Raw genomic sequence first — 51,473 nt, 5'->3', positions numbered from 1 at the left:
GGTGCCCCATGTTTGATGACTAGCACAGACAAATGACACCCCGCTGAACCAGCTCTACAGATGGCCCAATATTCTACAACTACTCCACAAGTACCTCGTTTTCAGATGGGAAAATGGTAAAGATTTTGGGCTGTAGAATGGTATCTTGTGGATACAGAGAAATTCACATTTTTCAAATCGTAGCACTTCTAAAGTGTCTAAAAATAGCACCCAGCAGGCACACTCTTTGAAAGCAGAAAGGTTTTGACAGGGTACAAAAATCTCGAGGAAAACCATGGTGAGTGAAACATCAAGGTGAACAAGAGTATCCATATGGAAACTTTATAATGGATCATGAAAAGGCACAAGCCATTAGCTGTAATGTTCAATTACCAGGGCCTGAAAAAGATATGTTCTAATTAGTCACTTCTCAGTTTGCTATCAGAAGATTTCTTGAACCAAATATGCCCTAGTGAAACTGATGGCCCTATTAGCTTGACACAGATGGCTATGCTGAGTAAAGCACTGCTTGTCTTTAGATTTGCTAGTGGAGATTTGCTAGTGGTGGTGGAGGGAAAACCACACGCAAACAAAAATCAGTGGCCATCTTTTCTTTGTTGGTTAAAAGAATGCAGATCCAAACATACATATTTAACAACGAGGACATTTATTTATTTATCCATCTCATTTACAATCCACCCTTTACCATCTGGTCCCACCCAGGGTGGACATGCATCACATAAAACTTCATAAAATATAAATACCATATTATAAAATACCATAGTTAAACACATACACACAACATCAATAAACAGTCTGGTGTAGTGCTTAGAACTCAGCCATGAAGCTCACTGGGTAACATTGGGCCAGTCAATGCCTCTCAACCTAACAGGGTTGTCACGAGGAACCATGTGCTCCTTGAAGAAAAAAGGTGGGCTATTAATGCAGATTTATTTTTTTAAAGCATATTAAGTAGGGGATAAAAACAGAACAAAACAGGAAGCTTTGGTAAAGTCTTCAGCTGCTGCCAAAAGGTCAACAATGTCAGGGCTCAGCTTACTTCAAAGTGGTCATTCTAAAGATACGGGGTCCCTGTAGGGAAAGCCTGTCCATCCACCATTGTCCAAAGCCTGCCATCCACCATTGTCCCCCAAGTTTTCCTCAAGTGGTGGGATCATCATCAGACACTAATTAAGGGGCAGGTCAGTATGGAAAGAGGCATCCCTTCAGATACTTGGGTACAAGGCTGGCCCACCCATGAGGCAAGGTGAGGTGACTGCCTTGGGTGGCACGCTCCACAGGGGCAGCAAATCCTGACCGAGATCTTTATTATCCCATTGTTTCTGATGTAGATATTCACTCACCCCTTCTTCCCTGGGAGGGAGGGGGCACTATTTTGTGGTTCACCTTAGGTGCCAAAACGTCTTGGGCCGGCCATCCTTGAATCCCATGTCATTTATGGCTTTACATAAGCACCCTGAATTGGGCTCAGAAGTGAATTGGCAACCAGCACAGCTCTTTTAAACCCCAGTTGTATGTGAGTTTAATGTGCCTGTCAGCACTCTGGCTGCAGCATTCTGTTCTAGTTGCCTTTTTTAGACTGTTTTCAAGAGCAGCCCCATTGAGCACATCAACTCCTATTCCTTTGTCTCTACCTTGTGCGTAGACAATACAAAATAAACTGTTGCATGGGGCTCGCTTCCCTCCACAGCTATCCTTTGGTTCCCACCCAAGGGACCTTGATCCATTACTCCCTGGCCCCATATGCACAGTAAGAATAATGCAGGTGGCGCTGTGGTCTAAAAAACTGAGCCTAGGGGTTGCCAATCGGAAGGTGGCAGTTCGAATCCCAGTGATGGGGTGAGCTCCTGTTGCTCGGTCCTTGCTCCTGCCAACCTAGCAGTTCGAAAGCACGTCAAAGTGCAAGTAGATAAATAGGTACCACTCCGGTGGGAAGGTAAACGGCATTTCCATGCGCTGGTCTGGTTTCGCCAGAAGCAGCTTTGTCATGCTGGCCACATGATCCGGAAAAACTGTCTGCAGACAAACGTCAGCTCCCTTGGCCAGTAAAGAGATGAGTGCCACAACCCCAGAGTCATTCACAACTGGGGTCCTTTACCTTTTTAATAATAATAATAATAATAATAATAATAATAATAACAATAACAACAACTAAAAAAAACCCTAAATCATCATCAAGGTCATCATAAGACCAGCAGCCATAAAGGCCATAATAAAGGTTATTATAATGATAGTAACAACCAGTGTGAAGTACTGTAGTGGTTAGAGTGTTGGCAGACCAGGGTTCAAATCCCCACTCAGCCATGAAGTGGGTGACCTCAGGCCAGTCACTCGCCTACCTCACAGGGTTGTTGTGTGAGGGTAAAACAGGGAGAACTGGACACACCACCTTGAGCTCCTCGGAGGAAAGGTGCAATAGTAGTAACAAGCAATTACAACGCCTGGGCAGCAATGCTAACCCTATCTTGCCTTGATCCTTCCTCGCTGCAGAAAAGCCCCAAGGGTCTTGGTGGAAAGTGCTGGGTGTCAGCCCCATTAAAACAGATGGCGGCTTCCTTCCGAGTAAAGGCGCCTGGCAGCATCAGGCTGTGCTCTGTGGCTGCCATCCTAATACCCCACCCCCTTACCTGGGCATTATTATGGGGACTCAGTGCGCGACTTGCTCACTGAGGAGACCCGTCCGGGTTCGCCCTCTTTCGCTCGAGAGCGGCCGCGCTTTTTTTCTGTCCCCGGGCAGAGCCAGGGGGCGCCGGCGGGGCGGCCGAGCTTCCATGTCAGGAGACTCCGGCCTAGCGAGGGAGGCCGGGCTCGGTCCCCGCCTTCTTTCCCTCAGCGCGCTGCGCGTTCAGGCCCTCCAAGCTGGGGGTGGGAAGAAGGGCCTCGGCTGGGAGCAAAGCAGCCATGTGGCGAGAGGACGACGCCGGCTCCTCCGGGCAGCGGCGACGGCGGCCGTGGCGGGTTGAGGAGGTTTCGCCGACGCCTCCCGCAGCCATCGCGTTCCCAGAGGACAGCGACGAAGGGACGGAGCTGCCCTTCGACGGTGCGTTAACCGAGGGGGTGCAAATACAGTGGTACCTCGGGTTACAGACGCTTCAGTTTACAGACTCCGCTAACCCAGAAATATTACCTCGGGTTAAGGACTTTGCTTCAGGATGAGAACAGAAATCGTGCGGCGGCGGCAGCGGGAGGCCCCATTAGTTAAAGTGGTACCTCAGGTTAAGAACAGTTTCAGGTTAAGAACGGACCTCCAGAACGAATTACCGTAGGTTCTTAACCCAAGGTACCACTGTAATGGTTTCGAGAGGGAAGGAAGCGCGGGGGGGGGGAGGCCTCCCTTCTTGCAGTATAGGGGGGAAACGTGTGGAAGCTGAGCCCGGTCATGCTAGCCCTACTCAAGAGTAGACCCGTTGAAATGACGGGGCACGGCTTGCCTCCGGGTCCATGGACTTTGCTGTGGCTGCTCTGCGTTGGGTGCAACGCTTAGGAGAGGCTAAGTTCCCAGCTATGGTGTCTCCTCAGAAGTAAGGACTAGTGGGACTTGCTCCCAGGTAAGTGCTGCAGATTGTGGAGCCATTATTATTATTATTTATTATATATTGTGCTAGAGAGAACAAGAAAGAGAGAGGCAGATCTCTGCCTCAAGGGACAGTATAAAATTTGACACAAGGGAGCCAACCTATGGGGAAGGAGGGAGAGAGAGAGGCTAATAATTATACCCCATAAAGGACAATTTGCCTTTCAAGACCCGTAATAATAAAATCTAATTGGTGGTGTGAATTCTATTTTCGTCAACTCCCACTGGTAATATGAAGCTTAGGCTGTGTATACACCGCACTTTTATAGCACAATTCCCCATTGCGGGGGGGGGGAATAATGGGAACTGTAGTTTACTCCCCCCCCCCCGAGCTACAATTCCCAGCACTGCTAACAAACCATAGTTCCCAGGTTTCTTAGCAGGGCCATGTGTTGTAAATTGTATGGTGTGTACATAACCTTGGGCTGCAATGCTACTCCAACTTAGCTGGGAGTAAGCGCCATCAAATTCAGTAGGACTTCAGAGTTGACATGCTTAGGATCCTGCTGTTACTGGCCTGTCCCAGTGCATGTGTGCTTGGAAGTAACTCCACACTGAAATTCACAGGACTTGCCATCAAGCAAGGGTGAAAGGGAAGGTTTATGTCACAATAAACTCAGATCACAAGTGGTAAAGCGTTTACTGAGCCACGTCACTTTGGACAAGGGCTTTATCTATTTAAAAACTGCTCTGCTGGAAAATGTGCCAATATCCACCCACCCTACCTGAAAGGGATCAGGTTTAAAAACAACACATGAATCTGCCGTATGTATAAATTCCGTCAATATTTGTGTTTGCTTTGGGATAAGGCTTGGTAAACGAGGCTTTAGAATAATTAATGGATAGAATAGAATAGATTCTACTGCTTTGCACTGCAGGAAAACAGTGGGCAAGAAAGGGGGATTATTTGTGCCCTCACAGGAGACTAGCCGTTGGAATTATTTTAACGGCATGGAAGACAATAATATACCGAGAGTTATGCAACTAAAGCCATCTAGCAGGGACTGTACATGTCATAACATGCAGGAGACATCCAGATCATAGGGCTTTTGAATCATTTTAGTTTTGCTGCTCTCACTGTTTCTGGTTAAACAGCATATTTTGACATAGTCTCCTGCCTGCCGTTAGGTTGAGTTCCACCCCCCAGCCCAGTTTCAGAAATGTTAACCTTATAAACCAAGAATGGGGTAACTGTGGCCTACCAGATTTTATTGGACCACAATTTCCATAATCCCTGACCATTGGCCTTGCTGGCTGAGGCTGATGAGAATTGGGAGCTCAGTAGCATCTCGAAAACCATAGGGTGCCCCCTCTGTTAGTTAGAGAAGCTGGATTACCGTATTTAACAGTTTTTGTGTTAGGAATGGAAGAATGTGCATGACTAAACAGTTATATAGTTACATCATTCGTCTTCACCTTGAGGCAGAGTTAGGGGGCAGTTTCATCATTCCTACTGATCTGTCTTGTGACTTTCTCTTTAGGGCCTCTGGGTACTCTATAATTGCATCAGCTGCCCTTTTTATTATACTGATGCAAACCATGTCCTTTATCATTCCAAACTTAAGCTAACTTAAAAGCAGCCTCCTTATATGTTCTGCATCCTGAGATGGGGTGGCATCAGGCCAGGGGAGGTGGGGAAAGGCCCACCCATTTGTCTCTATGGCAACAATCTTTTTGGGCATGTAAATGTCAGTGCTTAACAGACCAGCTAAGGTCATTGCCTTTCAAAGAAATTGGTCTGACCGGTTCAACAGCTTCTTCTAGAGTCTAAACCTCACTTGATGCAGAATCACAGGCCTGGAAGGGACATGTGGATATCATCCAAACTAACCTTCCACCTACTCTTGTGAATAGTTTATTTTTAATGATATTATTTCATCAAATGTTACGTCACTTGATTGTTAAAAAACCTCAACAACAACACTCTTAAAGACATTTGAATATCAGCCTGCTAGATGGAACTATCCCTACCCCATGTGCTGTTCAGGGGGAGGTTTTTCCAACTCCTCCAGAGCCAAATTCAGGGAGGGCAGAAGGGGGTGAAAGCCCTGTTGCACAGTGGAAACCCTTGCACAGGGCTTCTGCAGATGGAGTTTGTTGGGTTGTTCCTGCCTTTTATCTGGGAAATATGTGGTCCTCTCAATAACACTGTAAAACATTCCAGCTTTGATATTTCTTAGAATAGAAATATTACATAAATTGCCCTTTAATTCCATGGTGTTTTCAACTGCTCATGAGAAAATGTGCTGGTCAACAAGCCTACCTTTCAGCTTTAATTTTTGCCTTATCTATTTCAGATTCTGATTGGCCTGCAGAGCTTCGAGGTGCAAATGGTTCTCAAAAGTTAATGAACATTACAACTTCATTTGCGAACCAGCTCCTGCTTGTTTCACTGCTAGAGCATCTTTGCCATGTGTATGCACAAGACCCAGCACGTTCAAGACGTTTGTTTCAATGTTAGTAAGAGCTTGACTTACTTTTGCATGGTAGAGTGGTGGTTGTCAGTTCCAGCAGCTGAGGAATTGGATTATTTTGTCTGAATTTATTATATTATATAAATATATTAAATAAGAATGTAACCAATAATAATTTGAGCACATTAAGGTTGCAGTCCTATAATCCTAACCCTATAAGTACTTCAAGGGTCGTAAATCTCATTGAACACATCCGGTCTTACTTCCAAATAAACATCAATAAGCTTTCAGCTCACCATACATCTCTACAGGTGGTGCACCTCAACTTATCTGAATTTCAACTTAATCTTTAACTATTCTGTTGTGTTGTTATTATCTTTGCTCCATCAAGTAGGAAAGCAAACACTTTTAGCTGCCAGTTCAAAGTCTTAGATCACTTAACCAGTTCAAAGTTCTCATGTTGCTCTTGAAATGGACGTATTGTAAAAAAATTTAAAAAATCAGCTATAGTAGTTCATTTAGTTCACATTGGGACAGCTCAGTTGGTAGAGCATGACTCTTAATCTCAGGGTTTTGGGTTTGAGCCCCCCATTGGGCAAAAGATTCCTGCATTGTAGGGGGTTAGACTAGATGACCCTTGTGGTCCCTTCCAACTCTAAAAGTCTATGATTCTATGAAGGCTGAATTTTATGTGTCATTTTGAATGTAAAAGCTAACCCAGAGCTTAATGCTAGAGGTATAACTGCAGCATGTTAACATGCACAAGTGGATACCTGACATGGTGTAAAACACTATAGCAATTTAAAAATCCCACTAAAATCCCAAAGAATAACTACAAAATGCACAGCATTTATTAAATACAGAAATGCATATATTAAATACGGACAGGCACACATTTCCATGCCACCCACATTTCCACACACCCACAAACCATCTACTATTCAGACTGATTATTAGATCCTGTTTGATTTGGGTGGGGCAGGAGGGGTTTTTCTTTGAGATAATCAACCTCCTAGAAGCTCCACCCATGGTTACATTTGAACAACAAGAGTGTTCAGAGAGGAATGCTGAATCTCACTACAGTCCAAGCCTGGCATTAAAATACAAACAAACAAAACCCCCACAACCTTTGAATTGGGGCGGTTTTTCGAGAGCTTTTATTTTAAAAGTGTATTCTAATACTTAATTATAAAATGCTGGTTCCATAATTTGGCTGAAACATTTTTTTGTTGAGTGTCAAAATGTTTCAGATTGCAAAGATCATTTCCTTGTAGGTAGCATCAGCTGTCAGTGCAATTTAAACAAAGCTAGGCCATGAGCAGTTTTTAATACTTTGAATATTGTGTAAAGTTCAAATGTTTGATTTCTTTTCAAATATTTTCCATCCTTTTGTACAGTACTGTGTAAGACATTTACTGGAATGCACTTGCTATCTGATTTTGCTGTCCGCGAAGAATTCAGTAGTTTGCGCCTGCAGCACAATCGAGCCATTACTGAATTGATGAAAGCAGCCAACCAACAAATACTCAATGAGGTAAGCTTACTTCAAACTTTATTCCATTTCTCTGCTTCTCAGTTCCCATGACTAGCATAAAAAATACATGGGGAAGAGTATAGGACTTCAGTTCTTTGGTTTCTTTTTGTGATGCTTATGCAGCCCAGAGAATTCTACTCCAGTGCTCTCCTGTTTGCTCATACTCCTTTACATGGGCATGGGCTACATTATCTTTTAATGTATGTATAGGTACTTTATAAGTGTTTAATAATAATCTGGAGATCACATCATTAGGAGCATGGTGAGGTTGGTGTAGCAAGATCTATTCTTCTCCATGTGTCAACAAATCTTTTTTTAAAAAGGTCTATAGTGTTTCATGGAAGGATAAAAATATATTGCAACCTGTTTGGTCATTGTGCTAGACCATGGGTTGTGCTAACTATAGTTTAGAATCTAAACCAGGGTTTGAGCATAAAAAACCCCATACCGCAGTTCAGCACAGTTTGTCTGCTTTTATTTTCCCTATTAGCTCATAGCTTTGTATGTTTGCTTCCATCTTTATGGTTCAGAAATCTCTGGAAGTGGAGCTGCAGCTATAGCCATAGTTCATTGGTTTGAGCATTATGCCAACCCATAGTTTGCAGATCAACTTCAAATCATGGTTTTCGGTTCTGGTTAGCTGACTGATCCCAAACAGCATTTTTAAAATTTAAATATCATGCCAAACCATAGTTTCTGGTCTAGTATGGACATATGTTAAAGTACTTGCCAGGAGTTCACAAATTTGGTTAAGGATCTGAGTGACACACTGACATATAAACAGTGGCAGCCAATTGTGTCCCTACACTTAACAGAACAGTCAAAGTCTTTCTTCTAGTGTGGCCATTGCACAACTGTTGGCTCAGGCTGATCGGAGCTGGGAGACACCAAATTAGCAAAGGCTGTCTTAGCAGCCAAATTCCAAGTTAGAAAAGTAAAGAATTTTGCTTTACCTCTGCCAAAAAAGTCTGCAGGAAATCCGTAAGAAAGTTAAAATAAATGAATACATCCTTCAAAGAAACTGCTGCAGGAACCCCTCCTCATTGTCTATGACCAGCTGCCAAGCCCCTCAACACAGTTAATTAGAAGTATCAGGAAGTGTGGTCACAGGCAGGTCCCAAACCACTTAAAAGCATAAGTCAGACAAGACTTAGTTGGGGATGAGATAAGTAAGCAGCATTCTAAGTTCAGCACTTCAAAAAGCAGGTGGCACATCCATCTCTCAGCTGGTCCTCAGGACTTGAAAACTTGGGTAAAGTGATCTTACATTTGCTGGACAATATTATATGCCCTTCTGGGAGTGTTTTTGCTTTCTCCATTCAAATGAACTGTGTGGGCCTTGGCTGCTGAATCAGTGGTGAATTGGATCAATATAAACCATGCATGGACATAGACCGGGGCTTTCCCACCTCCTCCTTCTCTGCAGCCTCCTTCATCCCTTTGCCTCTAAGTTTGGGAATAGTGTTTGATGTGTTGTGGGGCCCTGAAGCTGTTAAGAAAAAGGAATGGCAGATACCAGAGGCACCTGCCATGTTTCAGTGGGAATGCCTTCCCCTCATGCTGCTGAATCCAAGCCAGTGTGTACATGAAACCTTCTGGCTGATTAAGCAGTACTACATAATTACAATGAAAATAAAGAAATGCAGTTGAAGATCGCTCCTTTCTGTGATCAAGTTGGGTTTCAGTTTAGTTTACAAATTAGTTCAATTAAAGAATAGTTGCTTTTTGAATATTTTGTAGTAGCTGTCATAGTCAGATGGTGGATTTGATTGGTTTCATAAAAATTGTGTTTTTATTTTTATTTTTGTAGGAGTTTGGGAAAAGTGATTCTTACACAAACAGGTATGTGTTCAAAGTGCTTCAACGAATGTTTAAAATGGCTTGTTGGGCAATTAACACATTAACTCCAAAGTAAGTTTCACTAACGGGACGCGGGTGGCGCTGTGGGTAAAACCTCAGCGCCTAGGACTTGCCGATCGTTAGGTCGGCGGTTCGAATCCCCGCGGCGGGGTGCGCTCCCGTCGTTCGGTCCCAGTGCCTGCCAACCTAGCAGTTCGAAAGCACCCCCGGGTGCAAGTAGATAAATAGGGACCGCTTACTAGCGGGAAGGTAAACGGTGTTTCCGTGTGTGGTGCGCTGGCTCGCCAGATGCAGCTTGTCATGCTGGCCACGTGACCCGGAAGTGTCTGCGGACAGCGCTGACCCCCGGCCTCTTAAGTGAGATGGGCGCACAACCCTAGAGTCGGACACAACTGGCCCGTACGGGCAGGGGTACCTTTACCTTTACCTAAGTTTCACTAAGCTCAGTGGGGCTTACTTCTCAGTAAATGTGTTCATTTACTCTCTCTGCCAGAGTCCTCAGTATTAAAAATATAAAATGTTGATTATTAGAAGTGTTTTTAAATCAAAACAGGAGTTTCGATTTTGAAAGTGGAAGTTTTAAAACGATAACTAGAGGTTACCATGAAACTCTAGGATTGTTGGAACTATGCTTTTGAGAAGCATCTGGAATTATGAAACCATGAAATCCTCCCCTGTTCTTGCTTACGCTGGTATTTTTCATCAAAAATAGGTGGATTGTACCATAGTTAGGAAACCAATCCTGCAGGACTTGCTTGTTTTCTGCCCAAGTGTTTACTACAATCAGCCGTCCCCCAGCTCAGTGCTCTCCAAATATTTCAAACTACAACTTCCTCCATCCCTAACCACGCTGGCTGGATCTGATGAGAGTTGTGGTCCACAACATCTGGAGGGAACCAGCTTGGTTAAGGCTGGTCTCACAACTATGAGAAATCCTTTCTTTTTTAAAAAAAGAATGTGTATAAAAAGGTGTCTGAGAATAGCAAATTATGTCACTATGGATTTGAGTGATAGAGATTTGTGTTCCTTCAGTGTCACAAAATTTGTCTGGATGGAGAAGGAACCTCAAAATTAATATATAGTAGTATCACTCCATATTTTTGTAGTACCTTATATATTCATCTTTGAGTCAAAACTACATGTCACATGAAGCTGATTGATATCTTCTAACATTTTTTATAAATGAAAAGTAGCCTTGGACAGTGTGACTGAAAGCATGGGAGGACAGGAAGGTACTTAAACTACTTAAATCCTACCATTTGAATGCTAAAAATGCATGCCCCCCGTTGATTTCCTGCCCATGAAGGAAACTTACATTGTTGGTGATTCTAATACCTTTTTATTTGTGATGTATTTTGTTGCTACAACCAGTGATGCCCATCTTTTTAAAAACTAGGGAAAATGAAATTATCTTTGAAGCACAGACTTCTCGCTATATCAATGAATTTGATGAGATTACAAGGCTAGGAAAAGGAGGGTACGGCACTGTATACAAGGTATTTTTTATTCTTTGTTTTAACAACTTTGTAGTAACGGTTTATATTACTGGGTGAGCTTCTATAATAAGAAATACTCAAAGAGAAGGGAGTCCAAGATAGATGGGAGTTTTCTAAAGCAGAGGTTCTCCTGTTTATTAGAGCTTAATTGGACTAAAATACTGGCACGTGCTAGAAGAGATGAGATCACAAACTGTGGAACAAACCAACCGTAAGGACTTTAAGGTTTGAACTCATTTGGTGCAAATGACGGTGGGGGGGAGGGGAGCCTACGGGTTCTTTATTTAAGGTTTTCTTCTCTACATTTATGATTCGGCAACCCTCCTCTGAATGTTAGTTCAAATTATATTTGTACAAGCGAGGATGGAAAATATTGGATTATAAATATGGAATATAACATCAAACAGAACTGTGTGTGTAAAAAAAAGGAAAAGGGGAGGGAAACTCTGTTTTGCAAAAGGTTTATGATGGAAACTTAGAGATGACTTTCCCCCATCCCTTATTATCTACAAAGTGAACCAAATAACGCTAAGAGGACTTGGAATTTAATTTAATAGGAAGTATAATTATTCATATGTCTTAAGCTGGAAGGAAGAATGAAAGGAGTCTGCGAGCTGCTAAGGAACTGATAAAGTTCTTTATTGAGCCATCTGCAGCTTGACCGACCACTCTTCTTCCCAGGCTGAGAGGAAAAATTGTGACAACAGTTTATTTACTGGGTCAGAGTGACTTTTGCAGCTGTTGTTAAAGTTCTTGGAGCAAAACAATGAAGCACGGGACAGAACGATGGAGAAATTTCTAGAACAATAATGGGATATCAGCTCTGCCCGAGGCAGGGGTCGGCAACGTGCGGCCCATGGGCCGGATGCGGCCCATGAAGACCATTTTACCGGCCCATGAGCCACCCCTGAACCAAGCCGCCCGCTTGGCGAGTCCGCCGCGTGCTGCGCTAAACCAATGCAGTGCGGCGCGGGGACTCGCTGAGAAGCACCAAAAATTGCGTCTGCACACACACAGATACTAGAAATTGCATTTGCACAGGTGCAATTTTTGGTGTCTGGGCATGCGCAGAAGCCATTTCTGGCGCTGCGGACATGCGCAGATGCAATTTCTGGCATTGCGCTGTGCCAGTCCGGCCCAAAGACTATCTCTGTGGGAGTGATCCAGCACATGGCCGGTAAACCTTGCTGACCCCTGGCCCAAGGCATGATGGATAACAGCAACAATTGGGGGGAAAGAAAGACATAACATCTTACAAGGACAAGAAGAAACACCACAGACAGAATAGTTGCCACACACAGGAAGAACAAGGATATAGTTTGAGTTCCTCACTTGCAGTTTTATAAATCATTTAATGTGTCAACACGAATAGAAGTTATTAATATTGCAGTTGTTGTATAAGGGATTATTATTATGACTGGAATGTAATTGAAACTAATAAGATTTTGGAACGCAGAAAAAAAGAAAATAACAAAACCATCAAATTCAGCATGCAGGGGACCACTACAACTAAATTATATAATTCAGTATTGATTGGTTGGTATTAATTACTGTATTATAAATCAGTATTGTTATAATGAGGCTGTCATTGGACTGTAATTGGAAACTGATAAAAATTATTACAAAAATAGTAATAGAAGAAATGGGAAATCACAAAGGAGAAGTATACATGAGTAGCCAACAGTCACAAGGTGAAGGTCAGGTAGCTGATAAACCTCTGCTCTTGCTGACCCTAGTTTTAAGCTGCAACCACCTGTTAATCTTTCCCTCTGCCTGAACTGGGTAGTTTATATGTGTACATGGGGAACACTCTGTTCAATACTATTTTCTTTTTTAAAAACAAACCTTATTGAAAATTTTAAAAACCATTACCAAGCATAAAGCATTGTATTTCAGGACAAATGCATGTACAGATGTTAAGTCTTGTGTGCAGTTGTCTACATGGCATTAAAACAGACTTGGGAAATCTTTTACATTACAGTTTAAGCTCATATCCACAGGGCATGCTTTAATCTAAGGCATTAAGGTAATTTCTCCATAATGGCTGCTGGGACTGAGACAGAAGGGACTTTACTACACAATTGTTAATGTTGTGAGTGACCAGATAAAAGAATGTTGCATGCCAGTTGTCATTTGGCCATCTCTGAGCTGCTGTATCTGATTTCAGGTACGAAACAAGCTAGATGGCCAGTTCTACGCAATTAAGAAAATTCTTATCAAGAAGGCTACCAAAATAGATTGTATGAAGGTATGCACTTATTTTACATCTGTTCATGTGTTTTGTTTGGCCTGTGGAAATTGATGACTCAGTGTAATTGGTTTCAAGATCTGATATTTAATGTTAGAGGAAAGGGATTATGCCAGGATAATGAAAGGAACAGAAAAGACAGAAAAGAAAAATTTCTGTTGCTGTATAATTCTAATGATTCTGTAATCAGCTACTGTTTATGTAGATAAACAATGCTCCACAAGATACAGAATTTAGGTGATCTATCTATCTATCTATCTATCTATTGTAACATCTGGAGGGCCGCAGTTCCCCATCCCTGCTCTAAAAGCAAATGGTATAAGAATGGATCATAGCTAGCCTTCTCAGTACAGGTTAAATTTAGCCACTTCGCCCAGTATTCTCTGCTTTTGACTTGCAGCACTTCTGCAGAGCTCAGGCCGAGGTCTTTCCTGTTACTTTCTGCCCAATCCGTAATTGACTTTTGCTAGTATCTGAAAGGCTTAAATAAGAGTGCAAAGTCCTCTCCTTGCAGAATACTTTGCAGACCAACTAATGAAGCTGCTAACAGCTGGATGGTTTAGCACAGTGGTTCCCAGACATCTGCCTGAAGATGCTGAGGCCTGAACCTGGAGCCTTCTGCATGCTAATACTGTGCCGTACCACTGACTTAGAACCCCTTACTACAAGAATGGCACCCTTTGGGGGTTTTTTTGGGGGGGGGATATAAGAATGAAGTGCACCTCCAGTTTTATTTCAGGAAAAGTGTTCCTCAGTTCTTGAAATTCTGGTAAACAATGGCTTACCAATGATAAGAACAGGATGCATTCCCTCTTGTTTTTTTGTAGGTGTTGCGGGAAGTTAAAGTGTTGGCTGGGTTGCAGCACCCTAATATTGTGGGATATCACACTGCTTGGATGGAACATGTTCAACCAGCAAGCCCGAAAGGCGAGTACAACATTAGTCTTGTGGCTTCTCTCTGTCGTACATAACACATCGCACATCCTAAACTGGCTGTTGGTGCCCAGAGAAACATTTTGGGATCATAATAAACAGCTTTCTGAAATTTCCCCAGTCCCTAGTGTGGCATTAAAAAAAGAGACAGCTCTGGTGCAGGAAAGGTTAAAACAAAAGCAATAAATATATTGTAGGACAACTCCATGGTGTATCAATTTTGGGAAAGCCATGTGCTGTTCTGGTCACTCCATAAATAATTTGAAGATATAAAAATTGTTCGTGGGGTTGTCTTTTTAGAGGTTTTGCATTCATAAATATAGTATCTGATCTTAGTTAATATAATAATTTGTTCTTATTAGCTATTGAGATTTTAAACCACCTACATGTTCATAAAGTAGGCAACTAAAAGGTATAATTTTACTATAATCCAATGGTACAGTCAGTCTGTCATTGTAAAATGTTGTGTTTCTCTTCATCCAACTTGTAGGTGAGACAACGTTGAATTTACTATCCCTCAAAATGTCTTCTGGGCAGAGAAGTTCTGAGTATGTATCCTATGTATCAGTAAGAACAATCTCTTTTGGTCTTTTTCAAATAAAAGCCAAAAATATAGCAGAATGTTGTCTTAACCTATAGCAAGGATCTTTTCTTAAACCACGTAATATAAAAATATATCTTTACCTTCGCTATTCCTTTTGTCAGGTTGAAAAACAATACTGCTTCACCTTGTTCCTGATTGCTGAAAAATGTTTCCATGACTAGTTATTTTAAAACTTGCTGGAGGGGAGAGCAGAGGTTTTCTATTTCATGGTCTCTGTGAAATCCTACATATGAGCCTGTGCCTATAGAAGCCACAGACCACTTCTAGAGCCCAAGCAAGGAAAAGGCTGCATGTTTGGTAGGCATGAGATTGACATTTTGCAGCTAGCGATTCCATTCCTACCTGCTGTAGTGCAGCAGCTAACAGCTTGTTCATCCAAACAAAACATTTTAATTTCACATGTTTTATTTATATAAATGTTTGTGCAAGCGGAAGCACAGGAACTGCTTTTGAACTCTAGAAGTGGGTCCTGCAGCAAAAGGTTTCAGTGTGGAGTGCTACTGTTTGCTCCTCCAGTCTGCCATGCCCTGCTGCACACTGTTCCATTCTCCTTCCCACCCCAGCTGTCAGAAGACTTCCTGGAGAAGGGTGGTCTGATGCAGAAGAGTGAGAGGTGACAGCAGACCCTGTTAATTACACTATGTTAACCTTGTTAACCAATGCAAACTCTGGCACAGCGTTTGAGGAACAGCAGTAGCAGGTATTTTCTCTCCCGCTCACAGTTCTTTGTCTCTCTCCTTACATTTCTTGCAGAGATCAGTACAGCGTTCAAGATATGGAAGACAGCAGTTCCATTGTCTTTGCTGAATCTTCTGGTGGCAGAGACCGTAAAGGAAATAAAATGGATGCATGTGCGCTACCTGTTGAATTGCCCGAGAGCAGCTGCATGAATAACACAGTCAATGGAACAAGAGATAATGAAAATCATCTATCAATTGTATCCCCTTGCAATCATGCTAGCCTTGGCAGTGTTAGTACAAATGATTCTTGTACTGATGAAGAATACTCCCAGAAGGGGATATCTGTGCGGCATCAGTGCCAGGTAAATGCGGGTTCCTCTTAAACATACTTAGTTACCCCTTGACACATGTGGAGAATATTCTTCAGCAACTGTGCAGCATAAATCCAAAACCTAGCTATATTTCTAGAGATGGCTTTTGGACTTGTTTGACTGATTTTATTTGTAATATTTTAAAGCTTCTCTTTCATATAAAATATCGCAAAGTGGTATGCAACCTTAAAAAAAAAGTGCTGGAATAAAAACACCAAATGTCAATAGAAGCTGTTTGGCAAGGAATCTTAAGTTCAGAAGATCTGTCTGAATAATACTGTTTTCTGAAGGTGTCTGAAAGTGAGCAGGGATGACTTCTGCCAAACCTCTACCAGCAGGGTGTTCCATAGGATAGGACCTGCCAAACCACAGGGACATGTTGCAACACCAGAAGTGTCCCATTGGAAGACCTGTTATTTATTAAAATGTTACAGACTGCCTTTTATCATTGAGGTGGCTTACAGAATTAAATAAACGTTGATATATCTGATGAATTTTGCTTTCCGATTCTACAATTGGCAGCTTCTTTCTTTGGGCCGCCTCCTTCTTGGTTTACTTTATTCTGTTTGTAAACATGTCCCATCTGACTTAATTCTTGAATATGCACATCCTAGTTTTATATTTACTTCTTTTTAATCCTTTCCTACTCTTGGGAGCTGAAAAGGGGTGGAAATGAACACACATTTTCACCTAAAATGTAACAGCCCTGGTGCTCCACCCCTCAGGATGGAAAGACTGGGGGAAATGGATGGACGAATGAATAAAATTTTATTTTAAAAAATGTTTTGGAAGTTGTACATGATCTGATAAAGTGGTGTGTGGGTGCATGTGTATGTATAACACACTGAAATGTTTGTATTTTTCTTCCCAGATAGAGTATCACCTAATGCTTCACATACAGATGCAGCTGTGTGAAATTTCACTGTGGGACTGGATTGCTGACAGAAACAAAGTATGTTTGAAAACAGAGGATGCTTCCAGTAAGTTTTGTTTTTGAAGGCAGAGTGGTGGGGGAGATTCAATGTTAACGTGATTTCCTGCCTTTAAGATAGACTTAAAATATAAATAAATATTCTTCTCTGGGCAGCTGTAAAAAGTGCTTCTAGTATTTGCCTGTTGTTTTTTAAGCTGATTTCCATAACAATAAAGGCAATGAATCTTAGTCTGCATTTGAAAGCGGCAAATGTTTTCTTCCTTATTTGTAAATCCTAAAGCCAGGTTTCCGAAAACCTATTTTCCATGGGCGGGTGCTCCTGCTCAACCCGCATGATCCTTCTCCCTGTCTAGCTGGGATGTGGAGAAGAGAATTCTCATCTTTGTACTGCTGAGGTTTTGCCTCATCTGCACACACCACAACCGAAGAAAATCCCCATTGAAAGGAATGGCTTTTCACATTGCACTCTGGAGTTTTGGAGCCGGCAGCAGAGGGACAGAGAGGGGGGCTTCATCTGCCAGCTCCAAGACTCAAGCACTATATGAGATGCACAGAGAACTGGGGAGGGTGGAAATGGTCAGTAGCAAGTTGCCGTCACAAATGTGTGGGCCCCTGCTTATAGTTGCAGAGGTGCTGTAGTTCATTGCATGCAGGAGGTCAAGAGTTCAATCTCTGGCATTGGCAGGTAGGGCTGGGGAAGACCCTTTGCCTGAAATATTGGAGAGCTTCTAACTTTCAGTGCAGACATTTCTGAGCTAGATGGACCATTGTTCTAGTTCTGCTTTCCCCAATCCAATATCCTCCAGCTGTTTTGGCCTATTCCTCCCATCAGCCCCAGCCAGCATGGCAGATGCTGTACAGTGGTACCTCGGGTTAAGTACTTAATTCGTTCTGGAGGTCCGTTCTTAATCTGAAGCTGTTCTTAACCTGAAGCACCACTTTAGCTAATGGGGCCTCCCGCTGCTGCCGCGCTGCCGGAGCAAAATTTCTATTCTCATCCTGAAGCAAAGTTCTTAACCTGAAGCACTATTTCTGGATTAGCAGAGTCTGTAACCTGAAGCGTATGTAATCCGAGGTACCACTGTATTTTCATATTAACTTCTTTGTTAAAATAGCTGGACGTATTATGCTGTCATTTATAAAATACTTCACTCCCCACCCCTTTTTTAAAGGTCCTTATCACCATGTGGACAACCAGTGGACATTAAAGATCTTCCAAGAACTGCTTGAAGGAGTGTATTATATCCACAGTATGGGAGTCATGCACCGGGACATTAAAGTAAGTAAAATTCTCACTCGGATCTTGGAATTGTGGAGGAGGTGGGGATTATCTCTGCAGCTGGGGCACAGTTGGTACAATTTCTGGGCCCAATTTTAACCTTTTAAAGCCCTAAACAGCTTGTCATGAGGCTACCCAAAAGACCGACTTCTTCCATATGTAGCTGCCTGAACCTTAAGATCTCTCCAGAGGCACTGCTCCAGGTACCCCCACTGGAGAAAAAGGTGGGTAGCTACCAGGGAGAGGGCCTTCTTGGTGGTTGCCATCCTGGTTATGGAACAACTACACCAGTAAAGCTCACCTACTGTGTTCTTTGTGGTCTTTTCAGTGCCAGGTGAGACAGTTTTGTGCACCAAGGTGTGGTCCCCCAGAAGTTGTTGGGACTCCAGCCCCAATCATCCTAGGCTATAATGAAGCCACTATCTTTTGAACTGACCTACCTCACAGGGTTATTGTGAGGATCACATTGTTTGTGTAGTGGGGAGAAACAAATACACTATCTTGAGCTTCTTTGAGGAAAGGCAGTATAGCGATGATGACAAGAATGAGGAGAAGGCAGAAGAAGGAAGTAGAGGGAGGAAGGAGGAGGAGGAAGAAGAAGTAATAATGGACAATAAAGCTGAGATGCCTATAGCCCTGACCTGGTGAATCCTTTTGCATTTGTGATTTCATTCCGAGCTTTGGGAGCTGATTCCATTGCATCAAGGGAGCTATTGTTATGATAACCAGAATCTTAATAATGACCAAGAAGCCCTGCCATACAAGTGGAACTTTTTGTATGTAGAAATCCACTCCCATTATTCTTACAAATCTTTTACCCTAACAGACTGGTTTAAGTGGACGTTATTCAAATAACACTCGAGAGAATTAGTAATGCTTCAGAAGATAAAGCCAAATTAAAGTTTCTCACTAGTTTTTCTTCAAATTTTATTTAATTTAAACAAGCAAGCTTATTTCTGAAAGCTTTACGGGGCCCTCTTTTAGCTCTTCTTGTCTGATAGCGTTCCAAAATGTGTGTTGCACAGTAAATCAAAAATAATTTATTTTTGAAGCATAGGAGAAGTCTTGATTGATGTATATGGAATGCCACAAGCTGGTTGGAATCACTCCTTTTAGCCAGAATTTCATGTTACCTCGATATACTTTCCTGATGTTGAATTTGCAAATATCCTGCAAAGACAAGACCTCTGAAGACATTCTCAGGAGCATATCTTTCAGCAGTCCACAGCATGGATGGCTGAGTGCTTTGGGTAAACGACCTTCCCTGTTTGTTAATTTCAAAGGATATGATAAGCTTAGCAATCTCTTCAGTACGTCTCCCTGCCTTAGATTGGTCTCTTTTTCAAGAAATAGGAAAAGTGCAGACTCCTCTTCCTGTGTTAAAGCGTTAACATTTGCGTCATTATCAAGCAAGAGGTTTATTATATCTTTTCTGCCACTTCGGCAAGCGCTGTGAATAACTTCTTGCCCTTCCCAGTCTTTCATGTGTACATCTGCTCCATTGCACAGCAGTAGCTTAACACACTTATCACCTGCTGCTAAGACTATGCCAGCCTTGCAGGCTGAAGACCAGACAGCAAAATGGAGCGGAGTTTCTTTGGTATCTGGAGTTGTGAGATTGGCGTTCGCTCCACAGAGGAGTAGCATGGTAATTGCCTGCTGGTCGAGGATTTCAGAAGCTAGGTGAAGAGCAGTTTGGCCTAACCTATCCCTGTCATTTATATTGGCTCCATTCTTCAGCAGGTGTATTAGAGTTTGATGATATCTGTTGGCTACAGCTAAATGTAGAAGGCTATGGCCATGGTAAATGATTGCATCAGAATTCACCTGGAAGTCTTCCTCTGGTTTGATGTGAGGGTAGTTTTCTTCATTGCACTGTGCAATTCTCTGATGCATATTCAAGGGGCATCCTGCAGTTCTGTATTTGGGAAGTGATATAATAGGTGGTAAGATTTCATACAATTCCTCTTCCATCAGCCACCACCCTTATTAACTGCCGGGTGGTTTTCTCTAAAGAATTTGTCCAGTATTACCCTTCAACAATCAAGCAAAAACTATATTTCTTATAGTTTCTTCTTTCTTCTAGACCATAAAGTTAGTGTTGCCCAACCTTTATCAGTACATGTTGTTTGAGTATGAGGATGCAAAAAGTATGATAAGGCATATATCATGGATCATCTTAGATTAGCTGCAACCACAGAGCTGAACCTGAGGGTTTGGCTACTAAAGGTTTGCTTCCCTCTGCTACTGTCCTCCTTAGCACCACAGCCTGCTGGATTCCCAACTGCAAGGTGCCTTGCTTTATAAAACAAAGCCCCTTAATTTGAAGGAGTGGAGATTGTGCCACACACAGGCGATTCTTTGTCCTTGTGTTGGCCTTCAAAGGACTTGGGGGTCCACTAGTCAACTCCAAGTGAGGTGGTGCCATTCTAATGCATATGATAGGTTTTCCATATTCAGTCCCCACCCCTTGGTGTGGTGTTTAATCTACTGAGTTGGGGGAGTGTGTGGCAATACTATCACAATGCTGGAAATGCATACAAGAGTGTAAGCTTGACTCTTAGCTATGGGCAGGGCTGGCGTTAGGAATTGGCAGCTGTGGGCGCCTGCAGAGAGCTGGCAGAACCCTGGAATCCATGGTCTCTTTGGTGTAGGACGTTCCAGAGAAATTCTACAATTTGGTTCTTCTTGGCATGACCCAACCAAACCTGGCTAACGTCTCATTACTTTTCTGGACTTGCTGCTGAATAGCTTTGGCCAAGCATAGAGGGTTTTCTTCTGCCCACCAAAGGATTCCCAGATCTCTTACCTAACTATAATATATAGTTAAACATTACCTTACTTCAGGAGGTTCAATTTGAAAGGTACTTTTCATATATCTTCCAAGCGGCTTCCTCCAGAACTTTTGCTGCCATATTGGTTCCAGGGCGGGGGGAGGGGGGGAGAGAGAGAGAGAGAGAGAGATCCAGAATAGGTATCAAAGTTGATCTGAAAACCCTTTTATGCATGTTTGAAGTACAACTAAGGATTTTTATTAGCCCTGTTAGAAGGGCTTATATCAGATTGCATTTATGATGCATGTGGCCCCATATACAACTGCCATAAAACTGTTTTTCCATTCTGATTTGAAAGGGTGTGTGCTTCTATAGACTACCGTATACAATGACTAAAATTTTGTGGAAGAAAAGCTACACTTACTTTGCATGCATGGAAAACTGTTCAGACATTGTTACAATAAGATATCTTGCACAAGTGCCTAGTTTTTGAGGTGCTTTTATAAATCTGTAATTATTTTAAAAGTTGGCCAGTTTTATAAGAAGTGCATAATATTTATTCTCAAATTTTATTTTACATTCAACATGTAGCCTCATGCTGTAAACTGAAAAAAGTCCACTAATTCACTAAGTGTGCTTAGACTTGCAATCTTACTGCAGTTCTACTCAATGGGGCTTAGTAAGTTTTGGAATTCCTGGGTTATTGAACATAATGGGACTTACTTCTGAGTAGACATGTAAAAGACTGTTATCAGCCAGCCTGTTCTTTTAGGTATCAGTACCAAAATACGGTGGCTTTTTCAGAAATCAGAGGAACACCTTAACTAATCAAAGGCATTAATATTGTGTTTGGTATTAATATAGGATCTGTGTCTGGCATCTGTATAAATAGCCTGTTGAACTTTCTATATGAAGGTCTTATTGTATCCAGACTGTTGTCTTTTAGATGATAAGGAGAATAGCAAAAACAAAGTTCTGTCATATAACCTTAAAATTCTATAGCTTATAGAAATATCATTTGCCAAACTGTTTACTTAAAACTTGGCATACATGAACTACCTGCTGAGGTCTACAAAAAGTGCCCAATATTTAACTGACCTGGTAAAAATTGCCACAGTCACAGCAAATTAAAAAGTGATGAAAATTCCCCCCTCGGGTATTAAGAAATCTCATATTCTTTACAATTTTGGTGAAAACTACTGATATACTTTCTTCAGGCTTGCTGCAGAGCATGTACTTTCATTGGTTAGGTGAAGTTCTAGTCAGCAGTTTAAAGGTTGTTAAAGTTTTCCTGCCCCATTAAAATATATTAAAAACAAATACTATCAAAATAGTATCAGGCATGACAGAAAACAAAATGGAAACTAAAATTTTGCCAGGAGAACATTTTTTGCAGAGGGAGTCACCTAGTGGCTTATATGTAGAATGTCTATTCCTTACGAAATATAAGTGTGTGTTACAGCAGTTATACTGTATGAGGTTTTTTTTGGCTCTGTAGACACATTTGGAAACCTAAGAAACTGTCATGGGGACCATATGTTCCATATGATCACGTGTACCCAGTTTGCCATGGATGGCATGCGTCCCACCCAACACTGAACCTTCTCTCACAAATCACCCTGTCCCAGGAAAAGTGAATGCAGGCCAAGTTGTAAGCAAGCACAGTTTGTGATATTGCATCATTGCTGATCATCAAGCATGTCTGTTAAGACATCAGGCTTGGCTTCCAATTTCCTGAGTTTATGGAGCCTAAACCAGCGTGAGGTAGCTTTAACTCTGATCTTAAATGGGGAGGATTCTTGATAATGGAACAGTAAGTAATTTTAGACATATGATTACCCGGAAAATAGTTGGTTCGTGGACCAAGAGGTAATACATTAAACTTTGAAGTGTAGCCCCATCGTTGTCCATTACAGCGTCAAATAGCATTTTCTGCCTTTCATCTAATTCATGGGGTGGTTTCTTCCCATAGGAACCTCTAATCAGATTGCCCATGTTTACCAAGAGAAAACGTGCAGCTGAGAACCCTTAGTTTGGAGAAAATGCAAAGGAATCTTGAGCCATCGTTCCTTTGTGATTATGCACAATGCCTGGTTCTAGAACCAGCCAGATGATACCATGACTCTCCCGTGTGGGCAGAGGGAGGGCTGAGCTTAGTTCGTAAAGAAGCTGTGCAAGAAACAGAGGGTTTGCGCAGCAGAAGCATATGTATTGCCTTTTTGGACTGTTTACCTGTTTCGAAACAAAATTTTAAAAAATTCCTTCCAGTAGCACCTTAGAGACCAACTATTGGTATGAGCTTTCGTGTGCATGCACACTTCTTCAGATACACTGAAACAGAAGTCACCAGACCCATATATATAGTGAGAAGATGGGGAAGGGTATTACTCAGAAGGGTGGTGGGAATGGGTGATTGGCTGATAGGTGCGGTAAACCTGTTGACAACTGTTAATTGGTCTTACAGGAAAAAGCAAGGGGTGAGATGGCTAAAAATAGCTTTATCATGTATAATGAGATAAGAATCCAATGTCTCTATTCAGACCAGGTCTCTCCATGGTTTTAAGTTTGGTAATAAATTGCAATTCAGCAGCTTCTCTTTCCAGTCTATTTCTGAAATTCTTTTGTAATAAGACAGCTACTTTGAGATCTTGTATAGAATGTCCTGGGAGACTGAAGTGTTCTCCACCTGGTTTCTCTGTCTTGTGATTCCTGATATCAGATTTATGTCCATTTATCCTTTGGCGTAGGGTTTGGCCTGTTTGTCCAATATAGAGGGCTGAAGGGCACTGTTGGCATTTGATGGCATACAGAATGTTAGAAGATGAGCAATTAAATAGTCCTGAGATGGTATGTTTGATGTTGTTGGGGCCAGTAATGGTGTCCAGGTGTATGTGGCAGCAAAGTTGGCATCTGGGTTTATTTCAGGCTCTGGTACCACTGTCCATGTTAAGTCTGGTTGTTGTATTACTGTGAGTGAGTTGTTTAAGATTGGGTGGCTGTCTGTAGGCAATGAAAGGTCTTCCTCCCAGAGCTTGAGAAAGAGAACTGTCATTGTCTAGAAGAGGTGGTAGATCTCCGATGATGCGTTGAACTGTTTTAACTTGTTTACCTGTTTGTCGATCCTGGCCTACACCTGCATGGAATTGTTATTTCATCTGTCAGTCACTTTATACAAAAGTAAAAATTCTCAAAGCGACTGAACAAGATAAAATGCAACGAATTTAAAACCATATAGATGTAAAACTAACAGTGAACAATGCAAAATAAACCTACCCACCCCACTAAAAGATTAGCACAATGTAGAAAGCTTAAATACCAAAGGTCCGAGAGCCCCCCCCCCCCCAAGCCTGGTGCCTAAATGTAGTGATGGCACCCAATGTGTTTCCCTTGGGAGTACATGCCACAGACAGACCACCCAGCACTGAAAAGGCCCGTTCTCAAGGTGGCTATTGGAGTAACTGGACATGAGGGGTTAATTTCCTTCAAGAGCGTAAACCACCCCATGGATGAGCTTGACGCAGGTGCAAAGTCAGCCAAGCCAGTTGCTATGGTAACTGCCCAGTGCCTCAACTATATCTTTGATAAATGCATGTCAGATCAGTAGTCTGTCTGTCCCTTTGCTGCCAACTCATCTCTAGAGACAGACCAAAAACAAAGGCAGATGAGAAGCTTGGACTCTGCGTCAAGTGCAGCTTAGTTCTTAGATTAAATGTAATTAATGAATGAGTGAGAAATGCAAGGTTTCATGCATAAAATATTCAAATTTTGTGAGATATATAACCAACTTACATTATCCTGTTTTCACAGCCCAGAAATATCTTTCTACAAGGACCTGACCACCATGTGAAAATAGGAGATTTTGGGCTGGCCTGTAGAGATATTATACAAGAAGATACAACCCAGTTGCTAAATGCAAATAAGATAAATGGTAATTTCAAAGCAGTTTGGCCTTTACTTAAAAATTGGCAGTGTGGTATCCTAAGAATTAATTCTAAATTTTGTCTTTTTTGTTGCATAGATCTAATACATACTTCTGGGGTGGGTACTTGCCTGTATGCCTCACCTGAACAGCTACAAGGCTCTCACTATGACTTCAAGGTACAGCCACTCAACCCTTATTTATTTATTTATTTATTCATTCATTCATTCAAACACTTTACCTCCGTTTTAGTAATTGGGCATACATGTTCAAGAGCATTATTGATGGGTGTTAACAAAAGCAAGCTGATGGACAGGAGCTGGAGCAAAGTCAGTCAGTTCAAAAATAAGGCACTAGAGCCATGTGGTGTAACATTCAAAATGGAAACAGCTAAATGCAAAAAGTAAAAATAGAGAGTTCTATTTGCAATGATGAGAGGGAACAGAACAGCTGCAAACAATTATTTATGCCCACAGATGAGGTAAAAATGGACCGTGTATGTCAAGTGGCCTGATTTTATGGTGGACAAAAATATAATGGCACTCCAATGTTTGTTTGAAATTTCATGGCTTATTAAGTATGGTTGCATGAAAATTACCAACACCTGTTTTTGAAAAGGCATTTGTTTCTGCGCAAGCTTCTTGAAACATTAGAAGGTTATTTTCTGATACTTTTACAGCTGAATGCGATTTTAGGCCATTTGTAATGCATTCATAATTTCTCTTAAGACGTAATTATTTTGTGCGCTAATGCTCATATTTCTCTTTTCTGCCAATAGTCAGATATGTACAGCTTAGGTGTGATCCTGTTAGAACTCTTCCATCCATTTGGAACAGAAATGGAAAGAACTGAAGTTTTGATGGGCTTAAGAAATGGCAACATCCCCCTCTCCTTTAGCAGGAAATGGCCTATACAAACTAAATACATTAAGCTGCTTACCAGTTCGGTATCATCGCACAGACCAACTGCAGGTCAACTTCTTGAAAGTGAACTCTTCCATAATTCAGCAAATGTAAGTTTTTACTATATATTGGCTTTGGCTTTGTAAAAGAAGGCCCCTTCTGATTCTACATTCCGTGATATGAGGGAGACTTCTGCAGGGTGAGCTTCATTCTTCAAGATTTACTTGCTGTTTGGGTCAGGCTAAAGGCTCACCTGCTCCAGCTTCCTGTCCCACAACTAATCATATTCCTATGAGAGTCCTGGAAGCACTTTCCCCAGGTTACCAGCATAAAATTATTGGAGTCTGTTCAACTCCCGAAACTGTTCGAAAACCAAAGTTCGGCTTCCAGTTGGCTGCAGGAGCTTTCTGCATTCATTCGGAAGCTGTGGAAGCCGTGCGGGACATTGGGCTTCCAAAAAAAGTTTGCAAACTGGAACACTGCTGGGTTTGCGGTGTTCAGGAGCTGATTATTTTGACAACTAAGCTGTTCGGGAACCAAGGTACCACTGTATTGCAAAAAAGGAATTGTGCAGGCCATTCAAAACTGTTCTAGCAAGGTTAACATTTAAGGAAGGTAGATAATTATTTCCTGATGTTCTTATACATAAGGATAAAATGTACTATATAGCCAGTGTTGGCATCTCATTACTTTTAAAAAATTAGGTTTTTTATGTAAAATGGCAGTTTTATGGTGTTAAAATCCTGTGTCCTTTTATTGTCATAGTACAGTGGACCCTCGGGTTACGTAACTTTTGGGTTGCAAACGTGGCAAATCCAGAAGCGTATACTTCTGGGTTTTGCCACGTGCACATGAGCAGAAGCGGTCTATCGTGCCGTACATGCGTGCAAAAGTGGCACCTTTTCTTATGAAATTTTTGTAATTCGTATCCGGAGGGTCCACTGTTAAAGGAGACTCCTTAAACCCCTTCTCACTCACAAAGAAATGAAATGATTTTGTTTTACTACCTTATAGTATTCTTGGTTTATTTCTCTTGAGCATTAGTAGTTTTCTTTGAGACTTACTGGCGCTGTGGTCTAAACGACTGAGCCTCTTGGGCTTGCTGATTGGAAGGTCAGCGGTTCAAATCCACAGGACGGGATGAGCTCCCGTTGCTCTGTCCCAGCTCCTGCCAACCTAGCAGTTTGAAAGCAGACCACTGCAAGTGGATAGATGATGTTGTGGCAGGAAGGTAAACCGAGTTTCTGTGTGGTCTGGTACTCATCACGGTGTCCCGTTGTGCCCGAAGTAGTTTAGTCATGCTGGCCACCTGACCCGGAAAGCTTTCTGTGGACAAACACTGGCTCTCTCAGCCTGAAGTGAGATGAGTGCTGCATCCCATGGTCACCTTTGACTGGACTTAACCATCCAGGGGTCCTTTACCTTACTGTAGAGTGAGACAGATAAGCTAATGTCCAGCTGTTCCTGGAGCCTTCTCCAGCCCTAGTGGCCTTCGGCTGTTTTCAGCTATTACAACTCCCAACATCTCTTGGCCATGCTGGTTAGATCTAATGGAAACTGTAGTCCCCAACATCTAGAGTTACCAAGATGGAGAAGGCTGTATTAGCATTGTGACTACTGCTGGGAACTACATTCATTTTCACTAAAATTGCAATGGTACATTGTACAAATACCTTTGTACATTGTTCAAATACATTGTGTCTCCTGTTTTGTTTTTAGGTTATTTACAATCTTCAGCAGAAAGTGATGCAACAAGAAGAAGAAATTAAGTTGCTTAAAGAAAAAATCAAGCTATTGCAAGAGAAAGATGAGAGAGACAGAATTCAGCAACTTGGCTCTCCTGTTTAAGTAGAAAAACAAAACCAAGTATTTATATCATGTTATGCAAGATACATTGTTTTTATATAAAATTGCTTAAAACAGCTTGTGTGCATATGTCGTATGTAGTTTACCATTGTCAGAAAGAAGAAATGCAGACATAGGCGTCATGTACATAAATGAATGGGTTGACAGTACAGTGGTACCTCTGGTTATGAACTTAATTCGTTCTGGAGTCCGTTCTTAACCTGAGGTACCACTTTAGCTAATGGTGCCTCCCACTGCCGCCGCTGTGTGATTTCTATTCTCATCCTGAAGCAAAGTTCTTAACCCAAGGTACTACTTCCGGGTTAGCAGAGTTTGTAACCCAAAGTGTTTGTAACCAGAGGTACCACTGTGCTGTCTCTAAAAGAGGGACCAAGCACTAAAAGATATACACAAAGGGCAAGTGATGCATTTTATTGACATAAGACCTTTGACAGTTGCCTTCTAAAACTTCATTCACAGGCTTTATATAACCCAGGCTCACAGCACACATGTAAATATAGAAAATATTTCAACTGTGTCCCTTTCTATAGAACATGTTTAATTCAGCAACTTGAGAACAGAGTTAAAAGGTGCCAAATTCTCACAAGATTTTAGCCACTTCTGCACATTGGCTGGAACAGCATTGGTGCTCCCTGTCTGCTGAAGTGCACACCAGGCCACGACGTCAGCTACTGTCAGTTCATTGCCCACCAACCAGGATGTCTTGCCAAGGGCTGCATTCATAGATCGCAAAACAGCCGCCTTTTCTTTATTGCTCCCTTCTTGCAGTTGGAAGATGGCTGTATCTACCCAGCTGTCTATCAGAGTTGCTGTAACCGCATTGTGCTTCTGACCAAGTAAGGAGAACAAGAACCTAGCAATATTTCCTTCTCCTTCAATGGGACACATGGTCTGAACGCTGAACTTCATCTGGGATTTTGGCACTGAAACAAACACAACGCAACAGAACATTAGACAAGAAAAGCAGGCGCCTTGAAGAGACAGATACATTTCATTTGAACCATTAAACACAATTATAAACAAGTCCCATTATGTCATTAATTGCTAGCCAGATTTTCTATATAAGATACTGAATTTTTATAGAATACTTGCATATAGTCAGCCATGCTACCTTTTACTTACAGCTGCTAGGAAATGTCCCCATGAGAGATTACTGAACAGGTAAACTAACAGATTCCTCCTAATCCAAGCCTGGCAATTGGGATAACTGGTGCCATTTCCAGCTTCAACATTACAGCAATATGCGCTTTCTTCAAAAAGTAGGCAGTGTGTAGTGTTACTTTTTAGTTTCTTCTTCCAAACACACCACCATAGGCCAGCGTTAACTTAAAATGGCTTTGTCAGTTAAGGTAGCATAATAGCAGAACTTAATTTTATTGTTTGAAACACTGAAGACTGAGTATTATATACTTTTCTACTTTCACAACTGACAGTTTTACTTAAGCTAAACACTAAACATCTTAACTAGAGCAGAAAGCTTAATTCATCTTGCAGGTAAAAACCAAGAACTGCCTAACAATGGAACGTAAGTTTATTTGAGCAGTTAAGAGCAAGTTAGCAAACACACTAGGGTTATTAAGATGCTTTATAATTCCTCAGCTGAAAGTTAATTTCACAATTATAGTTTTCTTGTAGAGATTATATAATAGAAGCTTCATATCAATATTTTTGAAACTGCATTCCTAGGAACTAGGTTACTCAAATTTCTCAGAAGTCCTTTGAAAAGCAAAGAATGAAAGACTCAATGATCTTCCCTGCAACGTACAGCTATTGACCTATCAACCTGCATGAATGAAAAGTGAGGTCCAATGTAGCACAAGTTAACTCATGCAACAGGGCTTCTTCCTCTTCCGTTCCCTATGCACTTCCAAAATGTGGGTGCTTGGGGGACACCCGGAGCAGATTTGGGACATGGGAAAGGGGAGAAGGGAGTCCCATTGTGCAGGCGGGTGGACATAATTTGATGTCATCATAAGTGTGCCTATCAGATCCTTCTGCATCATACAGGAAGAGAACAGAATCTTGAAGGTGAATTATTGGCACTAGAAGTGACTCATCTACTACGGCGCTTCTCACAATATATTCTGCTGTGTAAAGAATGACCATGTTGTGGACAAACTAGTTGTTGAGCTGCCCAGTTGCAAATTTATTCATGGCCAGCGGCTGGCCCATTTGCTGCAGATACACATTTATTGTCATTAGACATCAAGAAATTGTGTGCTACTCGTAACATGTTAACATTAATGAACGCGTCCCTTTTCCTAATGTGCTGGACTTACCATCTTTCCAAATTAATGTAAATCCCAACTGATACTCATGACGCGACTGCTTCTTAGGCTGATCACCAAAGCATTTCAGGAGATTTTCTGGCACACTCTTCACAGATGAGTGTGTATGAACAGCTGATAGTATCTTATAACGCTCACACAGCAAGCTGTGGAGTATTAACAATGACAGTGGTGGGTGATCGGGGTTTGCATTGATCACAATATCCTTCAGAGCTCCATAGTCCTGTAGGAAAATAAGTCGTCATTAGTAAGTTGTTCAAGTGACACATTCATGCATCGATTCACATCCCACTCTTGCTTAGCACAACACACAGACACCCTCATAATTAACTGCAAGACACACAAAACCAATGAAGTTCTACTAAAGGCTTTTACAACTGGCAGCCGACCTTTAACATCCACCAGATGAATGGTTCAGCTGAGAACTACCAAGAGTCGCAGACCTTTAGAAGAGTTACTGGATGTCTATTTACGCACTGGCTCATGAAGAGAAGTCTTGTTCCACTTTTTAAAATAAAAAATATATAGTTAGAGGAAAAGGAGGCTTCTGTCTCCCATGATTAGTAGTAGCATCCCAAAAATGTTTACTTTAAAAATTAGTGCAATCAATGTGTCGTTTGAGAAATAACTCTATTCCTGAAACAACAAAAAACTACAGGAAATCCATTCCAGCCCAAATCTACCAGTCTCTCATTTATTTTAAAACACTTAATATATTTAAAAATCATACAATAAAACTGATAAGTAAAAAAGATTAAAATACAGAACCCACAGTATCTAGCAACTTAAGCCACATCCAACATAACGGCCATAAAATGCCCGAACAAAGCAATATGCAACCAGCAAGCACCAAAACCAAAACTGATAGGTAAGAAAAGATACTAGATCAATTTTTAAGTTATGGAGCATTTTACCTGCACTTTAAAGCCAGTTTCGTCCCATTGGGTATCAATCAAAGAACTAGGCACAAATTTCTTAACAAGTCCCACAAGATCTTATATTAAATAATTATTTGGCTGGATTCAGTTACTATTTAATTATTTTGTTGATACTTTGAAACAGAGGCCAGATTTGCATACAATGCTAAGGCACAGCTTGTTTTGAGTTTTTGAACCAACCAGGATAAACCTTACACAAGCAAAGCAACTGTAGCAAACCAGGGTTACACAAGGATGGTGGGCTCAGAAATAACAAGAAACCACTTAACAGGAGCAGAGACGGCCATACGTCAGCTTCAAAATACAGATTCAAATTCTGCTTTATTGGACACAACCGTTACAGTGGTGCCTCGCAAGACAAAATTAATTCGTTCCGCAAGTCTCTTCGTCTTGCGGGTTTTTCGTCTTGCGATGCACGGTTTCCCATAGGAATGCATTGAAAATCAATTAATGCGTTCCTAGGGAAACCGCCTTCAGACCAGGACCTCTTCTGAAGGCTGGGGGGGGGGCAAGGGCTTTTCTTCCCACCCCCAGCATTTTAAAAAACCCCGGGACAGCGGAGGACTTCTCCGCTGTCCGGGCGATCTTAAAATGCTGGCGGGCGGCATTTTAAAATCGCCCCGGGACAGCAGAGGACTTCAGCGGAGGACAGCAGGTGTTCCCGCCCCCCCGCCCCACTTCGGAGCAGCGTTCCGAAGCGGGGCGGCAGGTGTTCCCGCCCCACCGCCCGGCTTCGGAGGAGGTCCGAGGACAGTGGGGAAGACGCGATGCGCTTCCCCGCTGTCCCGGATATTTCCCTATGGGCTGTCGTCTTGCAAAGCAAGCCCATAGGGAAATTCGTCTTGCGAAGCACCTCCAAAATGGAAAACCCTTTCGTCTAGCGGGTTTTCCGTCTTGCGAGGCGTTCGTCTTGCGAGGTACCACTGTAGTTGGCTGGGGTGGGTTCAGATCTGCAAAGAAACCAGTTAAACAAAACAAACCATGTCTTCAAGTTATGTGGAAACCAGGCCATTGAATTAAGCTGAGTTTTTGTTTGTTTCCAGAATTGTTAAATGCTTGATTTCTGGTTGGCTTTAAGAAATATTTCAGATCTATTACCAAGCTTAGTTTTAAAACAATGAGACCCCGCTCACTGAATTCATTTTGAGTGCTGGATTGAATGCTAATAACCTCATTAAAGCTTAGCTTTAAAATAATTCTGTACCCCTCCCACCTATCACAAGGTGCTTTTCTGTGGATTTTAGCTATGTTTTAGTGATAAATCATTCTGAGTGTTGGCCTGAATGCTAATTACTCCATTAGTCATAAAAACTCCAACAATGGTTAAGTCAAATATACAGGAATTGTGGTGTAGAGAAAGTTAATCTGAACTTGCCTTCCCAAGTAAATTGTCAAGCTCTGCAGCACTAGCAGATAAAGGAATGTGTTCATCTGCTTGGATTATGTTTGTTGCATCAAAGTCTGCATCTGGTGTTTGGATCATCTTTGAAAGCCCATCCACAGCAGCTTTCAACTCATACAAGCGTTTCAAGATCTCCTCCTGGCGGGATTCAAGTGCCTGAAGAGCTGGATCAACTTCCTCCTAAATAAAGTTCAATTGGTATTCACTTAACTGTTTTAATATTGTGTAAAACAGATGGATATTTCCCACGTACCTCAGCTTTAACACTCTATAAGTCTCCATGCTAGTATTATCCAACATCCATGCATACATGCACATGGGAACTCTGCCAATATATCAAGGTTCAATACAGGTCAAGGGGCGGGAAATACAGGTGGGAAACTGGAAAAAGATGTAGGGCTGGATTTTATTGTTGTTAGCCGTCCTGAGCCCAGCCTCGGCTGGGGAGGGCGGGATATAAATAAAAAATTATTATTATTATTATCTGGCCCACTGTCTACAGGCCATTTTGACAAGTAGATATTAAGTGATTCAGAGTTTTCATGCTTTGAAACTGCTTGCTGCCTTTAAACAACAGGGCAAGAGGCTTATATCTGATCTTAGTGCTATGCTACTCAGTGCTAAGACTCAAGAGCAAAAGATCCCTGAACTCCAATCATAGGCTTTTTTATTATGCAAACCACTTAAGAGAAATTTGTGATCAAATGGTGTATAAATGCAAAGTAAAATTCCCTAAGTTGTCAGGTAACTGACAGGTGGGTGTGTTTTGCGTACAATGGCCAGGCACGCCTTATTAGGCCTGCGGGCTGGTTGTGTCCCCCACCACTAGCATAGGTAAGACAAATGTAAGTAAGACATTTAACCCAACTGCAACCATGAACAATATATAGAGGTAGCATATACAATTACTCCCAGATAACCTTTTAGTCAAGTCCTAAAGCTATTCCTAAAGAAGGAACTTGGAACACCTGACTTGTGCTGCCCTGCAAGATTCCTGGAAGAACAGCAGCCACATATACCCGCTTCAGCTGCATATACAAAAACATTTGATAATATAATATTATTATTATTAAAGGTAAAGGGACCCCTGGCCATTAGGTCCAGTCGTGGCCGACTCTGGGGTTGCGGTGCTCATCTCGCTTTACTGGCCGAGGGAGCCGGCGTACAGCTTCCAGGTCATGTGGCCAGCACGACTAAGCCGCTTCTGGTGAACCAGAACAGCACACGGAAACGCCGTTTACTTTCCCGCCGGAGCAGTATCTAGTTATCTACTTGCACTTTGACGTGCTTTGGAATTGCTAGGTTGGCAGGAGCTGCGACAGAACAACGGGAGCTCACCCCATCACGAGGATTTGAACCACTGACCTTCTGATTGGCAAGTCCTAGGCTCTGTGGTTTAACCTACAGCGCCAACCACCTCCCTATTATTATTATTACTATTGATTAAATTTGTATACCACCCTTCCTCTCTAGATCTCAGGGCAGTTCACAACAACGTAGAGGGGAGGGGGTAAGCTACAATTCCCTGGATTCCTGGTGTGGGGTTTGTTGTGTGTGTGTGTGTGTGTGTGTGTGTGTGTGTGTGTGTGTGTCTCTTTGTGTAATGTAAGAATTGAGATTTAAACGTATGGACTGTCAGCCGCCCGGAAGTACAACGCGAGGCGGCCTCAGGCCTTGGCGCAAGAACCTCCCTCAGCCCGGGTTGGGAAAGTGAAAGCGCTGGCCAGCGCCTCTCCCCAAGAAGGCCAGGCCGGGCTGAGGAGCCGCACCGCGCGGCCTAGGAAGGGAGGCCAAGGAAGGAGAGCCCTCGCCCGCCCGCCCCTGCCCGCTTCAGAGTGCGGCGCCTCTGGGCCGCCTCCTTCCTACCTCGTGAAGCAGCGGCGGCGAGGCGGCTGACGGGGAGCCGCCCTCGGGGCAACGGTGCATATTTCCAACCCGGTACATGCAGGCGGGAAGGTGCTCAGCCAAGACCGCCGCCGAGCCAGGCCCCCCGTGAAAGGGCCTCACCTTGTACATCGGCATCGTGGCTGCCCGGCCGGCGGCTCCTCGCTGACTGACTGACTGACTGGCAGGCACCGAGACAGCCACGCCCCGCGCGAGCGCCACGCAAACTGCTCGTCTGCCATTGGAGGGCGTTCGTCCGTGACCCGCCCCCGACTTCGCTTCTTATTGGCCTGCGCCGGGTGGGTGACACCTCGAAGGTCTTACTGGCTCCCGCTGGCGGGAAAAGGCGGCGCTTCTTTTCTGCCGCTGGCTTCGTCGCCTGAGGAGAGTGGAATCTGATGCAAGCGCGGCGCTAACGATTGAACCGCAGGCCGCGCCTGCGCAGTACGGTCGAAGAGGCGTGGAGGCCCGGCGCTTCCCCCAAAGAATTCTGGGAGCTGTAGTTTGTTCAGGCCCAGCGCGAAGTGGGTCGCGTCTTCCGAGTGGGACGTTCTTGGCGTCGTTTTCATATTGCATTTTGGACATTTGACAAAAAATAACTTCAGCGCCGCCGGGGAAGAAGGAGAAAAACAGCAGCCCCGAAGCAACGCCATGGAGCTGGCTCTTCCTAGGTAAGCGCGCAACAAGGTTGCAGCTTGCTTTGCATTGGCTGTGGTTGCTTTTCTATGTCGCTTTTCATTCACATGACCCCCGAAGCGGCATGCAAACAATAAATAGCAATAACGTCAGTAAAATATAATAATAGAGCATCACAAATGCAGCACAAATTGTATAAAGTAATTGGCCAACCGTTAGCAAAACGATTGCAATCTATAAAAAATTGCGGGATTATTTTAGCCAGTCGAGCGTGAGACTCTTCATTTCAAGGTTAATAATGATCTGATTTATAAGTCTCAAATCCAGCCGTTCGGGTTATTTCAACCAATTTTTGGGCTCGAAAGCCAATTCTGGTTTTTTCTTCTTTTTTTTAGGGATCAGCCTTCTAAAGCTATCAAACCAATAGACCAGAAATCTGTCCATCGGATTTGTTCAGGACAGGTGGTCCTGAATCTGTGTACTGCGGTGAAAGAACTGGTGGAAAATAGCATAGATGCTGGTGCTACCAGCGTTGGTAAGCTTACTGTCAAGTGCGCGTGTTTAGCAATCTTATTAGCATGTTGCTTATGTTGGTGTTTGCACGTGCATGTCTGCAAACGGGCGGCTTTTACAAATGGAAAAGAGAACAGAAGTACCATAATAAAAAACCACGTTTGACTAAGAGTGCCCTCGCATACATTTTGAACATTAAAAGGAAAATGTATAGAAATCCCTTCACTGCTGTAAACCTGTATGTGGCAAAATGTGGTGATGCTTTGTAATTGTTATGTGACAAATATTCTTTATAATTTGTAGAAGTGAAACTTAAAGATTATGGAGCAGACCTTATTGAAGTTTCTGATAACGGTTGTGGTGTAGAAGAAGAGAACTTCGCAGGCTTGAGTAAGCTTTGTTTCATGCCTCGTTTTCTATATGCAAATCTGTCAGATCAGTTTGGTTAAGAGAAGCTATTAATGTACTCTCAGAACCAATTTTACTTTCCAGATTCGTGTTTATGGCGAAAAGCAAAAAACATACAGCCAGGTCATACCACATACACAGCAAAACTGCATTTTAAAAACCATTTATTTTAGCAGCAGTACTTTTGTCACCCTTAGAAATATTTGTTTAATGACTATATATCTCACCCTTGAAACAAAACTTTTCAAGTCTTCTATATAATGTAGCGAGAGAGTTAAGAGCCACAGATGAATAGGTTTGACCTCAACAGAACAGAGAGTTCGGTGGAGTGTATCTTTTATGTGAATTGTGGGGTAGCAGTTGGATTGGGGGGAAGTAGCAAAAAGGAAATTGTCTCCACTACTTCCTGTCCCTCCTCATTGCTTTTGCTAGCAAAGTCACTTAAATGACAGTCATTGATAGACTCAGAAATCTTGATAGCACTTTACTGAACAAAAATGAACAAAAAAAGTGTATGTAATGTTCAGAGGAAGAAACGGAGAGGTTTTGTCTTTCTTTATTCAGGCCTTGTACTCAGTACAGAAATGTTAAACCAGATATATGGAGGAAAAACTCCCCCAGAACTCACAGCCAATCAAAGCACATGCTACCTCTGCCTCCACTTGCTCAACTGACTGGCTGACTGACTGACAGCAGGATTAACTCTTGAGATGCAAACTGAATGAGCCCTACTGTTGCAGTTACAACAGTTTCCTTGACTAGGTTTTTGAGTAAAGGCAACTTTGTCTTTTGACACTGCCACTCTGGGTGATCAGAGAAGTCTGGGCTTCTCCCCAGTGTTGCTGAGTGGGACATTAGTTTACTGGGAAGAAGCAGACTTGATTTCTGAGTGGCTTGAGAATTGGCAGTGTCATCAAGGAATATTTTTGGGCAGAAGTCCAAGGTCCACTCAGAAGAAAAATCAGGAGGCTCCTCAAGCACACATTTTGAAATAATCCTTGTTGCCATCTTTAAAGAAGAGGTAGGGCACACAAGTCCATTAATTCCAGAGTCTAAAATTAGGTCATCTCAAACCAGGTGTAGCAAATCTTTGGCCCTGCAGTTGTTGTTGAACTACAACTCCCATCAGCCCCAGCAAGCATAGTCAATGGCTAGAGGTGATGGGGGTTGTAGTTCAAGTTCCCTGCAAATGTTTTAGACTCTGGACTTGATGGTCTTATGGAACTTACTGCACCGCTGTTGAGAATACAGTGGTGCCTCGCAAGACGAAATTAATTCGTTCCGCAAGTCTCTTCGTCTTGCGGTTTTTTCGTCTTGCGATGCATGGTTTCCCATAGGAATGCATTGAAAATCAATTAATGCGTTCCTAGGGAAACCGCCTTCAGACCAGGTCCGGGGACAGTCTGTCCCCGGACCTCTTCTGAAGGCTGGAGGGGGGACAAGGGCTTTTCTTCCCACCCCCAGCATTTTAAAAAACCCTGGGACAGCGGAGGACTTCTCCGCTGTCCGGGCGCTGTCCGGGCGATCTTAAAATGCTGGCGGGCGGCAGCATTTCTCCCCGCTGGCGATCTTAAAATGCTGGCGGGCGGCAGCATTTCTCCCCGCAGCAGGACTTCTCCGCTGTCCGGGGCGATTTAAAAGCCCCTGGGAAGGCAGGCAGGGGGGACAAAGACTTTCGCCCCCCGCCTGCCTTCAGAAGGTGTTCCCCCCCCCCGCCCGGCTTCGCAGCAGCGCTACAAAGCCCGGCGGCTGGGGCAGGTGTCCCCCCCCCCGCCCGGCTTCGCAGCAGCGCTGCGGGACCTCTTTTGAAGCAAGCGGCTGCGGGGAGAAGCGCAGCCGCTTGCTTCAAAAGAGGTCCGGGGGCAGCGGGAAGCGCTTCCGCTGCCCCCGGACCTCTTTTGAAGCAAGGGGCGGTGGGGAGAAGCGATCTCCCTGCCGCCCCTTGCTTCAAAAGAGAAGACCCGCTGTCCCCGGGGCAAGCTTCGTTTTGCGAAGCAAGCCCATAGGGAAATTCGTCTTGCGAGGCAACTCGAAAACGAAAAAACCTTTCGTTTTGCGAGTTTTTCGTCTCGTGAGGCGTTCGTCTTGTGGGGTACCACTGTACTGTGTTATTTGCAAACCAATAATTAAACATACGCCAAACCACATCACGGATATAAAGCAATAAAGCCTTGAATCAATTGTTTTAATTATTTTATGCTAGGTAATATTATACAAAAGACATCTGAATGTCGTCTTGTTTTATCTTACCATTTATTTTTCCAGCTCTGAAACACTATACTTCTAAGATACAAGAGTTTTCTGACCTTACACGTGTTGAAACGTTTGGCTTTCGAGGTGAAGCTCTGAGTTCCCTGTGTGCATTGAGGTAGGATTCTTCTCTGCTTTTAATGCAGAGCTCTGGCCAGAGCAGTTGGTACATCTTATACCACAGTCCTTTCCCATTCCCGTAAGAATCTTTGAGCAGAATGGGAGCCCAAGTTTAAAAGAAGCAAGTTTTTACCATTTAAAATTGTTGGCATTAAATGCGGGGTGGTTTTGTTTTTTTAACTCCTGGAAGCTTTTGTTCCCCCGTAGCATTTCTTTGCTCTTTTCCTCCAGTGAAGTTTCCATCATTACTTGTCACAAATCTGCAAAGGTGGGCACACGCTTGGTATTTGACCACAGTGGGAAAATCACTCTGAGGACCCCTTGCCCACGACAACAGGGGACGACTGTCAGTGTGCAGCAGTTATTTTATACCTTGCCGGTACGACATAAAGAATTTCAGCGCAACATTAAGAAGGTAGGAGCAGCTTACTAGTAACGTTGTTTTTAAGAATGAATGTAAGAGATCCTAATGAAGGCAAGGGCCATTGGAGGGAGTGAATAAAGGTGTTCCTTTACCAGATGGTAAAGTCAGATGGGAAGGATCCAAAAATAAACAAGAAACTAGTTCTGAGTAAACACCTGCCTTCCTTCACAGATATGCCTAGTAGATGCAAAAAAATAAATACCGTATTTTTTGCTCTATAAGATGCACCAGACCACAAGATGCACCTAGTTTTTGGAGGAGGAAAACAAGAAAAAAAATATTCTGAATCTCAGAAGCCTACATTCGCTCCATAAGACACACACACATTTCCCCTTACTTTTTAGAAGGGAAAAAGTGAGTCTTATAGAGCAAAAAATACGGTAAATAATGTTGATCATTATCATTTTTATTATTACACTTGTTAGTCGTTTTTCTCAGAGTGACCCAAAGCAACTTACGTTAAAACCAATTAAGAACCTCCAATAAAAAACTAAAAACACAGCCATTCAGATAAAAGGCAGGACTTACAGATGCCACCACACTAAAAGAGGCCAAAAGCCTGGGTAAAGAGAAGAGGCTTTGCCTGGTAATGGCAATAGTAGTAACTATTTTTAGTTTATATAGTGCCTTAGTGTTCAGTGTGCTTCACATGTGCTTATAGTGTGGTAATCCCTAAAACAACCCTTTAAAGTAGGTCTTTATTGTTGTAGTTGTAGGCCAGAGATTGAGAATATGATAGCTTTAGACAAGCTATCTTGCAAGCTCGTGACAGATGCAGGCTTAAGTGGGAGGCTTTGTGGTTCTCAGCTTAGTCTTTTAACCAGTTCTATTCACCAGCCCTCATTATTGTGTTGTTATATTCTATACGATGAGGTAGGATAATAAGCCATGAATTAAAAGGTGTTTTGAAGTGGGAGGGAAATGGCAGTGATCACGCATAGTCTGTGTAAGCATGCTTCATTACATAGTCACTGGAAAATCATCACTATCTCTTTGTTTTTGCCAGGAGTATGCAAAAATGGTTCACGTGTTACAAGCATACTGTATCATTTCAACAGGAGTTCGTATTAACTGCACCAATCAGGTTGGCCAAGGGAAGAAGCAAGCTGTGGTTTGCACCAGTGGGAGCTCAAACTTAAAAGAAAACATTGGAGCAATATTTGGACAAAAGCAGGTATTACTGTTGTTATTATTATTATTATTAACATCCGTATTGTTACAACTACTAGTCATATGGTTGCTGCTACTGCTACTGCAGTGAACTAATGCAATAGGTACTTCTACTCCTGCACAGTTAATGCTTTGTACAGTTAACGATAGAAAGTAAGTTGTCCTAGTGACATTGGGTGGTGGTGCTGTGCTTTGAAGCCCAGAATGTTGGGCCTTCAAAGAGCAGCATAGAGCTGTTTGAAAGCCCTTTGTCAGCAGCCCTGCACTGCTTCTTAAACCTCCAAAAACCAGAGGCTTAAAGAGAAGCGTGGGGCTGTTTACAGTTTCTAAGCAGCCCTGCGCTGGTATATGAACCTCTGGTTTTTGGGCAGTGGCTGGGAAGGAGAAGCGAGTTCCATAAACTACCACTTATTTCCAGGTGCAGAGCTTGGTTCCTTTCGTTCAGCTACCCCCTAGTGATGCTGTCTGTGAAGAATATGGCCTGAATGTTTCTGATATTCCAGCCAATTTTTATACGTAAGTAGAAGATTGTACGTACCTCACAGTCTATGCAGCTTCCCTATGTTTAATTGGCTTAGGCTGCAAATCCCAATTCCCTCCTTCATGAGGGTAATGCCTACTGAATTCAGTGGGACCTCTGAGTAGATATGTTTAGGATCACGGCCTTAACCATTCAGCTCTACAATTTTAAGGTGTGTCAGTCACGTCTATTAGTCTTCCTTGCCACCTGGAACCAATCAAGGAGACTGCATGAAAATTATTGCGTTCTCATTTTAAGCGTTTAGGGCAAAGATATACTAAATTAGGCTTAAGTGAAATGAGTCCCACAAGCTTCCTGGTCGAAGTTCTGGGTACTCTTACAGGTGTACAAAGCTATGTCGGGCATGTCAAGATATTCAGCTTGGAATAGTCATTCCCCACAGTTCAAGGGCAGCTGAATAATAAAAAAGGAATGAATATTGTAATCCATTTATCTTTTATATTTAAGGATGTGTGGATAGTTATTTTCTGGATATGGGTAGACCTGCTGTGACAAAGTTTGAGAACTTTTGAAGAAGGACCCAGGAATTAAAAGCTCATCTTTTATTTTTTTTAAAAAGCCAGTGTACCTGGCATAAGTGCTTAGCTTCCTCACTCGTTCAGCAGTGAGTGAGAAGTTTGCTGGAGGTTGCCCTTTCCCAGGATGAAAGTCCGTTGAGAAGTGGTGACAGATTTGTTGGTGTGTGAGTCTGTGGTAGCTCGGCAACCCCACAAACCTCAGCTTTAGTCTTAAAGAAAGAAAGAAAGAAAGAAAGAAAGAAAGAAAGAAAGAAAGGTGTGTCAAATTGCACAGCTTCTATGCTTTTCTTCTTTGGAACCATATCCTTGACATATTTACTTTGATCAGTATCACAGGCTTTGTTTCCCGTTGCGATCATGGTGTCGGGAGAAGTACCACAGACAGGCAGTTCTTCTTTATCAACCAGCGGCCCTGTGATGCAGGCAAGGTAGGGCTCTCTCTCGCAACACGCACAATGCCTTCATTCTTCACTTTTACAGCCTTAGAGCTGTAGTTTGCCTTTCCACCCACTGTGTCATGGAAGTGGTGAGACGAAGCTTTTTAAGAATGCAGATTGAATTGCAGCGAGCTCAAATAGCAGTCTGTCTTCAACACCTTCTTCTTTTCTGGACAGGTTTCCAAAGTTGTGAATGAAGTATACCACATGTACAACAGACACCAGTATCCGTTTGTGGCTCTTAATATATGTGCAAATTCCGGTGAGTCACACACATTTCTCTAGGAAAAACTTGAAAGATTAAGTATGTTTATGTGTGCGGCTGTTGTTTAGCAGTTGGGATAAACATCCTGATTCTTCATCACTCGGTTGGCAGAAAAGCTCAATTCCAATACTCACAAGCCAGGTTGCCACCAGGCCATTTTTTAAAAAAAGAGCTTGGTTTTCTTCTTTCCTTTTAATAGAGGTTTGATAGGCAGAAATCAACAAGTGAAGCTTTCCATGATATGCTGCTTGTCTACCCGCTGCTGATAAAAAGCAGCAAGAGTCTAGTTCAAAAGCTGATAACCCTACTTCAAGCAAATGTGTGCTGTTTTTTTCAGATTGTGATGTAAATTGATACACAATCTCTGCACTCTGAAGTGCATTAGTCTTAAAATTTACCCTGTTGATAAGAAATCTTCTAAACCGGGGTGAAGTGCCTGAATTGGCTTGTTCACTGCTAACAAACCACAATATGAAGCCATGGTTTGTTGTTTACTAATGAGCTTTAGTTTGTTTTAACTAGAGCTTGGAGGTGCATATTCACCTAACACCCTTCCTTAATCATGCTTTGTTTGCCCACCCAGATGCTCACCAAATTGCAAAGGCACGAGGCAAAAAGTTGCTAGAAGATTTTGGAGAGACAAGGCGTGGTTCATTTGTTTTTTGTCTGCAGGACAGCTTTCGATTAATTCATTTGTTAAACATGCTATGGCTTCGCTTAAGAAAACTATGACTAAATGTTAATGTGAACCAAGCCAATACCATTTTATGTCTTTGTTTTTAGAATGTGTTGACATCAATGTGACACCCGACAAAAGGCAAATAATGTTGCAGGAAGAGAAACTTCTATTGGCGACTCTAAAGACTTCAATGTTGGGGATGTTTGGCAGTGATGTTAACAAACTCATCGCCAACCATACATTGCCAGATACTAAAGGTAGGAATGACACCAGCCATTTAAACCAACTCCCTTTCTAAGTGGATAATTATGTTTTTTTAAAAGTGCATTGTTAATGGGCTGGTTCAGCTGTTTGTGTTCGGCTACACACAGTGCGTATTTCCTCAAATGTCAGCCCAGTTGTATTCCCTGGGGCTCGGGGCAATCATTTCCTCTTAGAATTGCGGCCTCGTTTAGTTAGACAAACTCAGGCACAGTTTTAATGTGATTTCCTGCAGTGCTTTGCGTTACGGACAAGGCATCAGGTATCAATGGATTTCTGCCTGCTGTTTGTGAAATGGAGCTTGGCATTTTCACAAGATGGGTCCCAGTTTGGCCTGCTAAGCTGTTTTCCCTGAATCACATTTCTTGCTCCAAACTTGATGTGTTATGGGCCAAGTAGAGAAGTGGCGGCGTGGGACGTGGGTGGCGCTGTGGGTTAAACCACAGAGCCTGGGACTTGCCAATCAGAAGGTCGGCGGTTCAAATCCCCGCAACAGGGTGAGCTCCCGTTGCTCGGTCCCTGCTCCTGCCAACCTAGCAGTTCGAAAGCACGTCAAATTGCAAGTAGATAAATAGGTACTGCTCTGGCAGGAAGGTAAACGGCGTTTCCGTGCGCTGCTCTGGTTCGCCAGAAGCGGCTTAGTCATGCTGGCCGCATGACCCGGAAGCTGTACACCGGCTCCCTCGACCAATAAAGCGAGATGAGCACCGCAACCCCAGAGTCGTCCATGACTGGACCTAATGGTCAGGGATCCCTTTACCTTTACCTAGAGAAGTGGCGGGCGGTGCACAATCTGGAGCCGTAAAGTACACTCCCAATTGTTATCAGTGTCAATTGATGGTGACTGCAAGCCTGCTGGATTTGCTGCAAGACCAAGTTCTCCACTGCACAGCTGATCAGTGGTGACTTCAAGCCTCACTTGACTTGGATTTCCTTTTGTAGCGTAGCTTGCCACACTACAAAGAAAAATTTCATCACCCAATATCATCGTGAAGCCAGATGATTGACAATTGAGCGGGCCTCCATCCAACTGTCAGAGTGATCCACTGTGGTTGGGGGCGATCTAGGATTCAGCTGGCTGGCCAGATCCATTTCCCCACCCCTGCTCTCGCTGTTCTTTCTCTAAATGGAGCCTCGGAGTTCACTATTGGGGCCTTGATTTATTCCTGTGGGTTGATTTTTAAATTGCAATTTAAAACTCTCCTCTCTTCACCCTTTCTTAGGAAATTTCACAGTGCTTCAAGAAGAGGCAGAAAGCCCTGCCTTGGAAACTTCACGTGGCTCTTCCTCTCAGAATCTGAGCGCAGAAGAAAAAACAGCAATCACTCTTGCCAAACTTAGGGAATCATTTTCTCTCCACCAAGTGAAAAGGGCCCGTTTTCATGGTGTTGAAAATGCCAGGCGTCAACAAAGTTCCTCTGGGCAGAAAGAACTTCCGGCATTTTTTAGCATTTTGGATTCTCCAAATAAGAAGACTGGCTCCAGCAAAGAGGCGGAGTGTGGAGGAGAGGAAGATCCAAGTACATTCATGCTTTGGGGCAAAAAACTCAAGAAATCAGCAGAAGATAAAGATTCTGGTTGTGGGAGCACCTCAGCAGAATCAGAAGTGGGTTTAAGCACGCCAGAAAATGGTAGCTGTTCCAGCTGTGAAAACGCAATTGGCTCACCTCTTGAAGATTTCCCTATTTTCAGAGAAGTTCAAAGTGGCAGTCTTGAGACGAGGGGAGATTTCTGGGGAGCTGAATGCAAATTGAACCAAAGCAAAGAGAGCCAATTATCCCAGCATGGAGACAGTTCACCCCCCAAAATGAAACGTTTTAAGATGAGCCAGCCTCTTTCTCAGGTGGCCACTCCGTCAAAGATGGAGAATGAGCGGGATTCTTCAGTCCTATCGCAGTATGATGTACCTGTAGAACTGGAGAAGAAAACCGTACCGTTGGAGTTTTCTCTGAGCGCACTGATGGGCAGAGTACAGAAGCTAAGCCAGGAACAGGAGAAGAAAGAAGCAGCGCTAAAATTCAGAAAATTCAGGGCAAAAATTAGCCCAGGAGAAAATAAAACAGCAGAAGACGAATTAAGAAAAGAAATAAGGTATTTGACCTTTTAAATTCCTCCATTGGCAAAGCAATGGTATCCGTTTGACTTGAAAGGAGTTGGGATGGTACATCTGGAATATTTGCAGTGACCAGGAAATCCTCACTTGAGAGTAGGTGAAACTTTGCTTTGCTTTGCACCATGAGACACAGCTTTCCATCTTAGGTTCCCATGCAAAGTTCTTCCCAGGTTCCCATATACTCTGCTTGAGGGACAGCTGGGCAATGCTGCTTACACATCTGTCCTTGACCATAAGGTGACAGAGAGAGCTTTTCACAACTCCCTGTGATGCTCACTGTAACTTTCTGGAGCGAGTTGCTAGTCTTTTAGGCAGCTGGCCACAAGACCCCAAAAAAACTGCAGACAAACTCCGGCTCCCTCAGCCAGTAAAGCAAGATGAGCGCCGCAACCCCAGAGTCCTTCGCGACTGGACTTAATTGTCAGGGGTCCTTTACCTTTACCTTTTTAGGGAACTTAAAGGGCTGATAGTTCCCCTGCCCTCAAATGTAAACACATTTTTAACCTGCTTTCCCCACCCTTTCCCTATATACAGGAAAGAGATGTTTGCTAAAATGGACATAATCGGCCAGTTCAATTTAGGGTTTATAATAGCCAAGCTGAACTCGGACCTCTTCATCATTGATCAACATGCTTCAGATGAGAAGTACAACTTCGAGATGTTGCAAGAGCACACTGTTCTGCAGGGGCAGAAGCTGATCACGTAAGTGTCCCAAGACGAGCAGCTGGCCGCTCAGTGCAGTCAGCAAAGGCCCTACTGTTGGACCAGTTTCGTTGCTTTTTTATTGCATGGTAGAGCTTCTTTGGGAGTTGCTCTGGGTGTTCAGGGAGCAGAAGAGTGGGGAGGAAATACTAAGTACAGTGGTACCTCAGGTTAAGTACTTAATTCGTTCCAAAGGTCCGTTCTTAACCTGAAACTGTTCTTAACCTGAAGCACCACTTTAGCTAATGGGGCCTCCTGCTGCCACCGCACCACTGGAGCACGATTTCTGTTCTCATCCTGAAGCAAAGTTCTTAACCCGAGGTACTATTTCTGGGTTAATGGAGTCTGGGTTAATGGAGTCTGTAACCTGAAGCGTATGTAACCCGAGGTACCACTGTACTAGCTGAATAGCAGTGATTGGATAAACATATTTTTAACTTGTGGCTGTTTAAAGAAGCACATACTTGGGATGGAATGAGATACAGCTAACAAAGGTAATAATTTGAATGCAAGCTGATTTAAGGGGGGTGTATGTTAGGGCTCATAAAAGGGTTCTTTATGGGAGACCCTGGTGCTCTTTTTCCTCCCGCCTCACTTTTTAAAGCCTTTGTTTGTGCTTTCCTTTGCTTATAGGGTGTCTGGGTCCACTGCCAAGTACTTTGCAAGTTGAGGCACCAGCAGCCCTCCATCTTAATTTCTCAGGGGTAATCTGTAAATTAGCATATGCAAATATGTCCCATGAACCTGTGTCCTGAGCCCCTTAGGTGAGGCACCCCCAAACTCGGCCCTCCAAATGTCTAGGGACTACAACTCCCACCATCCCTAGCTAACAGGACCAGTGGTCAGGGATGATGGGAGTTGTAGTCCCAAAACATCTGGAGGGTCGAGTTTGGGCCTGCCTGCCTGCCTGCCTGCCTGCCTTAGGTACTTAGCAGCCGGGTTAGAATTGAAAATTGGCCACAGGTTATGGTGGGTCTTACAGCATTTTAAATACTTTTTAAAAAGAAGTTTAGCTGTTCTTGTATTCAAAGTTCCAATGAATGCTAAGATTAATGTGAGGATGGTCTTTTGATACATTTGAGGTTAGGCTTGGCTTACTCAAACCCCTTTTCCCCTCTGAACTTCATAAAAAAGAAGAGGGGAAAAAGATAGTAGTAACAAGCATTTCATTGGATGTATATTAAAATATCTCCATCTGATCTTTGGAGGAGCTTTTGGATCCCATCTGCTTTGTTCATTTAAAGTAGACTATACCATTTAAGGAGAGCCATGGCTTTCCCTAAACAGTTGTGGAAACTGTAGTTTAAGAGCTACAATTCCCAGTGTGGTTTAACAAGCCCTCTTCAGGGAAGTTTGGGATTGGTTGGTGGGGAACAGGGGTCTCCCCACAATTCCTAGCACCCTTAAACTACAGTACCCAAGTGGCATGAGACTGCTTTAAATGTATCAGGTGGGGCCTAACTTTTGCCAGAATGTATCAAGATAAACACTTCTCACACTAACTTCACACCCTATTCTTTTTTCAATGTCTCCCATTATTTCAGGCCTCAGAATCTTAACTTAACTGCTGTAAGCGAAAGCATTTTAATGGAAAACCTGGAAATTTTCAGAAAAAATGGATTTGATTTTGTTATTGATGAAGATGGTGAGTTTCCGCCTAAATGGGATGCTAATATCTAGGGTACAAAGATCTGCCCAAGTTCCTTTGCCCAAGTGGTGGTTGCTATTCTCTTTCTCTCCGACACCAATACCCACCGAAAAGCAGCAGCAGTGTATAGTATGCAACAATCGTTTGCATAGGTCCTTGGGAGTAATCTCCATCCAGCTATGTGGCAAGTAAGTAGGGATTGCTTTGGACTGCATTGGTTCAACTTGTAGAACACACTGAGCTTTTTTCACCCAGCTGAAATGCAAGCAATCTTGCAAAGCTAGTGTCACCACTTACACCGCTACCATGAAGTCAGGAACCCCATCAAAGGAAAGGAAAGACGTATCTAGCCTCTGCTTCATTGTTTTCTTCCTTTTCTGACTTCCTCCAATGTAAATGAAACTTCAAAATCTTGTTTGCTTTCACTTGCCAGAGCAAGAATAGTCTGTGAGTTATGGTGCTCTGGCAAATGTCCTTGCTCCTGCCCTGAAAAAAAGCCCGGAAGCTACACTACACTTCTGGAAATTTCATCAGCTTTACATCCTAATAGAAATTATTCTTTTCTCTTAGCAATGCCTTGGGGTTTTCTTCTCACAGAGTTTATGCAGTATAGACAAAGGAACCAAGTAGGTGAGCCCAGGGCTATGGTTCCTTCCCACAGTAGTGGTCTCCATCCTAGTGAGCAGTTGTCAACCTGAGCGTTATAGACTTTTCATATTGCTATGGAATAAAGCAAGACTAGAGAAGCAGCTCCCATGTTGCTATAGCAATAGTCCGGAGTGCAACCTCTCCACTGTGATATTCATGCAAAGAAAACAGGAAATGTTCTGCCTTGTGCTTTCTGTTTTTCACATCTCTCTCTACTGTCTGAATCAGTGCTTTGATGTTTAAAATGAACTTTAATATTGGGTTTTTGAATTGTAACCTACCTTGGGGACCTCATGGTGAATGGCTGGTAAGAAATCTGTTAGTATTAACAGTTCCTACCTCCTACTCAGGGTGGCGCTGTGGGTTAAACCACAGAGCCTAGGACTTGCCGATCAGAAGGTCGGCAGTTCGAATCCCCGCGACAGGGTGAGCTCCCGTTGCTCGGTCCCTGCTCCTGCCAACCTAGCAGTTCAAAAGCACGTTAACGTGCAGGTAGATAAATAGGTACTGCGCCAGGGAGAAGGTAAACGGTGTTTCCGTGCACTGCTCTGGTTCGCCAGAAACGGCTTAGTCATGCTGGCCACGTGACCCAGAAGCTGTCAGCAGACAAACGCCAGCTTCCTCGGCCAATAAAGCGAGATGAGCGCGCAACCCCAGAGTCGGCCACGATTGGACCTAATGGTCAGGGGTCCCTTTACCTTTACCTTTACCTCCTACTCTCATAAGAAGAGCCTGCTGGATCAGGCCAAAGGCCCATCAGAGTCCACCATTTTGTTTTCACAGTGGCCAACCAGATGCCTATGGGAGGCCCGTAAGCAGGACACAAATTCTAGTGTTAATGAGGCAGGGAGGTATGCAGACTTGTGAAGATGGGGCAGCGTTCATCTCTGGAGGCCTGGGGTGTGAAAGGTTCTATTTTTGACATGAGAGAGAGAGGAGAAAGGAGAGGAAGTGAAACAGTTGTGCTTCCTGTTTGTCCGGTATTGGTGTCGTGACCAAAGTTGCACCTAACTGCAGCAGGGCCCATGTGTTACGAATGCCCGTAATTCTTCATGCATCCGTTTTTCAGCTCTGCATTTTAAAAATTAGAAATCGTAACACGAAGGTAGAAATGATTAAATTTTAAAATTATTTTTGAGACACGCTCCATCTTTCAACAGCTGCCTTAATCAGGGTGTGTGTGTTATTGGGTCGTTGTTTCTATTTTGACTATATGTATGTGTGTGTGTGTATATATATTGTTCTGTGAACCGCCCTGAGACCTCCAGGTATAGGGCAGTATTTAAATTCAATCAATCAATCAATCAGTCATCAGCTTCATCACACACACAGATGAAGATCTACATTCGCAGAGCCACATCAGATGCTCTCGCTGCATTAAGAGCATACGATTTAAAAATCTAAATTTCAGGTTTTAGATTACAAGTGGGAATTTTTCATTTACTTTTGGCTTTTTTAAAATGTATGCATGAAAAGTGTGGTGGCTGTTAAATCATTCATTTAAAACCTTGCAGCCCCTGCTACCCAAAGAGTTAAACTCATCTCTTTACCTACAAGCAAAAACTGGACTTTTGGTCCACAAGATATAGAGGAGTTAATCTTCATGTTAAGCGACTGCCCTGGAGTGATGTGCAGGCCTTCCAGAGTAAGACAGATGTTCGCTTCTCGAGCATGTAGAAAGTCTGTAAGTATTAATCCGTTGGAGGTTTCATATTTATTTCTTGCTTTTCTATTAAAATAACGCTCAAAGTTGCTTACTGGATAACGGGACATAGGAGGGAACTTCCTTTTTTAAGATTAAGGAAGTAAAGTATGTCAACCAAAAATAGATAATGGTAGTACTGACCCTCATGAGACTTTTAACATTTTATTTTTCATCTACAGGTGATGGTTGGAACAGCGCTTAATGCAAATGAGATGAAGAAACTCGTCACCCACATGGGTGAGATTGAGCACCCTTGGAATTGCCCACACGGAAGACCTACCATAAGGCATATAGCCAATCTGGATCTGATTTCACAAGAATAACGAACCTTTATGCACGTTCGTTAGGACATTTTTAGCATTTATTCCATTGGCGGATGCTATTGAGACCTCTTTTATAGGATTGTGATTTATCACGAAAGTCTTTTTCTCCCTTTGCAGCACAAAAGATCAAGCTTACGATGTTGTTCAAGAAATAAACTACTAGATGGGCAAAATGTCTATGCTGATGCAACTAAGTGTGTGTAACTGAGGTTATAGCTGCTCATCTCTTGCAACTCCCACCATGCACCAAACCCCGTGATCCTTGGATCTCTGCAAGTGTTTTATCACAACACTGGCATAGATCCACGGTGTCTCCCCTTATCCCTGCGTAGGTGAACTGTCATTAAGTCCTGCAACACCTTTTATTACCCTTTTAGAACAAAAAAGGCTGGAAAATCAAGCCAGCACCTGTTTCTATGGATTAAGGCTTGGTTTGAGTTATGTTGCTGCCTTTGGTCTACATCAAACTACGTGTGAGGCAGGGAGAAATTAGGTTTCTCTCTTCAGGGTTTCCCCCCCACGGCAGTTCCTTTTCACCTGCCCTGTAGGTGAACAAAAAGCGAAGGAGCAGGCTGAGATACTTTGTCCTGGGCACCAGACAATTGTCTCAAAATTATGGGACGGTAGGAGGCAATTTGTGGTGTTTCCCTTGGTGGTTATCCAGAGTAGTTCAACGCCTAATAATCTTGAGAGCCCAAGAAACTATATTTTCTGTCCACTGGGTTGGGGCAGCTCTGTCCTGGTTGGTTAATCTATTACGGAATGATCTGCTGGTCATTTATATTAGTGTAGCTTCACTGCTAAAAACAGTTTCCTTTTATTAAATAACTTGTACATAGAAAGGATTTGTGTACATACGTTCTTACTATGGATGGCCTTTTGTTTTTATAGCAGATATATATTTAAAATATTTTTTTAAAAAAACACAAATGAACGTTCTCCAGCTTTCTCATTAAATGATTTTCCTAAAGAATTTGTTGTGGTGTGTCTTCAGTATCTTCATTTACCCAAAATAAAAAAAATTCCTTCCAGTAGCACCTTAAAGACCAACTAAGTTAGTTCTTGGTATGAGCTTTCGTGTGCATGCACACTTCTTCAGATACACTGAAACAGAAGTTGCCAGACCCTTCTATATAGTGAGAAGGTGGGGAGGGGTATTACTCAGAAGGGTGGTGGGAATGGGAGATTGGCAGATAGCTGAGATGAGCCTGTTGACGACTCTAAACGACTGTAATAGGTCTTACAGGAAAAGGCAAGGGGTGAGAAGGTGAGAAATGGCTTACTCATGTATAATGAAATATCATTTACCCAGACACTTCAACCAGAAGCTGACCCTGGGGGAAATCTTGCCTTTTGTCTTATGGCACCTGCCCTTTGGAATTCCCTCCTGTTAAATGTTAGGTGCTGTCTCCCTTTTCAGTGTCACCTCCCTCTCTCAGCAAGCCTTTCAAGCAGAGTCTGCATTTGTTGGGAGTTAATTTTAGATGTTCTAATTCATGGGTAGGCAAACTAAGGCCCAGGGGCCGGATCCAGCCCAATCGCCTTCTAAATCCGGCCTGTGGATGGTCTGGGAATCAGCGTGTTTCTACATGAGTAGAATGTGCCCTTTTATTTAAAATGCATCTCTGGATTATTTGTGGGGCCCGCCTGGTGTTTTTACATGAGTAGAATGTGTGCTTTTATTTAAAATGCATCTCTGGGTTATTTGTGGGGCATAGAAATTCATCCCCCCGCAAAAAAAATAGTCCGCCCCCCCACAAGGTCTGAGGGACAGTGGACCGGCCCCCTGCTAAAAAAGTTTGCTGACCCCTGTTCTAATTGTTTTATTGCCTGAGTGTTTGCCACCTTTAGCTTCTTTGGGGTGGGATATAAATTTAATAAAAAGTATATGTGCGAACGGTTGAACTTAATTGAAATGCCAAAAGGAGGCTAGGGTAGCTAGCTAAATCTCAATTTATGAAGCAAGTAAGGCAAGACAGGAAATGCTATTCTTTGCCGGTGTAAATGAATAGAACATTATGAGATTAACTTGTGCATTATGAGATTAACTTTCAAATTTCAGCTATCTGAAAAGCAGCAGTGTGTAATTCACAAGTTTATAGTTTCACACACACCTCAAAAAGAATGGTCCACTGAAAGAGGTCTCCAGCTTTTTCTCAGGTACTAGTTACTGGAGCAGATATTGAAATTATATATAATCTCAAATGTATTA

The 51,473-nt window shown here is 42.8% G+C and overlaps 4 protein-coding genes across 5 annotated transcripts; 2 read left to right on the top strand and 2 right to left on the bottom strand.

Moving 5' to 3' along the window:
- Positions 1–2,635: 2,635 nt before the first annotated feature.
- EIF2AK1 (eukaryotic translation initiation factor 2 alpha kinase 1) lies at positions 2,636–27,444 on the top strand. Its single transcript, XM_081169813.1, has 15 exons — positions 2,636–3,040; positions 5,872–6,030; positions 7,386–7,522; positions 9,333–9,364; positions 10,779–10,878; positions 13,046–13,126; positions 13,954–14,053; positions 14,550–14,607; positions 15,417–15,705; positions 16,586–16,694; positions 17,821–17,927; positions 24,509–24,629; positions 24,720–24,799; positions 25,399–25,632; positions 27,242–27,444. Exons 1-15 carry the CDS (start codon positions 2,902–2,904, stop codon positions 27,368–27,370), a joined length of 1,875 nt encoding a protein of 624 aa, XP_081025939.1. The 5' UTR covers positions 2,636–2,901; the 3' UTR covers positions 27,371–27,444.
- ANKRD61 (ankyrin repeat domain 61) lies at positions 18,838–22,893 on the bottom strand. The gene is made up of 3 exons (XM_081169677.1): positions 22,541–22,893; positions 20,765–20,835; positions 18,838–19,845 (listed from the first exon to the last, which is right to left on the bottom strand). The coding sequence occupies exons 1-3, from the start codon at positions 22,694–22,696 to the stop codon at positions 18,957–18,959; spliced, it is 1,116 nt and encodes a 371-aa protein (XP_081025803.1). The 5' UTR covers positions 22,697–22,893; the 3' UTR covers positions 18,838–18,956.
- Positions 27,445–27,774: 330 nt separating the features above from the next.
- On the bottom strand, positions 27,775–34,147 carry AIMP2 (aminoacyl tRNA synthetase complex interacting multifunctional protein 2). Of its 2 annotated transcripts, none has more exons than XM_081169707.1 (4): positions 34,024–34,147; positions 31,990–32,196; positions 29,668–29,899; positions 27,775–28,311 (listed from the first exon to the last, which is right to left on the bottom strand). In XM_081169707.1, the coding sequence occupies exons 1-4, from the start codon at positions 34,036–34,038 to the stop codon at positions 27,926–27,928; spliced, it is 840 nt and encodes a 279-aa protein (XP_081025833.1). In that variant the 5' UTR covers positions 34,039–34,147; the 3' UTR covers positions 27,775–27,925. The 2 variants fall into 2 exon arrangements, with proteins under 2 accessions (XP_081025833.1, XP_081025832.1); XM_081169706.1 differs by having other exon boundaries at positions 33,883–34,086.
- A 313-nt stretch (positions 34,148–34,460) lies between these two features.
- Positions 34,461–50,234, top strand: PMS2 (PMS1 homolog 2, mismatch repair system component). The gene is made up of 15 exons (XM_081169464.1): positions 34,461–34,571; positions 34,932–35,071; positions 35,353–35,439; positions 37,723–37,825; positions 38,059–38,242; positions 39,258–39,425; positions 39,840–39,937; positions 40,809–40,908; positions 41,095–41,179; positions 41,966–42,118; positions 43,346–44,213; positions 44,770–44,937; positions 46,482–46,582; positions 48,748–48,917; positions 49,118–50,234. The coding sequence occupies exons 1-15, from the start codon at positions 34,552–34,554 to the stop codon at positions 49,259–49,261; spliced, it is 2,589 nt and encodes an 862-aa protein (XP_081025590.1). The 5' UTR covers positions 34,461–34,551; the 3' UTR covers positions 49,262–50,234.
- Positions 50,235–51,473: the final 1,239 nt, after the last annotated feature.

Source organism: Podarcis bocagei (assembly GCF_964188305.1).
Source record: "Podarcis bocagei genome assembly, chromosome: 14".
NCBI classification, from domain to species: Eukaryota; Metazoa; Chordata; class Lepidosauria; order Squamata; family Lacertidae; genus Podarcis; species Podarcis bocagei.
The sequence above is the reverse complement of the archived record's forward strand: the minus strand, read 5'-3'. Positions and strand labels throughout refer to the sequence as shown.

Coding starts and splice junctions, on each gene's coding strand:
- PMS2 (XM_081169464.1), top strand. CDS start 34,552: ATGGAGCTGGCTCTTCCTAG. Junction 34,572..34,931: donor ATGGAGCTGGCTCTTCCTAG/GTAAGCGCGCAA, acceptor TCTTTTTTTTAG/GGATCAGCCTTCTAAAGCTA. Junction 40,909..41,094: donor GGCCCTGTGATGCAGGCAAG/GTAGGGCTCTCT, acceptor TTTTCTGGACAG/GTTTCCAAAGTTGTGAATGA.
- EIF2AK1 (XM_081169813.1), top strand. CDS start 2,902: ATGTGGCGAGAGGACGACGCCGGCTCCTCCGGGCAGCGGCGACGGCGG. Junction 14,608..15,416: donor TCTGGGCAGAGAAGTTCTGA/GTATGTATCCTA, acceptor CATTTCTTGCAG/AGATCAGTACAGCGTTCAAG. Junction 16,695..17,820: donor GAAAACAGAGGATGCTTCCA/GTAAGTTTTGTT, acceptor CCTTTTTTAAAG/GTCCTTATCACCATGTGGAC.
- AIMP2 (XM_081169706.1), bottom strand. CDS start 34,038: ATGCCGATGTACAAGGTGAGGCCCTTTCACGGGGGGCCTGGCTCGGCG. Junction 32,197..33,882: donor CGCCGCCGCTGCTTCACGAG/GTAGGAAGGAGG, acceptor AACTTTATTTAG/GAGGAAGTTGATCCAGCTCT. Junction 28,312..29,667: donor TACATTAATTTGGAAAGATG/GTAAGTCCAGCA, acceptor TGTTTGTTTCAG/TGCCAAAATCCCAGATGAAG.
- ANKRD61 (XM_081169677.1), bottom strand. CDS start 22,696: ATGGGCAATCTGATTAGAGGTTCCTATGGGAAGAAACCACCCCATGAA. Junction 20,836..22,540: donor ACGAACCAACTATTTTCCGG/GTAATCATATGT, acceptor CCAATATGGCAG/CAAAAGTTCTGGAGGAAGCC. Junction 19,846..20,764: donor ATTGAACCTCCTGAAGTAAG/GTAATGTTTAAC, acceptor TCCCAAATACAG/AACTGCAGGATGCCCCTTGA.